Source organism: Sminthopsis crassicaudata, chromosome 4 (assembly GCF_048593235.1).
Source record: "Sminthopsis crassicaudata isolate SCR6 chromosome 4, ASM4859323v1, whole genome shotgun sequence".
NCBI classification, from domain to species: domain Eukaryota; kingdom Metazoa; phylum Chordata; class Mammalia; order Dasyuromorphia; family Dasyuridae; genus Sminthopsis; species Sminthopsis crassicaudata.
Genome location: NC_133620.1, coordinates 351,604,126 through 351,676,214, shown reverse-complemented (window position 1 = coordinate 351,676,214; position 72,089 = coordinate 351,604,126). Strand labels below are relative to the sequence as shown.

General features: G+C 35.8%; 4 protein-coding genes across 4 annotated transcripts in view; all 4 read left to right on the top strand.

Moving 5' to 3' along the window:
* LOC141541345 (keratin, type I cytoskeletal 28-like) overlaps nucleotides 1–5,253 on the top strand; it is an 11,489-nt gene extending 6,236 nt beyond the window's left edge. The window contains exons 6-8 of the mRNA XM_074265483.1: nucleotides 2,060–2,277; nucleotides 3,457–3,512; nucleotides 5,066–5,253. Of these exons, the coding sequence (XP_074121584.1) occupies nucleotides 2,060–2,277; nucleotides 3,457–3,512; nucleotides 5,066–5,208 (417 nt within the window). The 3' untranslated portion in view covers nucleotides 5,209–5,253. The remainder of the gene's footprint in view (nucleotides 1–2,059; nucleotides 2,278–3,456; nucleotides 3,513–5,065) is intronic.
* Nucleotides 5,254–18,055: 12,802 nt separating this feature from the next.
* LOC141539143 (keratin, type I cytoskeletal 27) lies at nucleotides 18,056–24,392 on the top strand. Its single transcript, XM_074261464.1, has 8 exons — nucleotides 18,056–18,526; nucleotides 19,061–19,143; nucleotides 20,017–20,173; nucleotides 20,464–20,625; nucleotides 20,935–21,060; nucleotides 22,328–22,545; nucleotides 23,433–23,491; nucleotides 24,062–24,392. The coding sequence occupies exons 1-8, from the start codon at nucleotides 18,089–18,091 to the stop codon at nucleotides 24,202–24,204; spliced, it is 1,386 nt and encodes a 461-aa protein (XP_074117565.1). The 5' UTR covers nucleotides 18,056–18,088; the 3' UTR covers nucleotides 24,205–24,392.
* A 5,848-nt stretch (nucleotides 24,393–30,240) lies between these two features.
* KRT26 (keratin 26) lies at nucleotides 30,241–40,649 on the top strand. The gene is made up of 8 exons (XM_074261465.1): nucleotides 30,241–30,675; nucleotides 31,551–31,633; nucleotides 35,041–35,197; nucleotides 35,317–35,478; nucleotides 35,568–35,693; nucleotides 36,981–37,198; nucleotides 38,302–38,369; nucleotides 40,498–40,649. Exons 1-8 carry the CDS (start codon nucleotides 30,241–30,243, stop codon nucleotides 40,647–40,649), a joined length of 1,401 nt encoding a protein of 466 aa, XP_074117566.1.
* A 5,475-nt stretch (nucleotides 40,650–46,124) lies between these two features.
* KRT25 (keratin 25) lies at nucleotides 46,125–57,169 on the top strand. The gene is made up of 8 exons (XM_074265482.1): nucleotides 46,125–46,547; nucleotides 48,039–48,121; nucleotides 48,438–48,594; nucleotides 51,731–51,892; nucleotides 51,991–52,116; nucleotides 53,064–53,281; nucleotides 54,993–55,060; nucleotides 56,714–57,169. Exons 1-8 carry the CDS (start codon nucleotides 46,125–46,127, stop codon nucleotides 56,821–56,823), a joined length of 1,347 nt encoding a protein of 448 aa, XP_074121583.1. The 3' UTR covers nucleotides 56,824–57,169.
* Nucleotides 57,170–72,089: the final 14,920 nt, after the last annotated feature.

Here is a 72,089-nt window from a genome sequence, read left to right as displayed (position 1 = left end):
AGGGAGGAAGGAAGGAAGGAAGGAAGGAAGGAAGGAAGGAAGGAAGGAAGGAAGGAAGGAAGGAAGGAAGGAAGGAAGGAAGGAAGGAAGGAAGGAAGGAAGGAAGGAAGGAAGGAAGGAAGGAAGGAAGGAAGGAAGGAAGGAAGGAAGGAAGGAAGGAAGGAAGGAAGGAAGGAAGGAAGGAAGGAAGGAAGGAAGGAAGGGAGGGAGAGAGGGAGGGAGGGAGGGAGAGAGGGAAGGAGGGAGGGAGGGAGGGAGGGAGGGAGGGAGAGAGGGAGGGAAGAAGGAAGGAAGGGAGGGAGGGAGGGAGGGAGGGAGGGAGGAATGAGAGGAGGGAGGGAGGAATGGGAGGAGGGAGGGAGGAATGGGAGAAGGAAGGAGGAAGAGGTGAAGTAGGTGGAGGGGGAGGGAGGGAGGGAAGAAAGGAGGGAGGGAGGAATGGAAGGAGGGAGGGAAGGGGAGGGAGGAAAGGAGAGAAGGAAGGAGGAAGAGGTGAAGTAGGTGGAGGGGGAGGGAGGGAGGGAAGGAAAGGAGGAAGGGAGGAAGGGAAGGAGGGAAAGAAGGAGGTGTGGAGGGAGGAAAGAAACAGGGGGGTGGGGGAGGGAGGGATAAAAGGAAATTATATTTCTCTCCTTCTTGAAATCATCAAGCATTTTATTCCCAATGAGGACTGAGTGCTCATTTAAAAATAATAACAAATCTACAGTAACAGAAAAATTTCCTGACCTGGAGATCCCCCCCACAAAATTATTGAGGTCAGGGACCTTTTTAGTTATGTCTTTCCAATACCCAACACCCTAGGACAATGCTTAGCACATTATAGGTACATAATAAATGCTTATTGGTCAATTGATTAAAGTTCATGTTATAAAATAATTTCTGCCTCATCCATCAGGCAATTATCAAGCCTGTCTTAAGTGCTTACTACATGCTAAGCAATGTGAATACAAAGACAGAAGTGAAACAGTTCTCCAGCCTCTCACCCCACTCCTAAGAAACTTACATTCTTGGCATGGAAACCATAGCGTGGTATAATGGAAAAAGCATTGCTGTGGATTCTAAAACTGTTTGAGTCACTTACTGCTTCAAATAAGTCACTCAACTTCCCTTGCCTCAGTTTCCTCATTTGTAAAATAATGGAGGTGTACTATATGCCCTGAGACCTATTCTAGCTCTAGCTTTATACTCTTAGGTACATAAAAATATATACAATGCATACAATATATACAAGTCAGTGAGATGTCATAGGGATTATTTTTTAAAATATATTTTAAATAACCATAAATTATATGTGTTCAGCTAAATTTAACTAAGAAATTATGTCATTATTCCTCTAATATGCTATGGTGAATTTTTTATCTAATTTTATAAAATAGTGAGTAAACAGAGATGTGGTTTTATTGATTTAGGGAACTCCTATTGTGAAAATTCCAAATACCAATGAAAATCAGCAATACACATATAACTTAGAAACTTGCTTTGGGCACTAAGTCACTCTACCAGGGTCACACAGCTAGTATTCATTTGGCTCAGATCAATCCTCTCTCCATTGAGCCACATTAGCTGTCCATTAGCAACACAAAAACCAGAAATCAAATCCCATAATGACCAAAGGATGGAAATCATTTAGCCTTAGCCATCTATCTGTTGGCTGTGTCTGAAGAGGCCAGTGTGGAGACACATTTTCCTTTTCACTAAGCTGGAAGAAAAGGAAACATGATATATGGCATTTTTAAGTATTAAACTGCTAACTCTGTCATGTCCATCATCCCAACATTTCTCAGAAAAATGAGCTTGAGACCAAATACACTATGTAGATGGTCCAGGTGTCAATTCACAGAAATGCAGGGCATTAGCATTGAGAGATGACTTTATAAGTGTACATTCAAAAACATTATTCTAAGAAGGCTTCATCTAACTGCAAAAGAAATCCATGACCCAAAAATTAGATTTAGAATCCTTTCCCTAGATCCACTGGGCCAATTTTCACTATCTGACTCATTCCTGACTTTTCTGATTTAATTTTAATCTTAGATATGCCTTTCTCTTGTACTCCCAGAAACACTCACTGGAATGTTCCTTGAATGAGACAGAAGGGAACTATTGTGTGCAGCTGTCACAAATCCAGGCCCAGATTGGAGCTCTGGAGGAACAACTGCAGCAGGTCAGGACTGAAACTGAGGGCCAGAAGCTAGAGTATGAGCAGCTGCTTGATACCAAGATTCGTCTAGAGAAGGAAATTGAGACCTACTGTCGACTGATTGATGGGGATGGAAGGTAAGGAAATCCACTAGAAAATGCAGTTTTTATTCATTTTCATGATCACAAGACTTTAGAAAACAACCAAGTTGTCACCAAATTACCTAAAGAAATGTGAGATTAAGTAATTTGCTCAGGGTCACACAAGTCAGATGTAGGATTGAATGAAATTTTTTCTTACTTTGAGATAAACTCTAGAAACTATATCATGCTACCTCTAATGGTACATTAGACATTCACAAGAATTCTGTTACCTGCCCTTCAGATCAAAATCCTTGTCATTTTCACAAGTTCCTATTTATTAGTTTCTATGTCAACTGATTCTTATTGGATTCATGATTCTCCAATGCATCTTCTCTTTCTTCTTTTCCTTGTCTCTTTTCCTTACTTCTGGCACTCCAATCTGATCAGATAACTTCATTTAATAGCCATTCCTCACTTTAACATAATAACTAGTCTATTCTTCCTAAATAAACATCAAATAGCCCATCCCAAATTCATCTTGACAAGTCTATCTGAAAACTTCCTTCTGACTAATTTGTTTAAAATGAATGAATGAAATTAATTTTAAAAAACATTTACCAAGTGTTTACTATTTGCTAGGTAACATGGTAATAACTGGGATAATAAATACAAACTAGAAAAACAGTCCTTGTGCTCAAGTAGTTTATATTCCAATTAGGAAAGAAAATAAAGGGAAGTTGAAGGGATCTGGGGAAGGATGGTACACAGTACTTCATGGAAGTGGTGTGGAAGTCTGATCTCTCTATAAAAATAAAACTTTGTGCCAAAGGCAGAATCCAGGTTTTGATGAGAAAGAGAATGAGTAAACTTCTTAGAAACTCTGAATAAGATAAAAAGAGAAAGTCTATCTGCCTAAAATAAATCTAGAAAGAATAATTTCATAAATCTCTAAGTACAAAAGTGAATTCACATTTCTATGTGTCTATTTTGTCACTTTCGAATGTTAAGATTCATAAGTGAAAGGCAGTTCTGGTCTTTTAAATAAATGTTCATTTCAGATTAAATGTCATTTAATTTCAGGTTCTAAATAGACAAGCCTTGGTGTCTTCTACAGCAAAACTAGATCTGATTTTGGGTTTTGATGCAAAGTTCACTTGAATTTAAATATTCCTGCTATCACTCCAAGAAGAAAAAGGAAAAAAAAGTCATCTTTCTTTATTTTTACTTTTATAGTTCATGCTCCAAAACAAAAGGCTATGGATCAGGAGTTTCAGGAAATTCAACTAAAGGTATTAAAATGCATTCCTGTTTTTACTGTTTCTTGTAATATTCCAGTTAGCAAAAAGAGAAGAAAGAAAGGAAGAAGGGAGGAGGGAAGGAAGGAAGGAAGGAGGGAAGGAAGGAAGGAAGGAAGGAAGAAAGGAAGGAAGGAAGGAAGGAAGGAAGGAAGGAAGGAAGGAAGGAAGGAAGGAAGGAAGGAAGGAAGGAAGGAAGGAAGGAAGGAAGGAAGGAAGGAAGGAAGGAAGGAAGGAAGGAAGGAAAGAGAAAGATGGAGATGGAGATGGGTAGCTAGATAAACAGGCAGGTAGAGAGATAGAGTATTTTTGCCAAGTACTTTAAATGCTAGGGATCCAAAAACAAGCAAGCAGGACAGTGGCTTGACTTCAAAGAGTTTACATTTTAACAAAGAGAAGACCACACTTGTGGGAAACTGGAAGGGGGAAGGGGAGTAGGAGGATGAGTGGTGTGAAAATTGCTGAGAAATAGCCTCAGGATGAGGAAATGCCTCACACATCAGAAACCAGGGATTCTGATAAGCAGAACTGAAAACTGAGTGCATCTAGGCTTGGGAACAAGATGGGGAGGAGGCAATAGGGGAGGGATTGGGAAGAGGGGGGTGGGGAGTGGGGCCTATATAAAAGCATGGAGATGGAAAAGGGAAGGTTGTACATCTCCTAAAGAACTATCTGTTCTGCTCTTAGAAGCAAGCTTTGTCATCTTAAGTGGAAAAGCATATGGAATAAGTATGTGCCAAACTCCCATTCCACATGTATTATATTATTATTGTTCCACATAAATATGTATGTGTGTGTGTGTGTGTGTGTGTGTGTGTGTGTGTGTGTGTGTGTGTGATTTTACCTTTACAATAGTTCTTGAATACACTCCCCTTCACTTCCCCAACTCCAGGGTACACTCTCATCACCTTACCCTTTGTTTATTATGGCAATAGCCTGCTTATGAATCAGTCTATATTAGTGCAATCTGTCCTCTATTCATCCACTAAAATGAATTTCCTAAAATGCAATTTGACCATGTTACCACACCCTACTCAATAAATTCCAGTAACTCTTGCCTTGGGGAACAAATTAAAAAAAAAAAAAAAAATCCGATGTTGGACTAGGTCCTTCATGACCTGGCTTACCTTTCCAGCTTTCTTACACCTTTCTACTCAACAAGTACTGTTTGATCCAGTGATAGCCTCCTAGCTGTTCTGCAAACAAGATACTCCCATCTCTTGGCTATGGGCACTTTCTCTGACTCTTTGCCCCATGTTGAATGTTCTCCCTTTTCTGCTCTACCTACCAACCTCCCTGGATTCTTTTAAATCCCAGCTAAAATCTGACCTTTTTATAAAAAGTTTTCCCCGTCCCTGCTTATTTTCTGTTATCCTACATAGAACTTGTTTTATATGTTATCCCCCTATGAAATTATAGGCTTTTTGAGGCCAGGGACTGTCTTTTGCCTCTTCTTTTAATCTAGGCTCTTAGTAACTGATACATAATGTAGGAGCTTAATAAATTTTTTGACTGATTAACTGATTTTGCATATGTTTCATTTCTAGATATCTCCAAAACTACACTAGTAAAGACGGTTGTTGAAGAGCTAGATCAGAGGGGCAAGGTTCTCTCAACCCGGGTTCACTCCATTGAAGAAAAGAGTTCTAAGATGAGCAATGGCAAAACAGAACAAAGGATCCCTTTCTAGAGAACCCAGTCAAGAAAGGATTCTAGAAAAATGCATGATTTTAAACATGAGAAGAAAAATAGTTTCTGTTCTTAGTAACTAGTAAAAAAAATCTGTTTCTATTTTTTTTTCTTTTCACAGATAGCAGGTTAAGAAGCAAATATACATCTGTTTTTATTTTTGAGTGTTTTAATCATTTTCTTTAGTGAATCATTTTTGCTATTACTTGTTTATAAATGGGTAGAGGAAGTACTTGGGATGCTTTATTTTCTTTTTGTATTAATATAACAGTGGATATAACTAAACAGAAAGGATAATAAAGCAGGGTTTCTTAAATTTTTTCTACTAAGGATCCCTTTTTCTCAAGAAATTTTTATGTGACCCCAGATATATAGGTATATAAAGTAGGTATAAAAATCAAACATTTATTGGTAATAAAGCCTAAAAATATTATTTTAAAAGAATTCTTTGTTATGCATATAATTTTACCATTTATTAAAATAAATTCAAATTTGCATCCTAATGAGATAACTGTGTTTGCTTATTTTTATATAAAAAATTAAATATTATTGGAATATTTGATCCTTTTACTGTTGCCAAATTTTTCACTATTCCCACATTTAATTATACAATTCCATATGGGGTCACAAGTTTAGGAAACTTTGATATAGAGGTCAGCCAGATGGTACAGTGAATAGAGCACTAAACTCGAAATCAATAAGCCTTCTCTTCATGAGTTCAGATCTGGTCTCAAATATTTACTAGCTATTGACCCTAGGCAAGTCACTTTACCCTATTTGCCTCAGTTCCTCATCTATAAAATGAGTTGGAGAAGGCAATAACAACACATTCCAGTATCTTTGCCAAGAAAACCGGAAACAAGGTTACAAAGAGTTAGACAGGACTGAACAACAACAAAAAAATGTGTAACCAAAGGTAAAAATAATAATAATAGCATATATATAACATCTACCCTAAGCCAATCACTTTGCTAAGCACTTTACAAATTCCATTTGATCTTATTTGATTCTCACTACAACCCTAAAAGGTATATGTTATTATTTGCCTCATTTTACAATTGCAGAAACTGAGGCAGACAATAGTTAAATGACTTGTCTAGAATCATGCAGCTAGTGAATGTCTTGAGTCAGATTTGACTAAGGTCTCTTTCTAACTCCAGGTCCACCTCTCTAGGTACTGAACCATCTAAACTGCCAACTTTCTCTCTCTGCCCAATCCTGTTTGGATGAAGGGGAGGAGTTTGAACTGGAATGGTTGCAACAGTCCTTGGAACATGTTTAGATATAGTCCAAGGAACTACATAGAAGTTTAGGCTAATCTCAGTCAGTAACTTAGCATTTATTAAGTGTCATCTATGTGTTAGGCACTATGCTAAGATAGGATATATCTAGGAATACTCCAAGGACTTCCTCCTCCTTCCTTTTTCCCATTGGCCAACCTTCCTCATGTCTCTTTACATTAGGTTTAGGTAATAGCCAGAATTATATTAAAGGATTCTTAAGCTTTGTACCACTATTGTCACAATTCAGGTTTAATTTGTATCTGCATGGGGGAAATGGGGAGAACATAAGCAGGCTGACTAGTCTTCAGTCTTGCTTTTTGATGAGAATACTAAATATAGGTATTCCTTTCTGGATATTTAGTTCCTAATTTAAAATATTTACCAGTTCCAGAGGCTTGTTGAGAATACAAATAACATTTCTAGAAAAATTTGAAAACTGCTAAGGTAATGATTTTCATTTAATTCAACAAATATGAATTAAATGCCCACTATGTGCAACTCACTGTAGGTTCTGGGGCCACAAATCAAAGTGACAAAGTACAATCCTTCAGGAACATTCATTCTACTGGAGAAGGAGAAGATATAGGGAAGGACATAACTTATATGAAGAGAAGTAAATATAAAATAATTTTAGAAGACAGTCAGTAGTAGTACTAGTAGTTTGAACAATGTGGTAGATAAATTCAGAAAAAGAAGTAAGCCTTGAAAGAAATTAGAAATTTAGATATAGGTGTGAGGAATTAGAATACATTTCATGGGGAATTGATCTTCCAGCTATGATTATAGTCATTGTACAGATTATTGCGATTGTTCATCCATTTAGTTTTTTCTATATTGATTTTTCATCCAATTTATTTTGGATATCCCATGTCTAATTAAGGTCACCCTATAATTTATCTCCCAACTATTAAATAAGGAAAATATATTCCTCACCAATATATTATACTATACAACACAATAAAATCATTTGGGGAATTACTGAACAAGTTGTGGTAAATAATTGTAATACTGCATTATAAAAACTGATCAACAGGATGTTCTTAGAAAAACCTGGAAAGACTTACATGAACTGATGTGAAGTGAAATGAGCAAAATCAAGAGAGCAATGTACATACTAATAGCAATATTGTATAATGAACAAGTGCAAATGACTTAACTATTCACAGCAACCTAAAATATTCTGAATGACTTATTATGAAAAATGCTAACCAACTCCAGAAAAAGAACTGATAACATCTGAATGCAGCCAGAAGCATACTTTTAAAAAAATTTAAATAATACTTATTTTTCCAAATATACACAAAGATAGATGGTTTTCAACATTCATCTTTGCAAAACCTTGTGTTCCAAATTTTTCTCTGTCTCTCCATTCGGACAGCAATCAATCAATATAGGTTAAAAATGTGCAATTCAGAAGTATAGTTTATATAAATTTTTCTTTATCTTTCTCAAAATTTTTTTTGTTTTCTGTTTTCTTTCGCAATATGACTAATATGGAAATGTTTTGCATGACTACACATTTATATTCAACAACAAATTGCTTGTCTTCTTAGTGAGGTAAGAGAGGAAGAAGGGAAAAAGAATTTAGAATGCAACATTTTAAAAAATGTTAAAAATTGTTTTTACATGTAATCGGAAAAAATAAAACATTAAATGAAGGGCAGATGGAGTGTCATCTGATATCTAGAATACAGAGGCAACTAATGAAAATATGTAAAACCAAAAAGCATTACCCAATAGATAAATGATCAAAAAAACAAATAATTCTCAAAAGAAAAGTTGCTAACTATTAACAATCACACAAAGGATTGCTTTGAATCCCTAACAATAAAGAAGTTTAAAGTAAAATCATTCTGAAATTTAATCTTATACCTAGAAAGATGTCAAAAATGATAAAGGATGGTAATAATCAATGTTGGAAGAGTTATAGAAATACAGGTACACTAATGACTTGTTTGTTGAGCTGAACATTGGTTCAACTATTCTGGAAAGCAATTAGCAATTAAGATAAAAGAGTGACTAAAATGTTCGTATCCTTTTACCCAGGAATCCCACTAGACATAGAGAGAAACATGACAAGACATATGAACTGAAACAAAGTGAAGTAAGAACAGGAAAAATAATATACGTGACTATTACATTACAAAAGGATTTTTTAAAATCAAAACTCAATGCTCTGAAAGTAAAGTGACCAAATTTGGCCCCAGAGAAGAAATATAAGATGGTACTTCTCTGCCTTCTTTGTGAGGTAAAGGAATATACATGTGTATCTCTAAATATAACATCAGGTTTTGTTTTTTTTTGTTTTTTTTTTTTTTTTTTTTGATGTTTCGGTTAATTTGATTGAATTGGGAATGGGATTCTTTTTTTTTTTTTTTTTTTTTTTTTTTTATTCTGTCAGATGACTCTGGGAAGGATAAGGAAATAGTCCTCCCTCTCTTAAATCCAATTCACTTGCATGTTGTGACATCACCTCCCTGATGTTACAGTTCTCTTCAAGAACAAAAGACAAACAATGTCTGTGAATAAAGCTGTTTCACAAATTGGTACTAGTCAATTGAAGACTCCTTCCTCCCTTCCTTTTTCCTTCCCTCCCTCATTCATTCTTCCTTCCTTCCTTCTTTCCCTTCTTTTTTTCCCTGTTTCCCTGCTTCCCTTCCTTCTTCTCTCCCCCCCTTCTCTCTTTCCTTTCCTGATAAAGCCAAAGGCAGCCAGAAAGCATTTATTAAGTGCCTACTATATTCCAGGCACTATTATAAACACTGGGGAAACAAAGAAAATCAAATATATCTCTATCTTCAAGGAGCTCACAATTTCATGAAGTAGACAGCATGTGGACAACTATGTACAAACAAAATATATAAAGATATAAAGATATGATAAATTGTATTATTAGGTGTGCCTACTTTTGGGGATAATATCTAGACTGAGATTTCCCAATTAATATAAATTACTATAGTAGGAAAATATAACTTCTCTTTCCTTTAAACATCAGTGAACCTAAAGTAGCAGTTGGATAGTATAAGAGTCAGAATCCAATAGCATATACTAGAAGAAAATAGGAATTCCAAGCAAGATGATTCATATCCTTTGGCTTAAACTTCCATCAGGCTAATAAGAAAAAACCTAAGAGTTGAATAGATTTTCAGCTTCAAAGAAGTGCTGAATGATGGGATAATTACAGCAAACTTCATTGAAACTTCAGCCAAAATTCATCAAAAGAAGAGCAATATTCTATTAATTCAGTGGCAGAGGAACAAACTAAGATATTTTACAAGATGTAGAAAACAGAGAGAAACATACTGAAACTTTTGTTCTTGTTAAAACTGAAGATACAGGTTACAACTATGCATATCCAATGACTGTTGAAAGGATCTGCATGTTCCCACTTATGTTATTGACACTGAGTGGAAGATTAAAGCCAGAGGGATATACAGCACAATTTTCTTTCGGAGAGGAGGAAGTATGGTAAAAATCTAGAGCTTTTAGTCTACAAAAATGAATAAGGATAATGCATAAAAATGTGAAAAGAGAATTTCTGTCTCAGAAACTTTACTGCCATTGTGATGAGAAAGACTGGCAGGAAAGGAACTTAGGCTCAGACATAATGATTCTTTTCTTAGGCTCATCCCAGCTGATGGCAAACTGGTAAGATTTTTTTTCCCAGTAGGCTATTAATAGTAAAGATGTTTTTAAAATTGCAACCTTGGTTGTCTGGAAGTATAGTGGTGACAGATATAGAGAAACTTGAAAAAGGGAAAGGTTTAAGAGGAAAGAGATGATGGGTTCCATTTTGGACATGTTGAATTTAAGATACTTATGGGGCATGTCAGTGGAAATATCGAACAGGCACTTTATATGAGAGTAGAGTTCAGAAGAAGGAACTAGACAAGCAAGGTAACCAAGTGGCAGAAGGAGCAATGGATCTTGAGTCAGGAAGATCTAAATTCAAATCCCATTTTATATATTTACTAACCATATGATCTTGGGCAAATCAGTTCAACTCAGTTTCCTTATATGCAAAAATTGGGATAAAAATAGCTCCTATCTCACATAGTTGTGATTTGTAAATATATTTGTAAAATATTTGTAAAGGACTTTGCACACCTAAAAGTGTTACACAAATGGTACCTATTAACATTAACATTATATGTGGATTTGCAAGACATATGGAAGGGGTAGTAAATGAACCCAACGAGAGTGAAATATTGGGCTACAAATTTGATGTCAACAAAACATTGTTGCTAGTAGTTAATATGATGATAGTTTGGGTTAAAAAGACTATAGCGCCAGATTAAGTCAAAGTGATTGCACTCATATACTTTGTCCTGGCTACATATGGAATGTTGGGTTCCAGGTACTATATATATAATAAAGATAACTAGGTGGCACAGTGGATGGAGCACTGAGTCAGGAAGACCTGAGTTCAAATACAGACTCAAACATTACTACTTGTGTGACCCTGATCAAGTCACTTAGCTCTGTTTGCCTCAGTTTCCTTAGCTACAGAAGTAAATGGCAAACTGCTCCAGTATCTTTGCCAAGAAAACTTCAAACGGGGTCATAAAGATTCAGACATGATTGAAAATGAATGAACAAAAGCAATATAAAGCTTAGGAAGGATATTAACAAAGAGGCATATATCCAGGAGATTAATCTGATTGATAAGAAAACTGGAAACCATGCTATGTAGTCATAGCAATGAAAATTTAAAGTTGGAAAGAACCTCAGAGGCTATTGAATCTAACCCTTTCAAACTAAGGTAATAAACAGTTGAAGTAACTTCCCCGGGTTCTGAGATGGGATTTGAACCCAAGTTTTCTCAATTCTAAGTCTAGCACTCTGACCACTATTTAATATTTTGGCTTCTGAAGTCCTCTCCAGCTCTGAAATTCTATAATTGTGTCACTCTTGTTTTGCTGAATCAAGGCCATTTGCAAAGTCAAGTATGCTATGGGGGGTGGGTGAAAGATGCATAGGATGGACTATAATATCAATTCTATTTATTTATTTTATTCCTAGAAGGGTATAAAAACATAGAGAGATAGTGTGTGGTCAAAAATAGAAGAGCAGCACCAAAAGATTTCCCTGCCCCCAGATGAGTCCTGCACATGATAATTAGAAACTTATTTGAGTTAACAAATTCCCTTTTAAAAAGGTCAATACCCCTCTCCCAACAAGTCTCTCAACCCTTACTGTGAATTACTTTAATCAGACAATCAAATTAATACCTAGCTACTCATTCAGGAAATAGTTTTGACTCCAGTTTGGACAAGGGGGATATAATTTATTTACCAGGGCAGTCTGGGTAACATCAGATAGAGAGCAGCAGGAGTTCACTGGGTGAGTGTCTGGAGAGAGAAGCCAGTATTTAAAATAGAACTCAGTAAAAGTAGACTTGTAGTATGGGGCAGGGGAGGAGCTCTGGAGGCAGGGATCAAACAAAACAATCTATCTCTATTTTAGTTTGACCCTTGACCCTGGTATGCCCACATCAGTCCAGCCTTTTCCAGGGGAGCCCAGGGTCTTCAGTCCCCTTCCCCTTAGGTGAAAGAAGTAAATCAATCAGTCAGTAAACATTTATGTGCCAGGGACTGTGCTTAACACTGAAGATGTCAAGAAAGCCAAAAGATACTGCTCAAGAAACTCTGTTTAATGGCTAGACCACCATGTAGACAACTACGTATAAACAAGCCAGAGATAGGATAAATTAGGGGTAGTCTCAGAGGGAAGACACTAAGGTTAAAGGGGGTTAGAAAAGGCTTCTTGCAGGAGATGAGATTTTACCTGGGACTTGAAAGAAGCAAAGGAGGCCAAAAGGAAGGGATGAGGAAAGAGAGTATTCCAGGGGTAGGAAACAGTCAGTGAAAAGGCCTGGAGTGTTTTGTGGAAGGAAGGAAGGAAGAGGAGGGAAAGGGAATATTTATATAGCACCCACTAGGTACGAAACATTGCTAAAGGGATTTTATAAACATTACAAGGAATAGAAAGGAGACCACTGTCAATGGATTGAAATGTTAGTGATGGGGAAGAAGGTATGAAAATACTGATATAATACAAGGGGACCACATTATGAAAGAACTTAAAAATCAAATAGAAGATTTTATAATTGATATTGGAAGTAATAGAAAGCCACTGGAGTTTATTGAATGGGGTAAGGGAGAGTAGTGGCACAGTAGATAGAGCTCCAGGCCTGGAGTCCAGACCAGGAAAAACCTGAGTTCAAATCCAGATTCAGACACTAGTTGTATGACCCTGGACAAGTAACTTAACCTTGTTTATCTCCATTTCTTCATCTATCAAATGGTCCATCTTCATCAAATGATAAGATGAATTACTGTGTGAGTATAAGAATGGCGGTTGATGCTAGTAAGCTGATATGGTTATGGCAAACCACTCCGGTATTTCTGCTAAGAAAACCCCAAATGGAAATACATGCTTTCTTTCACAGTATACCTTCTATGGAAATGTTTTGCATAACTTTTTATGTGTTTCTTAATGGGGGTTGAGGTGGGGATAAAGGAGAAAATCTGGAACTCAAAATTATTTAACTGAAGGGGGAAATGTTAAATAAATAAATAAATTCAATCAATAAATGAACGAATAAAAGAAATAAATGGGATTATGAAGAATTGGACATAAATGATGAGACTGACCAGCCAACTAGGCTAGGTCCAGATGTGAAGTGGTTAGGATTTGGATGAGGGTGGAGACAATGAAAGAGGAAAGAAGAGAAAGGAGAGGAAGAAGAGATATATGAACCTCTTCTCATTTCCTTAGCTTCCTCATCATCATCTTTTCATTCTCCCCATGTATCATCAGAGTTTGTAGAAGTCTAGGAGAGGATGAATCTTAATCCCAGGACTAAGGAACCAGAGAAGCCAGTACAAAAACTGCCTAGGAAGCTTGAGGTGTCTATAGAACAATGGGATCATAATTAACAGTAAGTGGTTTAAGAAGTAGTTTCGGTCCTAAGTTGCTGGTATTGCCAGACTGGCCAACACCATTTTGCAGTGATAAGATGAAGTACTGTGTGATTATAAGAATGACAATTGTAAGGGGTCTTTGATGCCAGTAAAGTGATATGATTAAGTTATTCTTGAGCACTCTGGTCTCTCTTACTCCTATGTAAGCGCTCTATGACTCAGTACAGCATCCTTTGGCTCCAGAGGATACCTAAGGCTCCCCATTTTTGTGCATGTCCACTGAAAGGAGCAATGTATACCAAAGGGAACCAATCAATGATGACCAAGTGCCAATGAACTCAGCTACCTGATGCTTGTCTGAAACTTTTTGCCAAGGTCTTCTCTTTTTCTTGAGATATTGCAACTTTACCAAATACTCAACATATAATTGTATTTTTAGGATTTTCATATTTATGGAACTTTTCATACAAGCTTCATCATGAATAGGAAAGATATGCTGCCATTATACTAGTCACCATTATCAAAAAGAGAGCAGTGCATGCATTTTTAATCTATGTCAGATTGCTTGCTGTCTTGGGGAGAAGGAAGGTAAGGGAGGAAGAGAAAAATTGAAACACAAAATCTTGCAAAAAATGAATGCTGAAAACTATATATGTGTTTGGAAAAATAAAATATTACTAAAAAATTTTAAAATAGCATTTATCTCCCAGAGTTGTTGTAAGAACCAAATAAAATAATATAGAGTTCTTAAAAATAAAATAAAAAGATGTTTGTATTGTGTCAAATAAAATAAAATGTTATTAGTTAATCATAGGGGAAATAAAATAAAACAAGATAAAAATCTGAAAAGAGAGAGAATAGTGCCTAGCATTTAGTAGGCACTTAATAAATGTTTATTTATTGACTGATTGTATGTCCTAGTCTTAAAGACAAGGTTGGAAAGAGATTGCACAAATCTATTGAGAATACTTCTATTCTCCGTTGGAGTTCCTACTCAGACTCTTCCTCATTTAAGGAATCAATCAATTTGTTGTTTAGTCATTTCAGTCATGTCTTATTCTTTGTGACTCCACTTGGAGTTCTCTTGGCAAAGATATTGAAGTAGTTTGCCATTTCTTTCTCCAATCCCATTTTACAGATAAGGAAACTGAAGCAAACTAGGTTAAGTGACTTGCTCAGAGTCACACAGATAATATGAACCAGAGACAGGATTTGAACTCAGATTTTCCTTACTCCAAGCCCTTCACTCTATCCAATGAGCCATCTAGCTGCCCCAAAGTTAGCAGAGTATCAATAAGTATTTATTAAACACATGCTGTGGCCAAACACTAAACTAGACAAGCACATAAAAAAGTAATATATTCCACATCAAAGAGTTTGTATTCTACTGGGAAAGAGTACATGTTCACAGATAAGTAACTACAGTATAAAAGACAGTTATATGGTGCAGTACATTATCAGACTTGGAGCCAAGAAGACCTGATTACAAATCCTGCTACACTAGCTGTGATCCCCAAGGAGAGTCACTTGATCTCTCTCATTTTCAATTTCCATATCTATAAAATGAGGATAACATTAGCACCCATCTTCCAGGGTTGATTTGATCCAAAGGATCAAATGTGATGACAAATGTAAAACACTTTGCAAATTGTAAAGAAAGAAATAAATGTTAATGATTATTAGTATTATTATCACAGAATGGAGCAACAGTCGCACAGTGGAAAGGGAGCCCAAGTTAGGGGACTGACCTCATCTTCCTAAGTTCAAATCCAACTTCAAACACTCACTAGCTATGTGATCCTGAACAAGTCACTTAACCCTATTAGCTTCAATTTTCTCATTTGTAAAATGAGCTGGAGAAGAAAATAGCAAACCACTCCAGTAGCTTTGCCAAGAAAACCACAATTGGGGTCATAAAGAGTTTAGACGTGACTGAAAAACAACTCAACAAAGACAAATCACAGAATAGATACAAGATAAATGAAAAGTATATGGGTAGAATAAAAATGTGGGTAGAATCAAATATGGGCATTTTGAAGGACATGGTACTTGAGCTGATAAAGCTTGAGTCATACAAAGAATTAAATATTCCAGGAGGAAGGAGAGATTGCCAAGCAAAGGGCACAGTCTAGACAAAGGTACAGTGATGAAAGGTGGAATGTTATATACAGGCAACATCAGGTAGGCCACTTTGGCTTGAGGGTAGGCCATGTGAGGTAGAATAATATGGTAGAAAAATAGATGAGAACCAGACTGAAAAGGGCTTTAACTATTCAAAAGAGTAATTTGTCCATTGTCCTAAAGGGGAAAAGGAGTTACATAGTTCTCTTTGGTAAGGCAATGATAGGGTCAGACTTTTACCATACATGTTGGTATGAATGATGAATTAGGAAGGGATAGAAAATGGATTCAGGAAAAAAAAACATTTGAGAAGATAATCAAACAATCCAGGTAAGAGATTCTGAGTGCCCAAATAAAGGTGGTTGTGATATGAATGGAGAAAAGATGATGGATGAGAGAGGCAAAGATGAAATTGACTCAATCCCCAATCAGTCATCATATGCCAGTGATTGCATTTCCACAGTATCTTTTGCATCTGTCCACTCAAATGGACACCATGCTAATTCAAGCATCACTTTCCTCCTAAACTACTATAAAAGTATCTAAATTATTCTCCTCTGCCTCTATTTTCTCTCCTTTTCCTCTGTCTTCCAAACATTTTCAAAAAACCCCAAATCTTCCTAATAGGAATATAGAGGTTATGGCCTCTTACATTCATTCTAGTCTGAACTACCCTGGTTCTGATGCATTCCTAGAATTGTCATCCAAGTCTTAGTTTTTGCAGATTCAATTTCAGAAAAGTAAACTATGAATTTTTTTTGCCGTTTTATGTACAATCATTTTGGTCCTACTTTGAGTATGGAAATATTTATTTTATTTGGCATTGCTAAATTCAAAAGAAAAAATAATTTTTAATAACTGAAATGATTATATTGACCTCTACTGCCAGACCTAAAATTCTAAGTGATAGAGAAGATAATGATAGCTAGCATTTATATAGTACCCATTATGTGCCAAGAGCTTTACAAATATTATCTCAATTGATCCCCACAATAAACCTGGAAGGGAGACGCTATTATTATCACCATTCTACAACTGAGGAAACTGAGACAAACAGGAAGTGACATCCATGGTCACTGAGCTAGTATTTTCAAGCTGGATTTTAATTCAGGTTTTCCTGATTCCAGGCCTACCACTCTATCTACCAAGCTACCTAGTTCCTACAGGGAAGAGAGAGCTCAGATCTGCCAATTTTTGGAACTGACTTTCTAGTTGTCTTGTTAACTCATTGGGAAGGGAGAGGAGATAATGTTCAATCTCTAAGTACATAAAGTAGAAAAGAAGGCATCTGTTTTTATATATGTGGAACCATCCTTAAGTTCTCATTGCCCCTCATGTCTAGAGTTGCTCTCCAGGAACATCCATCCATTAAAATCTTTCTTTCCTTTCCTTCAAGGTCTTCCTTCCCTAGCCTTCTCCATGACCTTTCTCTTCTCCCATTCCTTATTCTATTCTCTTTGAACCTTTCTTATACGTTTATAATGTTTATTATAGTTATTTATTCACTTGTCATTTTGTAAATTGTAATTTCCTCAAGGGACAAGACAAGGTTTTCTTTCATAATTATACATTCATAACCTAGCATTGTGCAGAGTAGACAGTGTTTTAAAATGAAATTTGTTGAATTGGACTTACAAAATTGGATTTCCTGTACATATTACAAGAGTTTTCTTATGAACTGATATCTAAGGGGTCATCACTTAACACACAACACTTACACAAAACATTCACCAGTTTTCACAGAACAAGCAGAAATTGTGTTTATGTTTTGTGTTATTTTTATTATGTTTCATGTTAGTTTCTCAGTTTGGTTTAATAATTAGGGCACTGAATTTTAAGTCAAGAGGACTTGAGTTCAAAATGCCTCCGATACCTACAAATTGGTGACCCTGGGAAAGATATTTAGCCACTTTCAGACTCATTTCCTTATCTTAAAGAAAGTATGTGTGGATTTAATGGCCTCTAACGATTTCTTCCAGCTCTAAATTTATAATGGCATGTTCTCTAAGATGCTGAGGAGAAGAAGTGCTTTCAGAAGCAGAGTGATATCAGAATGCTATCACACTTTGTCCCCCATCTCCAATTTGGAGCAAAGAGATCTAACTCAAGAGAATAAAGAACACTTCCCCTTTTTAGGTTCCTCAGGTCCTGAAAATCCTCGGACACAAGAGTTATACACACTTTACTTTGACTTTGATTTTCTATTCTTTATGTCTCAGTGACTTCAGGAAAGAATTACTCACCTAAAATTAAAAATGTAATGTGGTAAATGACCTTGAAAATACTCCACCCCATCCAAGAGATAACAAATAGCCAGCAACTAACCACCCACCTACAAAACTGGACAAAGCAAGACGTTAATTAAGAAAAGTCATCCAATTACACATAATTTATGATGAGTTGGCAAACATCATTGTGTGATTGGTAGGCAAAACTCAGTAAGAAACACCCTAATCACTGGGTATAAAATGAACCAATGAAAACTGCTAGAGGCCGACACACTACTGCTGAACCTCACCATCTGAGCATAGGTTCCTTCCACATAGACACTATGTCTCTCCGATTCTCTTCTTCATCCAGAAGGGTTGGCTCATGTGGGGGAGCTGGATCTGTTAGATTGCCAAGTGGAGGAGCAGGTTTTGGGGTTGGAAATACATGTGGAATGCCTGGAATAGGTAGTGGCTTTTCATGTGCCTTTGGTGGCAACTCATCCGGAGGAGGATATGGCCTGGGTGGGGGAAGCTCTTCCTATGCTACCTTGCTGGGGAATGAAGCGGGGCTCCTCTCTGGTAATGAGAAGGTGACCATGCAGAACCTTAACGACCGCCTGGCTTCTTACTTGGATAATGTGCGTGCTCTGGAAGAAGCAAATGCAGATCTGGAGCAGAAGATTAAGGGATGGTATGAGAAATATGGACCTGGATCTTGCCGGGGTCTTGATCATGACTACAGCAGATATTTCCCAATTATTGAAGACCTTAAGAATAAGGTAAGAAAACATAATTTTATAAGGCTCAGAACTCCAAGGCATATTGTGCTCTCAAATTAGTTGACTATATATGTGACTTCATTCTAGAAGTTTTTCAAATTTCCATAATCAATTACTAGACATTAGAAGAGTTTTTGTGAAAATTTAAATCTTTGAGTAGGATATGTCCATTAAGTGAAATTCTATGGATATGTTTGTCAATAATTTAGCATGTAGCACATCCTCCTGCCATCTTCACTTCTTCAAAAGAAAAAAAAAAAAAAAGACCACAAAAAAGAGCAAAAGAGCACAGGAATACAAAAAGTCTCCAGTGACATACTTGAATCTTTCAACTATTTCACTGTAAATCAGTGTCTCTATGCAGACGTCTTTACTAATCCAAAGACATAATCTAAAACCATCAAAAGCTAGTCTTTCATGCCAGAGAGCAACAGATGCCTTACTATAATATGATAAGTGACTTGGCTTCACAAAAAAATTATAAATGATCCATGAAAATTTTTTTCTTTTCTTGATCTGCTCCTTTTTTACCAGGTAATTTCAGCAACTACCAGCAATGCCAATGTAGTCCTGCAGAATGACAATGCCAGATTGACAGCTGATGACTTCAGATTAAAGTAAGTGAAGTTTTGGGAACAGAAACCAGGTCAAAGAACATCTCCCTCTTCTATTCATTGTATCTAAAATAACTTTAAGAAATTGGTTATTTCATATTTAATATGTATGGGAATGCCTGCCATCCAGGGGAGAGGGTGAAGGGAAGGAGTGGAAAATTTGGAACAGAAGGGAGTACAAGGGATAATGTTGTAAAAAAATTACCTATGCATATATACTGTCAAAAAATGTTATAATTATAAAATTAATTAAAAAAAAAAGAAATTGGTTATTCACTGGGAATTGAGTGTAAACTGTTTGCACTACTGTCTTTCTACCCAGGTTACTTATACCTTTGGAATCCAATTCTTACTGTGCAACAAGAAATTTGGTTTTACACACATATATTGTATCTAGGTTAAACTGTAACACATTAAATATGTATGGGATTGCCTGTGATCTAGGGGATGGAGTAGAGGGAGGAGGGGAAAATTTGAAAAACTGAATATAAGGGATAATGTTGTAAAAAAAATTACCCATGCATATGTACTGTCAAAAAAATTATAATTATAAAATTAATTTTAAAAAAGAAATTGGTTATTTTGTTTTAAAACTCAAATAAGTATAAGAATGAAAAAATAGCTTAAAATCTCAGTATATTTATGAAAATTGCATCTAAATCATGAGAGTAAAAGGTTAGAAGCCTGCAATATCCAAGAAAGTGGCTTTTTTACTATTAGTCTCATCTCTTTAAGTAAAGTGATCAGCACAGCATGTTTATCCCATAATCCAATTAAGATGTTTAATTTCTATCTATTTCAGCTTGAGTTTTATGTTTTATATGATCCTTTAATAATCAAGATTCATGCTGAAAAAGCTTTTTACTGTTTTTTGAGGTATGAAACAGAGCTCGCTCTTCATCAGAGTGTTGAGGCTGACATCAATGGTCTAAGAAGAGTGTTGGATGAACTGACCTTGTGCAGAACAGATCTGGAGATCCAGGCTGAGACACTGAATGAGGAACTTACTTATCTAAAGAAGAACCATGAAGAGGTAAAAGTTTCCAATACACTAATTGTATCCCTCTTTAAATTGACATTTCCTTTGACATGTGTCAAATGTCAAAAGCAATCCAAGGAAGAGCTGGCCAAATTCTGTCCAGTCCATTGAAGGATTTGTTTTCCAAAAGCAGATTACATTGTTGGGTTTTTTTTTCTTTTTTTTGACACATAGATATTCATAATCTAAAACTTGAAAAATTCCAGATCCCCAGACCTAAAGAGGGTGGGCATTATGCTCTTTCAAAAGTATTCAGAATAGTCTAAATTAATCTTCTCCTTCAGGAAATGAAAGCCCTCCAGTGCGCTGCTGGAGGAAATGTGAATGTGGAGATGAATGCAGCCCCAGGAGTAGATCTGACCATTCTGTTGAACAATATGAGGGCCGAATATGAGGATCTGGCTGAGCAGAACCGCAGGGATGCTGAAGCCTGGTTCAATGAAAAGGTAATTTTACTAGAATAATGTTTATATGTGGATTTTAGTTTTAATCTGTGAACAAATTTTTTTTAATATCCAAACATAATCTGAATTTTGAACAACACAATTCATTAATTTGCTTGTCAATTATTTAAATTTTACTTAATGAAATTCAAGCCCTGCAATAGTACATCATCTCTTCAGTCTCTCCTTCTAAGTCTCCAGGATTCTTCGTTCATTGATCATTCTTCTCTTTTCATCCTTTCATTAGAAGTATTCAGTTCTTAGCCTTTGCATTTTAAAAATGACTTAAGCTAATAATGCCATTTATTCCAGAGTGCCACACTCCAGCAGCAGATCTCAGATGATGCAGGGGCTACCACCTCAGCCAGGAATGAGCTTACAGAAATGAAACGTACAGTCCAGACCCTGGAGATCGAGCTGCAATCCCTCTTGGCAACGGTATGTGAAGACTTACGAAACAAATTTCCTTTAGAAGTTGGGGGAAGAAGCTGAGACTTAAAATAGTGCCTTTCTTCTTTTGCAATGTTAGCTTTCATCTGTGTTAGGCCTCCAAGGTAAAATACATTTGCATTTCTATGTGTTTTATTAATTAAGATTTGCTCATTAACCTACATTCAAAATTAGAACATATTTCAGATATCATTTATGTAGTAGTGTTGAAATGAGAAAATGGTTATGTCTCTGTGTGGTTTAGTATTGATCTACCCTAACTTAATAGAAAATCTTTCAATATTTCATAGAACAGAAGATCTTAGATACCAACTCTACACTGATAATATCTTCTTGGCCTTAGGCTGTAGCATTGCTGCAACACTACTTTTTAAGTTACAGGGAGGCACAAAGTCAAGGGAAATATCAAAATGACGCTTTTCCTACATCTTTTTGTCATGGTCAAAAAAGACAATGCAGGCTGGGGCATAGAATAAATCCCAGCCTTCACCTGTCCCCTACATCATGTAGACTTAGAGAGAGTGTCTCTCTCTGGATTATATAATCCTTGATGTCTTTTCACCTACAGAGCCAAGGATTTCCAACTTAAAAAGCAAATTCCTTTCCTGAGTCTATTTGTAGGATATGTTTTATGTTTCAACAGGCTTTCCTTAGAATGTTTCAATTATTTTTAAACACAATGTATATAATTGCAGTCAGACCAGTCTGGCTTAGAGAAACTGGATATGAGGCAATAGAAATAAGGGTGAAGAATGTGGGTCTTAAGAATTAGAGTTTCTAAGCTTTAGAAAGAGAAGCTGCAGGGTTTAGTAACCCTAAATTTAGGCTTAAAAGGGACCCTAAAAGCCATCTACTCATTTTATAGATGATTAAACTAAGACCTCATGCAATAATTAGTATCAGAGGCTAGTTTCAAAAATTCAGACTCTAGGAACACTTTTCCCTTGAAAATAAGTCCCAAAATGAATCTTAAGATATAGCCACTCTAGAAATGGCTGAGGGGAGGAGCTGACTTTTTCAAATGCACCAACACCTCAGAAAGAGAGTCACCTCAGTAGTACCATCCTCAAATATAAGGAGAAGAGTTTAATCCCTGGAAAATTTTTGGAGAAGTGCTAATTTTGGGTTGACACCAGAAATGAATCCCAGAAGGGCAGTTTTCTTGAATCCTACATACACACATTGTAATAATGTTTATTTCTACTGACTGTCTCCTTTTCAATTTCACCATCAATTCTTTTTACCATCCCTATAGAAACATTCACTTGAATGCTCATTGACTGAGACAGAAGGGAACTACTGTGTGCAGCTCTCACAAATCCAGGCCCAGATCGGGGCTCTGGAGGAGCAACTGCAGCAGGTCAGGACTGAGACTGAGGGCCAGAAGCTAGAGTATGACCATCTTCTAGATATTAAAGTTTATCTAGAAAAAGAAATTGGAACATATTGCTCCCTCATTGATGGAGAAGATGGGTAAGTGCAACTTCTTTTGTAAATTATGCTTCTGAAGAGTGGAAACTACTTTGAGGAAAACAAGACGGTAGGGTAGACAATAGCTCTAGAATTAAAAAGGATCTTAGGGGCCATGGAACCCAACTTCCTTGTTTTATAAAGGAGAAACTGAGGCACAGAAAAGTTTGAGACTTGCCAGAGATCACACAGCTAGGGATTTAAACGCAGGTCATCCTGACTCCAAAGTCAGCTAGTCATTCTGGTCATTGTATCAGCTAGGTGTCTTCTAATTCTAAATTCATATCACCCTGATTCTATAAGTTCCTTGAGGGTATCAGTAGGATTGTGTATAAGCTCAGTGGTTATGTAGAGTGTATGTATGTATGTATGTATGTATGTAGAGTGGTGTTTAACACACAGTAGGTGTTAAATAAATGTCTGTTGTGTTGGAGGGAGGGCAACGAGGAACAAGTCAAAGAATCTATGATTGGGATTGTGAACAGAAAAAAATTCAAAGGATAACATAAAACTTTAGCTTCTGTTTTCAATTCCTTTGTTCTTTGCTAGGGACAGAAACCAGTAGGCAGACAGAGAAGAGAGACAAACAGACAGACAGATTCAGTGACAGAGATAGAGAGCCTAAGAGACAGACAGAGACAGAGAGACAGAGAGACAAGGAGAGCAGAGAGAAAAATAAGAAACAAATTTAAAAACATTGATTATGTGTTGAGTGCCATACCAGTCATTAGAGGAGATATAGGATTAGCATCATCAGTACCAAGCACAGTGCTTAGCATAGAATTAGGAATGAAGTAAATGCCTATTATTTGGACTGAATTAAATGAAACCCAGATCTTGACTTCAGGGAGCTGACTTTCTTTTTTTTTTTTTTTTTTAATAATTAATAGAGAGTGTTACAAATCCAAAGGTGGTTTTGGACCTGGAGGATCAGGAAATCAGATAAAAGGTAAACAAGTACAAATTCCATCTTTCAGAATATATTGCTACGGTGTTTAGTATATATCTATATTAGGCATGTGTTCATGCATATATACATGCATGTTATGTGTGTACATGTATGCATTGCTTGTGTGTATGGACTTAGATGCACATATATCTTATGCATGTGTGCTAGGTGCATGTGTACATGTGTCTATAGCATATTAACATGTGTGTTACATGTTTCTATGTAGTTATATAAGCATATTGTATATATGTAGAACCATGTTTCCACATGTATGCACTATGTGTGTGCTGTATGTACATGCCTACAAGCAAACATGGAAAAGAAATCTGGATAAAAATTTTATCTGGATATATATATATATACATATATATGTATATATATAAAACATTGTGGATATATGTATAAATATACATGTGCATACACAAAAGGCCTATAACTATAAATGTATACAAACATGTATATAGGGGGTGCACATGTATATGACTACAAAAGGCTAAGTGAATTGTTCTATATTTATAGCTTAATTATCTACATTTTCTGAATGTTCATGTATATGCTATTTCATTTTAGATTCATCTAAAACCACTGTAGTTAAAACACTTGTCGAAGAAATTGATCCTCGGGGCAAAGTTATCTCCTCCAGGGTCCATTCAGTTGAAGAGAAATCCTCCAAAATTAATACCATCAAGACGGAGCAGAGAGTGCCTTCCTAAACATGCTCAAAGACAAAACTGAAAGAGAAGTCTTGAAGTTCAAATACGCAATTAAAATAAGTACAAAAAATAAAGGCTTCTTTTTTTTTCTATTTTTCTTTTAACAAGTTAAGACAAAGTGTTCTTAGAATAGTAAAATTTCCATTCTGTTTTTCTTCAGTAGTATCTCAATAAAAATTCTGTCTGTTGCAAGCCATCTAACTGGTTCAATGGTCTTTGTTTCAGAAATCCAAAGAAAAGCTAAAATTGGACTTTCAAGTCCATTGATTGATGTGATGCTATCATAACTCAGGAGTACATTTCACATATGAAATAATGATAATTTCAATGTAATCTTGTTGTTGAGTGTTGAGAAGGGAGAAAAGCATTGTACAATGGAAAGAATATTGGATTTAAAGTTGGGGGAATATATTTCATACATCATCTCTGCCATTTGCTCAGCAACATACCTTTAGTCATATCCTTGAATGAATTTTAGCCTCAATTTACTCACCCATTCATGAGAAACATATATTAGGCTGGCAAAGCTATCTCATTTTTCCCAGACAAAGGGACGTAGTTTGTAGGGGAAGAAGGAAAGTAGGAAGGAAGGAAGGAAGGAAGGAAGGAAGGAAGGAAGGAAGGAAGGAAGGAAGGAAGGAAGGAAGGAAGGAAGGAAGGAAGGAAGGAAGGAAGGAAGGAAGGAAGGAAGGAAGGAAGGAAGGAAGGAAGGAAGGAAGGAAGGAAGGAAGGAAGGAAGGAAGGAAGGAAGGAAGGAAGGATTTATTAAATATCTATGATTTTCCAGACACTATGCTAAGTGCTCTACAAGATATTATCTTAATTAATCTTCACAATAACCTTGGAAAGTAGATGCTATTATTAGCCTCATTTTATACTTGAAGAAACTAAAGTAGTTGGTGACTTCTCTAGGACCACACAGGTGATATATATCCAAGACTAGATTTAAACTCAGGTTTTCTTGATCCCCGGCACAGCACTCTACCCATTATACCATTTTAACTGACTTTAATAGTTATAGATTATACAATATGATTACTACAAAAATCCTCAGAATCCTCATAACAGAAATTTGTTCTTTTATGATTAAATAGAAGTGGCTTCTTAGACCTAGGCATTTCAGATATTGGCAAAGAATGCTTTTTCAGCATGTTCAATTAAAATCTCCAGAGGTAGGGGGAAGGAGAAGTATGGTCTGATGAATCCAGAACAATCCTCGTTAGCATATATAGGACCATGAGGTCCTATCTTCAAGAAGACCTTAAAGTCATAGGATCCTAAAAGCAAGAACTAAAGGAACTTGTGAGGCCATCTAGTCCAAATCCCCTATTTTATAAGTAAGGAAACTGAAAGGTTGTGATTTGTCCAAAGTTTCCTACATAAGAAGTATCCAAGGTCTTCTCTGTCCCATTCTTCTTTCCACAAGATCATTTTTCCCTACTCATTTTCTAACCCATAGACTGGCTAAAATGGCTAAAAATTTTATTTATATACTTCCTCAAATTTGATGGTAGGACATGAGAATAAACACATGGGTTTAGAAGCACTGTGATAAATCTCTGAAGTACTAACATTTATTTAATATTTTAAGGTTTACAAAGTCCTTATGTCATTTGATCCTCTCAACAACCTTGTGAAGTAGGTGTTTTTATTATTCACATTTTATAGATTAGAAAATTGAGGCACAGTGAGATTAAATGACTTGCCCAGGATCACACAGCTAGTGAAATGTCTGAGATTGAATTTGAATACAGGACTTCCTGACTCCAGGTCTGGCACTCCATTGACTTTACTATATAGCTGCCCCACCCTTAACCATAGCAAATAATTAATAACTACTTACATTGTTAAATAGTGATTTCAGGTATGCAAAACACTTTGCATATAATCTCTGGTTTAAGCCTTATAATAACACTGTGATATAGAAACTACAGGCATTATTATACCTATTTTCCAGATGAGGAAATAGAGGCTCAGTCAAAATGTAAAATTACTTCCCCATAGTTAACAGAGTTAAAATGGTCAAAGGTAGGATTTGAATCCAGGTTTTTTTAAAGTCTCATATTCTCTTTCCATTAAACCACATGAATAGTCTTTTAAAAAATCATCACTGTAGCCCATCTGGTTAATGAATCTAAGTTAGATAGATTGCTTCTCAGACCACAAAAATATAGCCCATGACTGGACCCATACTGAAAGCTATTTCAGCTTGGTAGGGCCTAGGAAAGCTTATATATTCCAGTGGCATAGTCTCATCTCCATACTACGTTGAAGTATTAGAATGGAGAAGACTCTACACAGTAAGCATTAATAAATGTCTACTGTCTGGTGTCCTTGATATGAGAGATATACAAATCATTCAAAGCAACTTAATTTAAAGGAATACAATAACTTCAACCAATGAATAGTTAGGAGGATATTCTCAGAAGTTGCCTATTCTTTTGAATCCTTACTTTCATCTATTATCCAATTATTATAATCATGATAATAATAATATATAACATATATTACTATTTATGATTCAAAATTATTACTAAATTATCATAACTATAGCAACAATAATATACAATAAGTATAATATGTATAATATATAATAACATAACATAGTATATAACTATATAGTGCTTTTAATGATTACAAAAAACTACCCCACAAACAATCTAACTAAAGCATTCTGGTGGACTTTAGAGGGGAGAAAGAGCAATTAAAGAGAGAAAACCATTCTAAAGTAAGATAAAGTTCTTCCTGCAAAGCCATGGTCTTGTTGGATATTTTTTAATATCATCTGATTTAAAACATTAACTTAGAATATTCATTTAGACTATTTAAAAATCCATTAGGATATTAAGTTTCAATTAAATAAACATTCAAATATTTAAATATTCATTTAGAATATACAATATGGACAAACTTGTAATAAACAATATGGTGAGATAAAGGGCACTTTGTCTAAGTAGTTTCCAAACTTTTTGGTCTCAGAATTCCCTTACACTCTTAAAAATTACTAGGGAATCATAAAAGAACTTTTGTTTATGTGGATTACATTTATCAACCCTTACCATGTTAGAAATGAACATATCTTAGTATTATTATGAAAATAGTTTAGACCTTATGGACCTCTAGACAATACTTTAAGAACCATTGATAAACCTAAGGATTACAAAACTTAAAAGATACAAATGTTTAAAGTAAAAATTTTAAAAGATTGTACAATTTGAAATTTTGTTGCATTTCTATTTTGACTACACTTGCATTAAAGTTAATGCTTAAATTGGAAAAATGAAATAAGAATGTTGCAAATGAAGTATTCTCTTCCCAACTGAGGTTATACGTTCATGTATTTCCTTCCCAGTGCAGTCATGTCCTTTTTCCTCCCTAACCCTGGATATCAGGTATTCCAAGGTACCCTTCAGACAGAAACTAGAACTCTAGGGCTTCTGCTCCCTCAACTGAGCTTGTTTTACATGGAGTAATATGTTCACATCATGAATTACAAAGTTGATTTGAGGTCTCATTTTGTGTTACTTGCCCTAGGTACTAAAATGACTAGTTATAACTCTGCTTATGAATAAATCCTAGAATAAGAAATAAGAATCAGAAAGTCTAAGCCTTGACATTAGTATGGCCTGTGATTTGTGTGGGTTTTTAACATCACCTCTTATTTGTCTCAAAATTCATGAAAATTATAGGTTTTTCTTATCTCAGAAGAGATTGTGAGTTAATTCATGCTTACAAAATTCTTAGAGATCAAGAGATTATTGTGTTAATAATACTCTGTGTCTTTTGAACACCTTTCATCTAAGGATCATAGTTTCATATTTATACTCACAGCACATATATGAGTTGTGTATATATACACATATATATACATACATACATATATTCATGCACACATTGCTCCTGGAAGAGGGGCAAATATATATCACTGGACTAAGTCACAAACTAAATTAAGATTAGAGGTAAAGAGTTGAGTCCTGGTGTCTTGACTTAGTATTCATTTTTCTGTGACATTTTGTTCTACCATGTATCTAAACAAACAAAAAAAATTCTGTAGTGCTAATTCTATAAAATATTTTTATACAAGAGCCAAGGTTGAAAATCCATATATTTGGTGACAGTTTAGCATCCTAAAATAGCTTATAAATGTGAGTTTGTTTCCTTGGGCAAGTGACTTAAATTCTCTAGGCTCCAATTTCCTTATTTATAAACTATAGGGTTAAACTGATTTCCTCTGAGGTCCCTCCTTGATCTAAGTCTATAGTTTTGTGATCTTTCTGACAGATGTCCCAATAGTCTTATAACAAAATGTCAGAGCTTCTTTTCAAAGCACTTTGTATATCTGACACTAAAATTCCCATTCAGAAAAAAAAAATGGTACTTTCTTAAAGACATAGGCCTCTAATCAGCAAGCAGTAGTAAAGATTTTACGATAATTGATGGAGACTGTCCACTATCTGACAGAGCCAACTTTATTATAGTAATCTACATAATTAATATGTATATCATATTTGTGTCCTTTCAAATAGCTTTATGGGTATTAATTAGAGATCCCAATCAAGGTTCATTTGAAGCTACTCGATATTATTATTTTCTTCTGATCAACAAAGAGTCTGAAACAGGTTAAATAATTAACCACATGTTCAAGCTGAGACTCAGTTATAGAACTGAATTTTCTGAGGAATATTCTTTCTCTTTCCAAAGGTAGGACAATCTGTGAGAAATTGTGCCCTTTACTCATGGAATTTTCCATTGTGGAATGGTCTTTTTTCCTTTCATATTTCATTTTTATTCTGTCTCAATTAAAAGTTTTTTATTTAAAAATAATTAACCAGAGGCCATTCAGTTATGGGAAAGCCAAAATTAAAATTATCTTTTTGTGATTAACAAACTTTTCTTCAAGACATAACTTATGGGGTTGGGAGTGGTATTAAAAAAAGACTTTTATCCTTTTATTCATGATATTATGCTTATTTTCATGACACCATGAGTCCATCCAAATGATGGATGTGTCATAACATAATTTTTAAATATGAAGAAAAAAGCTAGTTGAGCTAGTGAAAACAATGTTGGGGTTAGAAGATTAGGAAAAGAAATGTCTGTGGGGTGTGTGTGTGTGTGTGTGAGATACCTTAAATGAACTACAAGAACATGTCTGTAAGTATCCAGTTAAGACCTGACTATTTAGACACTTATTTGCTACTTATGTGATCCTGAACTAGATTTCGATTTCCTGTGATGAACATGCTAACAATATAAAGGAAAAAACAAAACAAAACAACTCCTGTCCACAAGGAGTTTATATTCTATGGGAGAAAAGGAGGATAACACTGACACACAGATGAATATATAGAAAGTAATACAATGCAAATTTCAAAGGTGAGATGCTAATCACCAAGAAGATCCACCCAAAAGAGCAAAAACTCATTGAGCAGGTTCAAGTCACAAAATCATAGAAATAAAGCTCAAAGGGACCTCAGAGCAGTTCTAGTCTCTTCCTCATTTTTAGATAACAAAATGGAAGGGACTTGCCTAAGATCACATAGGCAGTAATAGCATAAACAGCATTTGAACCCTAAATTCACCACACTTTCCACTAGAAAGCCATATTAATAACAGAAGGCAATGGTAATCCTCGGGAAGATGGGAAAAGGCAGCAAACATTTCCCATTCCAGCTCCTATGTCTTTTCATGTGAAACAATATAGTACTTATTGCAGAGGTGTAAGAATAGATAGGATTACTCATCTTAAACTCTGAAGGTTAAGGCCATAATCTAAAATTACTCCACCTGGCACCTTTTTAATATAGAAAAATACCCTCAAGGCATCTTTCCACCTACAAGTGGACACCATTTAAAAATCAAACAATTTATGGAAACTGATAATTAGGCAGAAAATACCGTTTTACTAGACATTGCCCTAATTAAGACTGAAGTGTCTTGCCAGTTGGATATAAAAAGGCAAATGATACCAGGAGCTGCATACTTTGACTCTGCGCTCTTCTCTGGGAAAGGGTTGCCCATCTATCCTGACGCACTATGTCTTTTCGACTTTCTAGTGGTTCCCGGCGGATTTGCTCTCGCCCTGGGTCTGTGAGGCTGTCAAGCTGTGGAGCTGGTTTTGGTGCTGGAAATTCGTGTGGTGGTGGCTCTGGCGTGGGGAGTAGCTTTTCTAATACGCTGGTGGGAGCTTCATCTGGAGGAAGCTATTGTGGGGGATTGGGAAGTGGTGTCTGTGCGGGCTTTCTGGGAAATGAAAATGGGCTGCTCTCTGGTAACGAAAAGGTGACCATGCAAAATCTAAATGACCGCTTGGCTTCCTACCTTGAAAATGTGAAAGCTTTGGAGGAAGCAAATGCAGACTTAGAGCAGAAGATAAAAGGATGGTACGAAAAATTTGGCCCTGGCTCCTGCCGAGGACTCGATCATGACTATACCAGATATTTTCCGATAATTGAAGACCTTAGAAGTCAGGTAAGAAATCGACATTTGGCATAGTTTTCCATTTATTTTGACATGGTGTGGAGTGTGGGCCTTAATCTAGAACGATCTGGATTCCAATCCTGCTTCTAATCATAAACAAGTCACTCATCCTTCCAGCCTCAGCTTACTCATTTGTAAAATGGGAGTAGTAATAGCAAGGTTATTGCAAAAATCAAATGAGAATATGCATGGGAAGCATTTTACAAATTTTAATACACTGTATAAATGTCACTTGTTATTATTATTTTAGAGATTATTTTCCCCAAGTATAAAAGGGGAATAGGATGAGAAGGGTATGGAAAAGGAGTCCTGGAATTTATTCAGTCATGTCCTGTTCTTCATGACTCCATATGAGGTTTTCTTGGCAAAGACACTGGAGTGATTTATCGTTTCCTTCTCCAATTCTTTTGACAGATGAGGAAACTAAGGCAAATAGGTGAATTGACTAGCCCAGGGTCACATGGCTAGTAAGTATCTAAGATCAGATTTGAATTCAGGAGATGAATCATTCAGACCCAGTAGTCTATCCTCTTTGCCATGTAGGTACCTTGCTAGCTAGCATTTATCTATTATATCTCAGACACTTGGTACAGGGATCCTCACACACACACACACACACACACACACACACACACACACCCTCCAATACTGACAAAATCACAGATCCTTCCCTTGTTTATATATTGCTTGCAGAAATACCCACCAGTTTGCAAAAATATGAAAAAGTACAACTATTAAAAAACTATTTCAGAGATTAAGAAAACTCAGAATGATTTGACATCTGGAAGGCAATTTGATTTTTATTTCCTAAATGTCAGCATATCAGATCTGTAAATAAATACTTGATCTACTCAATTATTTCCTAGGTTATTTCTGCCACTGCCTGCAACGCCAATATTGTTCTGCAGAATGACAATGCCAGACTGACTGCAGATGACTTCAGACTGAAGTAAGTGCAGACACAACAGGAAATTGGAGAGAGGAAAGGAGCAAACATTTTTAAGAACCTACTATGTGCCAAGCACTGTGCTTTACAAATATTGTATCAATTGATCCTCACAACAACCATGGAACATAAATGTTATTATGATCTGTTTCCACATCAGTAAAATGAGCATAATAAGAGTATTAGCTTCCAGGATTGCTATGAAGATTGCATAAAGTGATAAGTGTAAAATGCTTACCACATTAGTTGGCACATTGTCCTTATACATTCCATTGTGACTGAGGACCAATGATCCATGGGCTTTTCTTGGCAAAGATACTGAAGTGGTTTATCATTTCCCTCTCCAGTTTTATTCAGGCAGGGGTTAAATGACATACAACTAGTAAATGTCTAAGGTCAGATTTGAATGAGCTTGGCACATAGTAAGTACTATATAGATGCTAGCTATTATAGTTCCATTTTACAATTGAGAAAAGATAGAGATTAAGTGACTTGCCCAGATTCACACAGTAAGTAACTGAGACGGAGTAAAATTTAAGTCTTCCAGACTCCAGAGTCTGCAATTTTAGTCTACTTTATCTATGATGAGAGTGTTTATTATAGGGAAGGTGGTTAAAAAGAGAGAGAGAGAGAGAGAGAGTGCTGAACCTGAGGTCAGAAAGTTAGCTTCAAATCCAGTCTTTGATAGTTCCTAGCTTTGTGATCATGGGCAAGTTATTTAATCTCACCACACCTCAATTTCCTTATCTGTAAAATGAGGATAATGAAACTTGTCATACCTACATCATAGTGTTGTTATGAGACCCGAATGAGTTAATGTTTTTAAAGAGCCTTGCAGATTTTAAAGCTTTCTATAAATGACAGCTATAACTATTTGGAATGCAAATTAGATCATCAGGAGAAGGAGATTCAAAACTTTTTGAAGAATGATGAATGTCTTTAAAAGTTCAACTGGAAACAACCCATAGTACATAGCTATGGCACTGGACAAATTGTAGTACATGAACATGAGGGAATGAAGTAAGAAATAAAAAAATTTAAAAAAATTGGAAAGTTTCGTATAAAGAGTAAAGAAAATGCATAAAATAATAACTACAGAAATTTTAAAGGCTCTGGTTTTTGCTCAGTCTTGTTTCAATCATGTTTGACTCTATGATCCTGTTGGAGATTTTCTTAGCAAAGATACTGGACTAGTTTGCCATTTTCTTCTCCAGCTCCTTTTACAGATGAGAAAACTGAGGCAAACAGGGTTAAGTGACTTACCCAGAGTCACACAGTTAATAAATATCTGAAACATAATAGATTTTAAAGGGAGATATGAAATTTTGGGTACACTTAAGTTCATTATTATATAAAAGTTGATGTTCAATAATATATGACTTTAAATTTTTTAAGTTTAATACTTTACTAAAGATCAGGTATGATAGCATACAGCTACAATTTCAGCTATGGAAGAGGTTAAAGATGATGTATCACTTGAGCTGGAGACTTTGGAGTTTCAGTGGGTTGTCAATTCAGTTTCCATTACAAATTTTGGCATAAATATGGTGACCTCTTGGGTCACCTTGGGACACCAGGTTGCCCAAGGGAAAAAAAATTGACACAGTTTATAAAAAAAGATAAGTCAGAATCTAAAACCAATCAGAATGGGGTTGAACATGAGTAGTTTCTGTACCTCCAGCCTGAAGAAAGTCAGAAGTCTTAAATTTGAAGCACTTTATTGAGAAGCCATATTGTGTAGTGCAAAGAGGTTCTTGGAGCAAGAAAACTTGCTACTTATGTGACCATAGGTAAATATTTAACCTCTTAAGAACTTAAGTATTCTTAGGTACTTAAAAATATAAGTTATTAAATGTAAGTAGTTGAGAATATTGCTGTTATTTGTGAAAAGGACCTTGGCATGGGAAGGTGATGTTATAACTTGCAAATGAATTACACTTAAGTGAGAGTGGACTGGACTGGGCAAAGTTGCCTGACTCAGTTTTCCCTCCAGTGGTAAGATATAAATCACATCAACTGAAGATGACCCTGGATGCAGTAGGCCTTTTTTAAACTGAGGTCTTTAACAGGTATTGGTTTGTCTGAGGTGGCACCCATTTTGTGATTAAGACTAGGTAAAAAATGAGGCAGAGAATGGCTTCTTTTATCTAATCAAAAACAAAAATCTATATGGGAGTGGTCAGAATTTCTGACCAAAACAGAAACAATTGCTATTTATACTCACTAAAACGCAAGCAAAGACCAAAAGAGGCTTGTGTTGGGACCTATTGTTAACCAATCAATGAGAGCCACAGTGATTTGGGTTTGAAAATATAAAATGGTAGAGAGGATCTGTGTCAGGGAAGGGAGTTTCCACACTGGGTGTTCCTTTTTGGGAAAAGGTGATGTGGACTTAAGATTTTATTGATTTAGGCAATTCTTGGAGTCTCAAAGGTAGGAATTCCTCATCCCAATGAAATTCCTGGCCAATCAAAATACTCATACACACACATTACATTATTTTTATCCACTAGTTATATTGATAGAAATACACGAATAGGAAGCTGCTTATTGTATTAAAAAGCACTCTGGATTTGCAGTCAGAAGGCCTAGTTCTAACCTCTGATCTTCCACTTAGGGCAAGTCATTTAACTTTTTATTACACCTGAGTTGTTGATCTACAACAGGGGAGGGAGTTTTTATACCGGAATTCCTCTACACTGATAAAACCACAATATAATCATAATATAAACAACCCCTAAAAGCCTTTAAAACATTTTTATTCACAGTAGTCTACCATAAGGAAAAATGATTCAAAAACAAAAAGAGTCTCTATTTCAACATTACCAGAATGTATACTTAGGGACTTGACAGCAAGGTAGTATAGTAGATAGAGTACCAGGTCTGGAGTCAGGAGGATTCCTCTTCTGCAAAACCAGCTGGAAAAAGAAATGGCAAACCACTCCAATATCTTTGCCAAGGAAATCCAAAATGGGATCATGAAGAATTTGCCACAACTGCAAAACAGCTGAACACAATACCTAGGGATCAGAAATAGACCTGTGATTTCAATGCTATAAGAAATAGTAAATGGAAGAACTGACTCCTTATATCAATTAAAGTCACTTATAGTCTATGTATATTATAGTCTTAGAATTCTCTAGTATGCTTTACAATGCATATACATATCAGAGCTAGAATTGAATCCAGGTCTTTTGGGCTCAAAGACCAGCTCTCTATCCACTATTCTCCATTGTCTCTCTCTTTCATAGATCAATCAATGTGAATTTCAAACTATCTTTAGCATTTTCATACTAAAGAACCTCAAAAGTGAACTTTCACTTCCACAAATTCCAGCATGTAAAATATCAAAGGTGAGTTTTGCAATCTTCTTTGTTCTGCAAACTCAAATATTTTAATATCCTTTTTAGATATGAAAATGAGCTGGCCCTGCACCAGAGTGTGGAGGCTGACATCAATGGGCTCCGCAGGGTGCTAGATGAACTGACCTTGTGCACAACAGATCTGGAAATCCAGCATGAAGCATTCAGTGATGAGCTAACCTTCCTGAAAAAGAACCATGAGGAGGTAAGGTGCTCTGCAAAGAGCTCTACCCAGTGCTTGTTTCTCATCCCCAAGCAAGAAGTTCATTTGGTAGAAATATGTTTCCCCATGTCATTCAGCATGAGCATCTTCATCTGTTTCAGGAAATGAAAGTTCTGCAGTGTGCTGCTGGTGGAAACGTGAGCGTTGAGATGAATGCCGCTCCAGGAGTGGACCTCACTGTTCTGTTGAACAACATGAGAGCTGAATATGAAGATTTAGCTGAACAGAATCGCAAAGATGCTGAAGCCTGGTTCAATGAAAAGGTAAATATCTCTCAGGAAACATGGCATAGTTTATTTGAAGCAGCCTTATTAATTATGGACAATAAACCATCCTGTTAATTTTGTTTCAGAGTGCATCATTGCAACAGCAAATCTCAGATGATGTTGGTGCAGCCACGGCAGCCCGAAATGAACTTACTGAATTGAAACGCAATCTCCAAACCCTGGAGATTGAACTCCAGTCCATCATGGCGATGGTATGTGAGCGCTATCATCAAAGTGATTAGTTTCCACAATTTTCTCCCTACATCTGTCAAGCTCATATTGTGAAACCATAGATCTAAACATATAATACATTTTACTGATATATTCTCATTGCCTCATTATTCTGTTTGGCCCCAGAAGGTTAAAACCAGAACGATGAGTGAAAGTTTTAAAGAAGCAAATTTAGATAATTTCAAGGAAAAAAAATTTCTAATAATTTGAGATTTCTAAGAGTATAATAAATTACCCTAAAAATGGTAGGTTCCCCATATTTGGAAGCCTTCAATCAGAGGCTGCACCATCCCTTGTCTGGCATGCTAAATGGAGAGTCCTTTTATATATCAGTTGGACTAGGAAACTGCTAAAATCCCTTCTGATTATCAAATCTTATGATTTTCTGATGCCTCATTCTGTGCGCTCTCTTCCTTAAAGATATTTTGTCTTTCTTGGCATATATTTTCTATTTATTCACATACATTCAGGTTGCATGCCTCTACTTCTATCTATATTCTTTATATAGGGTTTCATTATTTAATCGTTCTTTTTCAGTCATGTCTGACTCTTCATGACCCCATTTGGGATTTTCTTGGCAAAACTATTGGAGTAGTTTGCTATTTCCTCCTCCAGATTGACAGATGAAGAAACTGAGATAAACAGGATAAGATGGCTTGTCCAGGCTGACAGTTGGCAAATGTCTGAAGCTGGATTTGAACTTATGAAGAGGAGTTTTCTTGACTATAGATCCAATATTCTATCCATTGCATCTGGAATCCCCAATGACTAGCACTTCTGGTACAAAATAGGCACTTAACAGAAATTCACTGGATTTAATTGTGGAAGAGTACAATTAGATCCCAGGTAGTGTGGATAATGAATCCCCAAAAGTGATTATTGTGGCTTCTTTACTTTAGACCAAAACTGATTAACATCTTTTCCATTGTTACAACTTTGAATAGTAAAAATTCAAATATACATAACCACTTCAAGGGATTTATTATTCATGCTAATATTTGTACATTTAAAACTGAATAAAGCTCTGTTTGCAGTTATATCCTCAAAGCCACAAAAAAAAATTGTGAAAAGGGAGTAGGAAATTTTAATTTAGAAGGATTTTAAACAAAGAAATTATATTTAAAACCAAGATTTCTGATGGAAATGCACACATTTAGTCTTCCTACATTAAACAAATATTTATTATTTGAAGACTAGAAGAAAAAAATCTATATCTGCTATTTCCATTTTGCAAATTCAGCATGTTATTTTATTTATTCTGATTTCAGAAACATTCCTATGAGTGCTCCCTGGCAGAGACAGAAGGAAACTACTGCCTCCAACTCTCTCAGATCCAGGACCAGATTGGGGCCCTGGAAGATCAACTGCAACAAATCCGAACGGAAACTGAAAGCCAGAAGGTGGAATATGAGCAGCTCCTAGACATGAAGATCTACTTAGAAAAAGAAATTGAAACTTACTGCTGCTTGATTGATGGAGAAGAAGGGTAAAGAAGACTTAAGGATAGAAGAGAGGGATTGAATCTGGGGACTCCACTGAAAGAAATCTCCCTTACCAAAACAGAATGGCAACCTCCTGGGTGACTTATAGTCTTAGAATTTAAGACTCTGAGAGTTTAAGTGATTTGCCCCAGAGTCAAACAACCAGTAAGGATCTGAGATAGGTCTTGTCCCAGGTCTTTCTTGCTTCAATAGCTATATCATGCTCTCTCTGAAAAAGGTTTATTGGGCAACCATAGAAGTCATGATCAAATTATATGTTTGTTTTGGTCTAAATCTGTGTTCTCAGAGTTAGAGGAAACTCCTTGTGCAGAAAGCATCTTTGTCTAGATTAAGTAACTTAACTTATCCATAACTTAAAATAGTCCAAGAGAATAAGTACCCTGGAGGCTTTGAGAGGTTAAGTGAGTCATCTGAGGTTACATAGCCTGGATAAGTCAGAGACAGGGCTGTAGCTCAGATCTTTCTGATTCCAGGATTGACTCTCTAATCTCTATTCCACATTGTTTTATTGTAGTCAAAAAATGACATCAATATTGATAGTTGGCCTTTAGGTATAATGTACTACAACTTACAAAGTGCCTATCTAATTTGATCTTCAAAGGTACTAGCACAAATATCATTTACATATGAAAAAACTGAGGCAGAAAGGTAATGTGACTTTCTGAGGTTCATATAGCTACGATTTAAACCTAGGACTTCATTCCAAATCCAAACCTAGTAGTCCTTCCTTGATACAAATTGGCTATTTATGTTTGTGTAAATATTAATGTTTATATATATATATATATGCATATATATTTACAGATTGTAAATACTTATGTGTTTACATAAATAATCTATAAATGTAAATGCATATGAACATATTTATGTTTCCATTCTATATTCTATAACATATAATGTACATATGTACATATATATGAAGACTATAACTCAAAGTTAATCTGTTAAAAAGTTGATCAAGTCCCCTACAAAAGTGACAAGTGGGGGAAAAACCTTATGAAATTAGATTTCCATAGTCTTACTTATCAGACTTATTTCTGGACTCTCTAATGTAAGAAGTAATAAGTGCAGCCTTTTTCCTTCACAGATCCTGCAAATCTGCATGTCAGAAATCCAAAAGTTATGGAACAACAAAATCGGAAAATCAAGTTAAAGGTATTTAACTTTTCTTTGATTGGATATAACCATGTGTTCAAATTCAAGTATTTGAACACATTTCATCAAAATACTTATTTTTTTAAAAAAGATTCATATGTTCAGGAAAGGGTATTTTTTCCTCTATGAAAGTTACCTATCTAATGAAGACTGGATAGTCACTATTATAAATCTGGCTTTTTGTCATCAGTTTAAGAGCATTTGATCAGAGTAAATTTAGCCAAATTCTAAAGATGCTAAATCACCGATTCAATAAAAGTCTTATTAACTTAAGACTTGTCATTTCCAAAGTTTGATACAAATGTCTTTGTTAAAATTTAATATTAACATGAAGTAAGGTAAGATGCCAAAAATTTGTCTTTCTTTGTTTCAAATCCAGATTATCTAAGGCATTGAAGGAATACTAATGCTATTTAATCCTGCAAGTGTCACAGTCAGAGAGGCTGAGCAATTGGTCTTTAGAAAAAGGGAGGCAACAACTCTTAATTTTGAATACTTTTCAATAGTCCTGATTTCAGGTTTGCTTACAAGCAAAGGTTTTGTCATGTTTTTAAATCGGAGAGATCTGAAACGTTCAGATTGAAGTTTGTTAAAACTATCCCATTAATAACAAAGCAATAAATATTTATGTAACACTTTAAAGTTTGCAAAGCTCTTTACAAAGATTATTTCATTTGACCCCCACAACAACTCTGTAAGATTATCAACATTTAAAAGATGAAGAACATGAGGCTGAGAATGATTAAGTGACTTGCTTAAGATCACACAGCTTTATTATATTGAAACCTACAAATCTTTTTTAGATCAACTGCTATTTAAACATTCCTCCTTGTCTTGTGCTTTTTTAGGCTGACTTTGTTGAACCCAAATGTAAGACATTACATTTATATTATTATAACTATAATCATTTGTCTTGGAAGGAAGGAAAACAAAAGAACCAAGTGAGACTTCTCACTGCAGAACAGTTCAGCTGCAGGGATCTGGTATTCTTGAGTGGCTCTCTCCCTGTGTTGTGCTTATACCTAGGGAAGACTTTGTGTAATGTTGTCTTGGATACAATGAACATCAAAGGCCAGGGATCCAATCCACAGTCTACTTATTAAACATCTGTTATGTGCCAGGTACTGTGTTGTGTATTAGAAAGATAAAGGCAAAAGCAAAATGTCCCTGACTTTAAGAAATTTGCATTCTATTGGGGGAAAACAACATGGAAACATAAATAGAATCAAGGATTGTAGGGAAAACTAACAAGCCTTATGACAGTAAGGATTAAAAAAGGTGGGGGGAGAAAGACCTGAACATATTAGGTCATTGTACTCAATGCAGCAAGCTGAAATGTAGCAGGTACAAATGTAATGTTTTATGTTAGGGTTTACCAGTCAGTCTACAAACACAAGATAAGGGAGCGGTCTTTAGACAATAGTTGGTCTAAAAAAGACCTGTGGGTTTCAAAGGACTGCAGTCTCAGACCCAGTAAATTGTAAATATAGTGGCCAAAAGATTTACTTTGATCTCATGCCATATTAAAAGAAGCAAAGCTTTCAGGAATAAGGAGTCAATCATCCCTCTGGTCTCTGCTCAAATCACTTATTTGATCAGTTCTGAGCATCATGGGTAGAAAAAGGATTGATAACTTAAAGAGAATGCAGACAAGGGAAACCAAGTTGGCAAACGGCCTTAAGTCCATGGCCACACACACACACACACACACACACACACACACACACACACACACACACAAAGTAGTTGAAGGGAAATTATAACTCCTGGCTTCCACAATATCATTTGAATCTTTCTCCATTAGTTCAGGTGTGTACACATGGAAGATCACAAGACCTTTGCAGTAAGAGATTATGGAACTCTGGCATTTTATTTCACACTTTTAAATGTCTACTAATAAAAAAGAAATTGTCAATGTATAAAAGTCATTCCTATATCTAGGTAACCATCCATTTAAATCAATGGATTTTTACATATGACAAAAGATACTCTATTCCAAATACATTCTATCCAGGGTCAGACACAAAATAGGACTGGGTATTATATTCACATCCACCTCCCATGATCTGGTGTTCTCATTGGAATGTCACCTACATCAGAATTAATGCCATGTTTGGTTCATTTCTAGACTCAGCACAAACCACTGTGGTCAAAACAGTTGTAGAGGAAAGAGATCCAAATGGTCCAGTCCTTTCTGTGAAGGTCCATTCAGTTGAAGAAAAGTCCTCTAAGATAAGCAACATTACAATGGAACAGAGAGTACCTTGTAAATCACCATAAAGCTGACAGGTGAATGAAAAGCTTCCCTCTGCAAAATATCATGGGTGAAATGGCATACCATGGCAGCAATGTAAGAGCAAAAGTTACAAGAAGGTGCCAGTCTTCAGAGATAGAAGCTTCTCCTTAGGAGCTTCTCTATCTCATTGAAATCACCAATGTGGTCAAACAAAAACAAAATTAAAAACAAACAAAAGTAACACAAGAAAATCATTTCTGCTCCTGAAAATAAACGTTTCCAGAAATGTTTCTCTCTTCTTCCTTTGCACTTGTTCTTGGCATATACACTTTTTTTTAGAGTAATAAAATCCTTGTTCCTTTTATTCTTTAATTTCAATAAATTTTCTTCTGTTGCAAGTCACTTTTGATGGTCCTGGCTATTTTAAATTCCCTCCCAAAAACCAAGGTCATAATAGAAAATAAATATGGGTCCTCAACTCTCAAACTATTCTTAATCCCATGTCATTAGCACCATTCATATTATTGGAAAGGTTATTTCAATATCTCATCAGACTGATCACTAAAAATAGTAAAGATCACCAACAAATGAGTATCTTTCTCTAGCACCTATGGGCTGGGTAACTGAGCCCAGCTCTTTGGAGTAATTACTCACCATTCAATACCAAGTAAAATCCAGGTATTGAATTGTAGATGAAAATTCATAGGATCATGGGTGTATGAAGTGGGAAAGACTTTAGATTATCACCTAGAAATTCAACCCTATGGTTTTACAGAGGAGGAAATGGAAGGTAAAGGTAATTAAATGATTTGTATGAGATTACCCTATCAACAACTGTCAAATAGCCTTCAAATTCAGATATGCAGCTCTCCGAGCCTTCTACTCTATTGCTTTTGTTGTTCTTTCTAGCTCATGATCACATTTATGGCAAGTTTATTCAAATTATGATTCCAATGATTCCATTGGCTGATCCAAAATTCTCTTCAGATGTTCTGATGACCTGGCAAAGTCATATCTTTATGTCACACACATACATCACTTACAAAAACTTTAATTAAATGGCAATTACTAATTTACCCTGGATTAATTAAGATGAATCACAGCACATGGAAGCCAAAATGAAAATATGTTGATTTCAATGAAGTCTTTATTCCACACCCTTCACTCTTTGCTTCTTTTTTAAAAACCTTACTAATATCTTGTCCATCCTCCAAAGCCTAATGAATATAAAACTTTTATAAAGTTTTGCATATTTCCAATTAGAAGTCATCTTCCATTTTCTGTAAGAGTTTTCTTTACTATGAAAAAAGTAGAAGAATATGATATCTCCAAGGACTATTACTTGTTCTTCTTACATTTAGCATTTTTTTAGTTACTTTCATCCGTGCCTTATTATATTTTCTAGACTTTAAGCACTTAAAGAAGGGGGACAGTACTTTTTATTTGTTTATCTCCACCCTGTGTCTTTCTCATGGTAGATGTTTCATAAATATGTAGGTGTTATTTATTTCAAGTAACAAAATTCAATTAGTGAATTAAAAATATGAAGACTATTACATATTCATCATAGATTTAGGCCCATGTCTTTCTCAAAAATAAAAATCAATAAATAGAAAAAATCAATATCAATAAGTTATTTTTAAGTCTTAATAAAGTCAGCCAGAGAACTCTAGTCCTAAAAGGAAAGGCTATGTGGTCTAGTGTAAAAAAAAAAAAAAAAAAAAAAAAAAAAAAAAAAAAAAAAAAAAAAACACTGGATTTGGAATCAGGAAACTTTCTGATGTTTGCTACTAGATGCATGGCTAGCTAACTATCTGAATTAAAGAGAACATAGTAATAGCCAAGGACAGCTGGATGATGAAGAGTATAGAGTGCCAGGCTGGAATCAGGAGAATCTGAATTCAAATTCAGCCTCAGATACTTACTAGCTGTGTGTGACCCTGGGCAAATCATTTAGCCCTGTTTGCCTCAGTTTCAAAGAAACTAGAAACCCACTCCAGTGTCTTTGCCAAGAATACTCAAGTAGAGTCATATAAACAACTATAACAATAATAATGTCCAATTGGGAAAATTATGATGTAAGCCTTTCCCAGTTCAATGAAGTTTCTGTGATCTGTAAGAGAGCCCTGTGGGAGCTCTTGGCCCCAAGCTACCCAAGAATGAACCTAGGATTTTTGAAAAGTACAATGTCAGATAAGTATCCTCCTTCTCAGCATTAGTCAGATTCTCTTGAGAATATTATTAAGGATATAAAATCCTAGTTTCCTTCAAAGTTCAATTCATAAGCCACTTCCTATGGGAAACCTTTCCTAATCCTAGCTAGTTGTTAGTGCCTTCTCTCTGTTCAAATTAATTTGCATTTACTTATCTGTTTACTTATTTGTATCTTCCCTCCCCTAATCCACCATAGGCTATAAATTCCTTGAGGGCAGTAATTTAATATTGATTTGTCTTTGTATCTTTCCTAGCAGACATTTAATAAATATTTGTTGTGTTATGTTGGATAAAATGGTATGGGATGGTACTGAGCTGGATTGGAATGAAATGGTTCGAACTAGACTGGATTGAATAAAATTGGATTTCATTGTGTTCAGTATGGGGTCCCTGCACTTTATAAAAGTATATGAAGAGCTGGAGACTCCAATAAAGGCCTAACTCAATACTTTTTCTTATTCAAATCATACTCAGTATGTGCTCAATACATTGCATGTAATTTTCAAGAGCACAACCAAAAATAGCGAGTGGAGATTCCATTGAGGAAAGTTTCAGCTCAACATTTTAACTCTTTGATGTGACTGAGGAGTGAATTAGGGAATAAACCAAGAAAATACCAAGGTTTGGATATGGGAACATAGTGCTATTTGCAGCAAGAGTGAAGAAGAGATAAGCATCTGTGCTGGATAATTTCAAGAGTCATCTGCCTAAAGGCAGGGGCTCAAATCAGATAAGATCCCTTCCTGTTCAATGATTCTATGATTGTTAGCAAGATTAATTTGCCCTAGATCATCAAAATCACCAGCACATACAGAAAAGTGATGGGAAGCAGCTTTCTCAAGTTCCATATGACAGATAAGGCTAGCCCCCCTCGGTTTGCCCTGCTATGTCATATCTTGGGCCAGTCATTACCCTCTCTGACAATCCAATTTTCTATATCCACATGAACTTCCATGTTTAACCTAGTGCTGCTACATTGACACTCATGTTCTATTTCCAAAGAGAGGGAGCTTATGCCAATTTTAGAAAATGACAAAAGTAATAAATACCTCTAACCACTCATACTGAAAAGGACAGTTTTCAGCAAAGGGAGACAGGATGATAGAATGAAAAGAACTCAGAGATCTGGATTCAAAATCCTACTTCTACCAATTACCACCTATCTGATGTTGGTTAAGTCATATCCTCTATGCATCTTTGTTTCCTCATATATAAAATGAAGGGATTGCACTAGGTTGGCCCCTGAAGTTCCTTATAACTCTATACCCATGATTTTAAAGGCAAAAACTTTAAGAAAGGGGAGTGATCTGCTTTCCATCAATTACTGAAGAATCTGCTAAATGTCAAAAAATAATGGAACCACACTCAAGATTGATGTGAATATATATATATATATATATATATATATGTGTGTGTGTGTGTGTGTGTGTGTGTGTGTATGTATGTATGTATAAAAATACATTCATATATTCATATGTTACATATATCATATATTACAAATTTGCCTCATTTTGAGGCTGATATTTTGCTCCTTCAGTAAATAAAAAAATAACTTATATACAGTGTCTAACTAATGTAGAATCCCAACTCTCCACCCAGGCTAAGGTGTAAAACAAAGAAAAATGTCATACTTAGTATTAGGGATATTTCTAAATTTGTAGGATCAGACATTCACATAAAATCTCTTGTTCAGTTGTTTCAATTGTATCCCAACCTTCATGATGACATTGGAAGCATTCTTGGCAAAGACACTGGAGTAGCTTGCCATTTTTTGTCCATCTGATTTTAAAGATGAAATAACTGAGGCAAATAGGATTAAGTGACTTGTCCAGAGTAACATGATTAGTAATTGAGGCCATATTTGAACTCCGAAACATGAGTCTTCTGACTTCGGGTCTCTATCTACCATACCACCTAACTGCCCAAATTCTTTCTTTCTCCTATCAAATGACAATTATGAGTTTGCTTTTCATTATCAATATGATTAAAATAAGACAAGTATCTCCTAACATGAATATGAACCAACAGAATATATCATATATAGCAACCACATTTTAAATTGATGCCCTTTGGAGAAACTAACAAAAAATCACCATTAGAGGAACTGTGTCACCCTGTGTTCAGGGTGAACACAGTCCATCTAAACTAGACTTCTATGGAAAATTAGTTGACCTTTCAGGTCTTCAGTGTTCTCATCTATAAAACAATGCGGGTGGAAAAGATTATCTCTAAGCTCTCTTCTAATTCTATTCCATTTGATTTATTGAGTTGAGAGGAAATAATGGGAAAGTTGATATTTAGCATGAGCTGTGCAGCAGATACAAACCCACACATATGGGTTTTCATTCCCCAAGAGAATGATATCTGAATATAGAGGATTTCCATAATAAAAGACCCCTGCACAAGGCTCTATGGAAATGAAATTCTAGTCCTGTGGATTTACATAATCTATATAACACAGAAAGAAATATAGGCTTGTCTGTACAGATCTTTTATAGCTATCTTAATTGTAAAATAGAAGCAAAAGAATCTTGAGTTAGCAAAAGAAAAAAGAAAATCAGACATGATCAAATACCATAGGAAACATAAGAAAATGCTGTCAAATAGAAAATAAATTAGACTTGTTCAGTTTTGCCTTACAGACAAGGTCTGATAACCAGGTTAGGAAAGCTAGGGAAAGATTTAAATTTGATGTAAAAAAAAAAAAAAAAAAAACTTCCTTAGAATTTCAGATATCCAAAGATGTCTTAAAGGGAAATAAGTTGTCTTGGAAAGTCATCAGTTCCCCTTCTCTAGAGCTCACAAAACAGGAGTGGGAAGTTGTTGGAGATGCTTTCGAGGTCACTTCTGTTTCATCAGAGGTCAGACTGAAGTTCTATGCAACTCTGAGTTTCTTTGATTCTGAGACTATGAAGTTAAATTTTCTTTCTTCTCTCAGAATAATGACTTTAAGCTTCCAAAGACTGTAAGAGAGGCATTACTCATTCAAAATTAAAAGCATAATAATAATCTGACATTACTCCACCCAACACCAGTTTGGAGATAACAACCAACCTAGGGGCAACCACCCACCTACGGAAATGGACCCAGTAAAATTATTTGCTAATTATGAAAACAAAAAAAGCATTCAATTAGGGTAAGTTGCTGAACAGGCAAGCAGTGTTTTACTCATGGTAGGCACAATTGAGGCAGAAACACCCTACGGAATGGCTATAAAATAGGCAAACCAAGTCATTTCAAACACCAACACTCCATTTGGACTTCTTGACCACACAAGAAGACTCTGCATACACTCTCCATCAGCCATGTCTCTTTGCCTTTCCAGTGGTCCCAGGAGATCTTGCTCCCGGCCCACAACAGGCTCTGTCCGGCTCTCTAGTGGAGGGTCAGGCTTTGGGACTGGAAATGCATGTGGGGTGACTGGCATTGGAAGTGGCTTTTCCTGTGCTTTTGGGAGCAGCTCCACTGTAGGGAATGGTAGCACTTCCTGCACTAGCTTCTTGGGGAGTGAAGGAGGGCTTCTCTCTGGCAATGAAAAAGTGACCATGCAGAACCTTAATGACCGCCTGGCTTCTTACCTGGATAATGTACGTGCTCTGGAAGAGGCCAATGCTGAGCTGGAGGAGAAGATCAAAGGGTGGTATGAGAAATTTGGTCCTGGATCTTGCCGGGGGCTTGATCATGACTATAGCCGATATTTACCAATAATTGAAGATCTTAAGAATCAGGTAAGAAAATAATTTGGAGTGATTTTTATGAGATCCTGGTGTAATGAAAAGAGTAATGAATTTGGACTCAAAAGATTTTGGATTAAAATCCCAGATCTAAAGTGTATTATGTTCATTATACCATCTTGTAAAATGAGCAAATTGAATCAACTTACTGCAGTAGAAATGTTACTTGAATCAGAAAATTTGAATTATAACCCAGCCTTGGACACTAGCATTGTTATTCTGGGAAAGTCATTTAACTTCTTTAAAACTTAGTTTCTTCATCTTTAAAAAAAAAAAGGGGGGGGAGGAGATAATAATAAGAGCTGCTTGGAAGCATCTTTTCAGGATCAAATGAAATGAAGTATATTGTATATATAAAGAGAGAGGAAGAAAAAGAGAGAGAATTTTATATATACATTATATATAATATATTCTATATATTACATATAATGCATGTTATATATACAGCATACATAATGCATATTATATATATTCACATATATATAATGAAGTTATGTATTATGTACATCTATCTATAGTATTTTTCAAACTTCAAAATACTACATAAGTGTAATATGTAACTTCCCTTCCAATTAAAAATAATAAATGCTTGTTGAATTTAACTAAGTTGCTCTCCAATTCTAAATTAATAAACTTTTTTTTATCTTAAAATATAGTTATCCATAGAATCTATCCAGAAAAGTATTTTTAAGGATCAGGGTGCTTTTAAAAAAATAAAAAAGTTAATGGTCTTTGTAATTTAGTAGTAGTCATCTGACTCTTTGTGACTCCATTTGGAGTTTTCTTGGCAAGTAGTTTGCCATTCCTTTCTTGAGCCCATTTTATAGCTGAGGAAATAAAGGCAAACAGGGTTAAATGAGTTGCCCAGACTCATAGGGCTAGTAAGTTTCTGAAGCTAGATTTGAACTCAGGAAGATGAATTTTCCTGACACCAATTCACCTCTGTGCACCATAGCACCACCTAGGCTCCCTTAATGTCCTTGTAAAGTTTAAAAACAAACCAGGAAACTTGGATATATCAACCAGCATCACTGGTTTTTATTAGCCTGAATTGATTAATTAATCCATTTTAAAAATGTCTCCTAATAATTATGTATATATATATATTTATCTTAATTTTGATAATTATTTCATTACTTTAACACATGAATGGAAGTGGGAGAGGGAGAAAATAGAATTTTACAGATTAAGAAGACCTAAGGAGGATATTTATACCAAAAAAGGAATGTCCACATTGATATGAATCTGAGAACTCCACCAAAGAACTGAAGTCCTTCCCTTTTTTTTGTGAGGTAATTGGAGTTAAGTGATTTGGCCAGGGTCACACAGGTAGGAAGAGGTCCTCCTGCCTCCAGGGCCAGTGCACTATCCACTGTGCCATTTAGCTGTCCCAGTCCTTCAATTTTCAGTTCAAGAAAGGAAAAAAACTATAAAATTATCCATGCAACAATATGGTCAGAATATTGTCAACCTTTCCATTTCTAGATCATTGTTTCAACCACCAGCAATGCCAGTGCTGTCCTACAGATCGATAATGCCAGGCTCACTGCCGATGACTTCAGACTGAAGTAAGTGTGGGGCAAAGATGTTCAGGAGTAACAAAAGCCATCAAAATTAACCATCTTGCTGATCCTTTCATTAAATGTGGTGGGAAGAGTTCTAGGTCTAGAAGACCTGGGTTCAAATTCTGACTCTGCTGTTTGGCCTTGGGGGAAAAAAATTGCCTCGCTTCTCTGAGTTTCAGTTTCCTCATCTGCAAAATGAGAGAATGTAGTTGGAAACCTCAGGGTGGAGCAAGATGCCAGCACTGGATCCCCTTTCTTTTGTGGTTAGGAGTTTCCCCAAACTATCCAAAGTAACGAAAATTCTTTAATACTCTTTAAGGTTTGAAAGTGAACTGGCTTTTCACCAAAATGTTGAAGCTGATGTTAATGGATTGCGAAGAGTCCTGGATGAGCTGACCCTGTGCAGAACGGATCTGGAGATTCAGTATGAAACTCTGAATGAGGAGCTGACTTACCTCAAGAAAAACCACAAAGAGGTAGGAATGCAGTTTCCTAAGTATCTTCTTTCTCTCAAAAGACAAACTATTCATAGTGAAATATAGTGTGAACTAGCTTTCTGATATAGCAATGCTACTGACCCATTATCCTTAGGCCATAAACTGGGAATGGTATAGAGAAGCAGTATAAATACAGGAAAAAAAAAAAAAGAACATTGGGTTTAATATTGGGAGGACCTGAGTTCAGATTCCCCTATTCCCACCTCCTCCTCCTTCACTAACATTTCCCACTATCAGGACATGGCCAATTATCTTCCCCTTTCTAGACTTTTGGTTCTTTCATGTGTTTTTAAAAAAAAGAGAACAGGACTAGGTGACCTGTGAGATCTGGTCCAGACCTATGACACTATGATCCTATTCAAGGGATTACTCAATGTTTTTTCAACTGTCCTTCATGTGATCAAGAGTTCCTATTTACCAAAAGGGAAAAAAAATTAATTCTAGCTTACTGGGATCATCATCCTCTCACATGAAGGGATCCATTCTGCTGTTCTGAATTGGATCCCCAGCAGCCACTGGCAGGTGGCTCCCACAGCACCCAGCAGCCACTAGCAGGTGGCTCCAGTATCACAACAGCTGGCAGTTCACAACTTTGATCAAAAGAACAAAAATGAATACTCTACATGTGGGTTAGACCTTTAATCTTGCTCTTACCAGCACTTGTTTTTATTCACTGAACTACTCAGTCATAGAAAGAATAAACTTATAGAAGATAATTCAGTAGGACATTCAACATGAATTCCTAGGTCACAGTGGGAACTTTGGAAAATCACCTTTGGGGAAAATGACTTTAATAAATGTGATTATAAAATATTGGGATAGCTAGTTGGTGTAGTAGATAGAACACCAGCCCTGAAGTCAGGAGAACCTGAGTTCTAATGTGACCTCACTTAATACTTCCTGTCTATGTAACCCCAATTGCCTCAGAAAAAAAAAAATTACTTTTAAACAAATATAAAGAAGTCCATACATTCCAAAAAAGGTTACTTCCATATATATACTCCCATGAAGTGATCATTCTGAAGCATTTTGGAATGTAAGCTTTTAGAAATATCTTTTACTCCTATAACATATTATTTTGAATATTGGCAGGAATTGGAAAATCTCATCTTCTGGCGATAGGTTTGATTTGGGGGAATGTCAAAAATTCATTAAGAGCTAAGTCTCCTACTAGGATAACTAATTGTAATAATAATGAATAATAATAAATAAGTAATAAAATGAGTAATGATAAATAAATAGATAATGTAATGATAAAGGGTAATAATAGTGGGTAACTAATTGAAACAACAATATTTTTCATCAAGAACAAAGTGTAACTATAAAACAATAAGTGGGGCTTTTTTTCTCCCTTTTAACAAATACACAAGAACTTGTGCATACAAAGGTATGAGGCTGTTCAAAACAGTCCCCTGAGATTATTGCTTTGCAGTCTTTTCAATTGTTTCCAATTCTTCATGATCCCACTTGAGGTTTTTTGGCAAACAAATTAGTGGTTTGCCATTTCTAGCTCATTTAACAAATGAGAAATTTGAGGTAAACAGGATTAAGTGACTTAGCAATGTCACATAACTAACAGATTTGAAGCTGTATTTGAACTCAAGTCCTTCTGGCTGCTGATCCTGCACACCATCTACGGTGCCATCTAACTACCTATGGTACCACATATATATGGTACTTATAGGGATCCTGAGATATTTCACATTTATTACAATGATGTCACCACTACTCCAAACATTTTGGAAGTTCTTTTTGGAATAGCCTTCGTGCCAATTTATGACTCAGTCTCATGATTAGTCATGCTCTAAGTCTATTTAAAGATATTACTATTGCTGGTGTTATTTCTCATACCTTCAGTTACTTTTTTTTTTCCACAACAATCTCACAATATCTGCTCTGCAAATCCATTTCCTTCATCCTAATTAGTGTAACCCAATTGCATACCAGTGAAGTGCTTAATATGAATTTAGGTTTTAATTGGGGAATAGATTTCAGTGTCTTTTTTCAAGGAAATCTAATTGATGGCTTCTTTAAGAAGTTATCCTCTGGGGGGGGGGGGGGAAATTAGTTTATATAATGTATGACCTGTTTATGATCTCAGAGCTATTTATCCTCAACAACACAGAAATTTCTCAAATTTGGGCTTCAGCTAGGTTAAAAGTATATCATAATAATAGCTAGCATGTACATACTGTTTGAAGGCCTGCAAAGCACTTCATAAATATTATCTTACTCACATCAGCGCCAATCCCTGAATAAGATAAAGTGTGATCAAAGAAATGAAGTCTGTTTAGCCTAAATACAAGGAAACTAAGGAAAGGCATGAAAATGGCATCGGAACATTTCAATGGATTTTTTATGGCAAAGGACTCTGAATGATGCAACTTGACATAAAATAAGTATAGTGGAATAAAGGAGAATTAATATAATATCATAGAAAAGAGTAGGGAATTTGGGATTTGGAGACACAAGTCTCCTAGTCCAGGCCCTCATACTATTGGACAGTATGATTTTGATCAAGTGATAACAATGATGATAATGATGATAAATAATATATCATTATATTTTATAACTATATAATATATATGTTATAACATGTTATATATTATATGTATATATTATATTTATGTTGTACAAAGTGCTTTATACATACATATATATATATATATATATTACTTTATTAAATCTTCATTACACTCTCAGGAGAAATGTACCATTTTCATCCCAATTTGACAATAGGGAACACAGTTACAGAAAGTTTAAATAATTTGCCCAAGGTCACATGGTAGTTAATTGTCTTGGGAAGGATTCCAACTCAGATTTTGGATCCAAGTCCACATGCCATATATACGTCACATTTTTAATTATTTCAGTCTGTTGAGACTCTTCATAAGCCCATTGGGGTTTTCTTGGCAAAGCAATACTCTTCTCCAGCTCATTTGACAATTGAGGAAATTGAGACAGTTAAGTGACTTGTCCAGGGTCACACAGCTAGTAAGCATCTAAGGCTGGATTTGAACTCAGGCCTTACTCCAGATCTAATACCTCATCACCTAGCTGCCCCTTTACACTACCTAGGTGCCCTCATATTTCTTTCACATCTTTCTGTTTCTAGGAGATGCAAGCTCTCCAGTGCGCTGCTGGAGGAAACGTGAATGTGGAGATGAACGCGGCTCCAGGGGTGGATCTAACCCTTCTGCTGAACAATATGAGGGCGGAGTACGAGGACCTGGCTGAGCAGAACCGCAGGGATGCTGAAGCCTGGTTCAATGAAAAGGTGCATCTATTTGGGAGTTTGGGGGTTTTTTAATGTCTCTGGCGCCCCAGTAGGAGTCCCAGAACTAAGATTCGGCTGCCTTTTCCGTGGTGTTTCAGAGTGCATCCCTGCAGCAGCAGATTTCGGATGATGTGGGAGCCACAACTTCAGCACGCAATGAACTGACCGAAATGAAGCGCACCCTTCAAACCTTAGAAATTGAACTTCAGTCTCTCTTAGCCACGGTAGGACGCGTGTGACTGCTCAGCTGTCTGGGGCATCATTTTCAGGGTTCTGATTGGCAGGACAAGCTGCAGCTCAGCAGCAATGGGATGGGCTCCTCAGGCTCACTTAATGTGCTGCTGCTACCTGAATGGGAGGCTGAGATGAGGTGATTGTTGCTGCCACCTCGTGGATAGGATAGGCAAAGGAGTAAGCATCCCCACAGTCTTGCTCTGGTCCAAAGCTCTGGTCCTCCCTCCCTAGGTATGGCTTCGATCATTTTTATATCACTTAAAAATTAGCTGTTAAAAACAAATCCTACTGGAGATAGATTTTCTGTCTTCTTTCTCTCCCCAGTCCAATTTATCTTTGGCACATATGTTAATTCTACTCAAAATCCCTATTGCCTACAGGGATTCATCGCCTACAATTTAAATTGGATGCCAAAGCCTTGCCTCCCCGCTAATGTCATGGTCCTCTTGGAGAACAAAGGACAACAACAATTTAATAAATACAGACCCTTTAAGACCCAAGCTATCTAATGCCTTCTTGCTTTGCAATTCTGACTTATATTTATTTCCCACAATATATGCTAATTGAGTGCTGTCCATGTCCTGAACAAGTTGCAAATTTTCCTATCTGCATTATTTCTTAAGTTCCACTCTGAGAAATTTTCCTTGATGTTTTTTCTTATATATTATATTATTATTATTATTATTATTATAGATTATATACTTTTTTCTTCTTCTACTTGTTTCCCAAGTTAGAAAATATCCCTTGCATTAGCACTTTTCTTGGGGTTTTCCTACATATTCATCTGGGTGTTTTGTGTTACATTTTTCCATCTGTTTGTTGTCCCCTCACTAAAGTGTAAGCTTTTGATGATCAATTTTACAAAGGCAGTGACCCTGATCACATCTATATGGATCTGAAAATTTTTTCTAAACATTCTTTTGTTTGCCTGTAATAGAAACATTCTCTTGAATGCTCACTGACCGAGACAGAAGGGAACTACTGTGTGCAGCTGTCACAAATCCAGGCTCAGATTGGGGCTCTAGAGGAGCAACTGCAGCAAGTCAGAACTGAGACCGAGGGCCAGAAGCTGGAGTATGAGCAGCTCCTGCATATCAAGGTCTACCTAGAGAAGGAAATTGAAACCTACTGCTTCCTGATTGATGGAGATGAAGGGTAAGTAAACTGCATGGAACAGTGAATGGAACAATGGGGCTGGAGTCACAAAAATCTGAGTTTAAAACTGTCCTCAAACATTTAAAAACTCAGCAATCCTGGGCAAGTCACTGAACTTTTGAATCAGTTTCCCTATCTATAAAATGGGAATAACAATAGCATCTACCTCCCAGAATTGTTATAAAGATTGTTATAAAGATGTATTTTCATAGCACTTAACAGAGTGCCTGGCATATAGTAAGTGCTTAATAAATGTTTATTTCCTCCCTCCCTGGATAAAGCAAACTCTACATAAGACAAAATATGTTGAAACTGTTATGGACTTGGGTTCTTAGAAAATGAATTAGCATTAACTCAACCATAAATCATCCAGAGAAAAATATGAAATGTTATGTTAAATGATGTTAAGGGCAGCTAGGTGGTGCAATAGACAGAGTACCCACCCCGGCATCAGAAGGTCCTGAGTTCAAACGTGGCTCAAATATTTATTACCTGTGTGATTCAGGCCAAGTTACTTAACCTCAATTGCCTCCCCTTCCCACCATTTAATAGAACAGGTCCAACTTTCATAAAAGAAAAGTGAAAAATGTTATACTTTCATTCAGTGATTGAGTTTTTTCCAGCAGTTAAATATACTGCATAAATTCTCACCAAAATTCTTTTTTATAACTTTTTATTTTACCAAATACATGCTAAGATAGTTTTTAACATTCACCTTTGCAAAATCTTGTGTTCCAAATTATTCTCCTTCCCTCCTCCTTCCAACCTTCTCCCATAGACAGCAAGCAGTCCAATATAGGTTAAACATATCTTGCCAAAATTCTTAATAAAAATCTAATAGTAAAAAGCAGTAGAGAGTGCTGGACCTGGAGTCAAGAAGGCCTCAGTTCAAGTCCCATCCCTGATATAAAAGTGGCTATCAGACATGAATGAGGCACTTAATTTCTCAGGCCCTTCTCTCCATCCTGGCCAAGAACCTTTCTCAAAAACAATGTTAGTTATAAAATCTTCTAACCTTATCCTTGATTCAGACTAGAAGTGCCATTGGAAGAAATGAATCCAACCCTCTCATTTTATAAATAAGGGATCTAGGATTCAGAGATTATGACTTGCTCAGGTTCATAGAGCTAGAAATAAATGAACAAAAAAAATTATTTACTATGTACCAGGAACTGGGGATTATACCAGAAAAAGGAGACAGTCCCTGTGTTCAAGGAATTCAAATTCTAGTCAAGAAGGGCAATATGCAGGAGAGTTGAACTGCAGAGAAGAAGGAGAGGGCTAGGGGTCTTAAGTTCCAATTTCAGGGCAGATGGCAAATCCCAAGAGCAGTTAGGAATAACAGGGGCATCTGCCCTTCAGGAGCAACTACCATTGGGTGAGAATGGACTCCAGAAAATAGAAGGTTCACATTATATCATGTCATGAAGGTTACAACAAAGAAAATTTAAGCTCAATGTCAGAGAAAATTTCTTTACACTTACAGCCTTCCCAAAGTAGAATAAATTGACTTAGGAGGCAGTAAGGTTTCCCTCCTTGAAGATCTTCAAGCACAGGCGGGATACCTGATGCTTGGATGAGCTGCAGAGGAAATCTTTTTCAGGAATAAATTAGTCTACAAGGCCCCTGAAGTCCCTTTTGAGTTTAGGATTTGGTCACTGAGCTTCTCAGTGCATTTTAGGATGCATTCAACCACTATCTATTTCCACAGAGCTTGCAAATCTGGAAGTTACAAGTCTAAAGATCTTGGATCTGGAAATCTGGGAAGTCAAGCTAAAGGTAAATAGAATGAAATTCTGTTTCTAAAATACACTAGTTGAATTATAATCATCTTTCCAAGTCATATTCCTATGACCAGATCCTCACAAATTCTAAACTTTCTGAAAATACTTCATTTCATCACATTACAGTTTTCCTAGTGCCTAGTTCGGTGTTTTAGCCACAGGAGAGCTTAAATATGCATTTAATTGAACTTAAAATAGAAATATTTACATTGTAATAATTTGACTAAAATATAACATATAATGCATAAATAATATATAAACTAAACATGATAAACTACTATGATACATTAATCTAATAATAATAAATATAAAATGAATAGATTATAACAAATACTAATAGACTATGTCTTCAGATAAATATGATAGATAATTATGTCCCCAAAGTAGCAAGTGTCCATCTTTTTAATTGACTGAATGTTAATAAAAAGTTATATCACTGTAATGTTTTAAGGTTTGCAATGCATTTTTACCACAGTAACCCTATAATCATCCCCATTTTATAGATGGATAAACTGAAATTCAGGCAGACTAAGACTAAATCTCATAATTAATAAGTGCCAAAGTCAGGCCTTCTGGTATCAGCACAATGCATTGCACATATTTCCATTACTTTTTAATACATTTTTCATACTTTTCATTAGTTCATTCCATCTGGTTCCCAGACCAGTGTTTTTTTCCATTATATCCTATGAGGTGGACCTGATGGCAACACAATACAATAAAATGCAATTAAGTCATATGTTTCATCATATATATTTATTCAGCTTCTTTTTATTTTTAAAGTTTTATCATTCTTTTGATTTTACAATATAGTTATTTCTCCTTAATATATCTATCACATCTTAATATGCTCAATAGATCCATAATACCAATGTATTCTATATATCACACAATATATTATAGCATATAGAACACATTATTGTATATTAATATATTATAATATAATATGATATGATATGTTATGATACACTATAATATAAAATAATAAATCTGTAATCTTAGAGAGGTGCCTGGACTACTTAGAGAATAAGTAAAAAGGACTACACAGGTCACTAATCTGTACATATGGATTTCTGAGGGCCACATACCGACTTAATTCTAAAATTTAATATTATGTATGATTGTATTTTCATTTTTTTGTTAAATATTTCATTTTAATGATTAATTTTAATATTACATTTTAATGTGGTTGGGGCACTTGGACAGTGTGGCTGACCAAATGAGCCTATAGGCTGGTTACTTGACAACTCTGATTTCCATTCCCAAACCATCTTCCACATATCACTCCCTTGCTTATACCTGCTTCATTCTGTTTTATTTATTCGTTTTCTTATGATTCTCTGAGCTCCTCATCTTCCCTTCTCAAAGAGCAGTGACCATACCCGACCACACTTTGTTCAACCATTCCCCAATTTGTGGGTACCTTTTTGTTACCACAAAGAGTGCTGCTGGGGATGTATGCTTGTGTAGGGAGCCTCTCTTTCTCAGATTAGCCTTCTTAGAGCACGCACCTTTTTGGGATGGGTGCATGGGATCTCTCTGATACTTCCAAACTTCTAAAGGTTTTTTTTTCCATTTTCTCTGCAGAAATGGGATCTCTCTGATACTTCCAAACTTCTAAAGGTTTTTTTTTCCATTTTCTCTGCAGAATTGGGCAAAGCCATCGTGGTGAAAAAGGTGCTTGAGGAAATTGACCAACGAAGCAAAGTCCTCACTACCAGGCTCCAATCTCTGGAAGAGAAAGCCCCAAACAATTAATCAGAGATGAGAGAGGGTTTCATGCTCAATGCCTTTAAAGAAAAGGAATTGAGAAACCATCTGGATATATAATCAGCTCTACGAAGAGAAAAAAAATGTAGTTTTCCTTTTAGTCCTGAAATGTAGCTTCTTTCTTTGCAATAGGTATGGCCAAGCTTGCTTATACACACACACACACACACACACACACACACACACACACACACACACACACACACACACACACACACACACACACACACACTCACGCATTCATGGGAGGTAGCATCATCTGGCATAAGATCATTTGAAGCAGCATCACCTACAACTGTGCCATTGGTGGAGGTCAAAGATGATGATGACCTCATCTGTTGGGATTTCTTAGTACTCAATAAACTTTCTCTTGCAAGTTATCTTTGGGGCCTTTTGTTGTCTTACCTCCAAAATTCATAGTCACAACACAGGCAGCATGAGGTAGTGGATAAACCTATCTTTGCATCTGGAAAGACCAGTCATCTCTGACACATTCTGACTCTAAGCCAGTGGGCAAAACTCTCAATTTTTCAGGGGTCTAGGCCAGAAAAGGGGACCATTAATGGGGGCCATTAGAAGGCATCTAGGTGGCTCACGAGTTAAATACACAGGGCTACAAATCAGTATAGGGCAGCTAGATGCTGCCATGGATAAAGCACTGGACCTGGAATTAGGAAAACCTGAATTCAGATCCATTCTCAACTACTTAGTAGCTATGTGACACTGGACAAGTCACTTAACTGCTGTTTGCCTTAATCCATTGGAGAAAGAAATGGCAAACCACTCCAGTATGTTTGCCAAGAAAATTTCATGGATGGTATGATCCATCAGGGTCATGAAGACTTACACATGAGGACTGAATGAGAGCAATTAATCTGTACATAAGGATAATTGCCAGTAACATACTGACAGTTTTAGATTATATAGATATAGATAGATATAGATATAGATAGATAGATAATTATATACATGTATATATATAATTGAATTTTTATTTATTTTATTAAATATTTCCCAATTATACCTCAATCTGGTTCAGGCACAATGGGCCACACAGGCCTTCAGCAGGTATGTTTGACACTTCTAATTCTCTAAGATTACAAAAGGCAAAGAAAGCCCCCAACCTGAACTCAAAAGAGGAATTTTCCCCAATCAAAACTCCCCATACCAATGGAAGAATAGGCCCAGTCTAAAAGAAGAAAGTAAGGTTTATTGAAAAAATGAAAAAAAGCAAAATCTTTAGAGGGAGGAAAAATCAGAATCTTTCTCAAAGACCCTCAAAAATTCTCACTTACAATCCTCATTGTATTTTTAATATAAAAAATTTTAATATTCACTTTTTTAAATTTTAAATTCTAAATTCTCTCCCCTTTACCCCCTACTCCTAATCTTCGAGAAGACAAGCAATGTGATATTGATTATAAATGGAAATAGTCAATTTTCAAGGTAATCATAGATTACTTGAGAGAAGACGATCTAATCCAATTCCTCATTTTACAGAGGAAGGAAGTGACTCAGAGAATCAAGAAGACATGAATTCAAATCCTGCCTGGATACTTACTAGCTGTCTAATCCTGGTCAAGTCATTTAAACTCTTTGTGCCTCAGTTTTCCTATTCATAAAGGCAGAGGGAAAGGAGAGTTAGTCCCAAAGGACCTTTCTAAGTCTAGCTTTCCAACCAAGATCACACAGGTAGCAAATGGCACGGCTGAGATGGAAATTCAGGTCTTACAAAATGGTTGTGAAACACATTGTGTAGGAAGGAAAATGTATTCAGTGTGTCAACACTGCTCCCTAGCGAATTTAAGTATTACCTACCTCCTAACAGGATTCACTGTCAGGTTTGGATCACTACTACAGTGTTCAACACCGAGCCACTCAAAGCTAGTGCTTAATCAGTTTTCCCTCCACTGAGGAATTCCAGGGGATGGATGCAATTAGCATTGCAAACAAGATATAGAAGTTAAGGGGAAAAACAGCAACACCAAAGGAAGGAAATGGAAAAGAACTTCTTACAAGGGAAACATCAGAGAAAAAAACAACAACAAAAAGAAAAGGGTGAAAAATTTCACTAACCAAAAAAGGGACTTTGATTCAATTAATAAAAGCTATGAAACAAAAGAAAATAATGTAGAAATCTCAGGAAAGAAGAAAAATCTTGCAGCCACTAGGAGTACCTAATAGTCATGGATAGATAGTCTTACAATATCTATATTGAATTTTAGAGAATTTATTTGATTATGAATAACAAATAGTATAAGGAATTTCTTACTAATTTTGGAAGAGCATAGGGAAGATCTAGTATCCTTTCATAAAGGAACTAAATTATAAGAAATCATACCAGCCTTTTTCAGGTTGTCTTTAAATTGGGAAATGACTGGACAAATCAGGACAAAATGGAATACTGTTGTTATGTAAGGAACAATCAATGAGATGATTTCAGAGAACACTGAATAAATTCAAATGAATTGATACAGAGTGAGGTGAGCAGAACCAAAAGAATTAATTATGCAATTTTTTAAAATTACAAAGACAAACAACTTTGAAAGACAAGATCTGATCAATGCAATGACCAATCATGATTCCAGAGAATGGTATAATCTTAAACCAGAGCTTTTTCCATTAGTAACCCCTTTTCATCTGAAAATGTTTACATGACTCTGGGTATACATAGATATAAAATAGGTAAACAAATCAAACATTTACTGATAATAAATCATAACTTCACAATTATTTAGTTATGAGATTCCATATGGAGTCACACGCTACAGTTTAAGAAATTGGGATCTAAACTATCTCTTAACAGAGACATGGTGGCTCAAAGTACAGATTGAGAAATAGTTTTTGGACATAGGCAATGTAGAAATTTGTTTTATTTGACTATGAATATTTATTATAAGGGTCTGGTTGTTTATTTTCTAAGTGGGGGAAATGAGAGAAAAAGAAAATCATTTTTGTTCATTAAATCATTTTATTCATTTTTTAATCATGTCAGCCTTTTTACATATTTAAAATAACAATCAACAATAGCATTTACACAAGACAAGGTAAGCAAAATAACACAGAAGAAGGATGCAGCATTCATATATAGGAAGAACCTATATGGTAAGCTTTGGATTCAGGCCTTTCAGTGTGGTTTTACTTTCTAAGGTCTTATAAAATCATGCAATCTATGGGACCCTCCTAAAATATTAACTCGTGAAAAATAAATAGTGCTTTAAATAGTGCTAATTGTGCTGTTCCTAACAAATGACACTCTAATTTCCCATCTCTCTGCCTTTATATACAATATCCCTCATACTTGAAATAGATTTTCTTCACTTCTGCCTCCTAAATAAAATTCCAAATTCCCTTCAAGCTCAGCTCAATTACTAATAATAACTAGCATTTACATAGTACTATAAGATTTGCAAAATGTTTTGCAAATATTATCTCAAATATGTTTATCCCCCAACAATCCTGGGAGATAGATGCTATTATTATCCCCATTTTACAGATGAGAAAATTGAGAAAAACAGAAATTAACATTCAGCTAGTGTTTGATGTGGGACTAGAACTCAGGTCTTCTTGATTCTGAAAAAATGAAAGTTCCTTAAAGGCAAGGTATGTTTCCTTTTTTTTTTCTTTTGCAAGTCATATATACATATACATATATGTATGTGTGCCTCTCCATATATATATATATGTGTGTGTGTGTGTGTGTGTGTGTGTGTGTGTGTGTGTATGTATATTATGATTGTAGTGTCATTTCAATTGTATCTGACTCTTCAAGAATCCAATTGGGGTTGACTTGGCAAAGATACTGGAGATTTCCTTCCTTCCATCCTGGTCTGTCATCTTCTTCTTCAGCTCATTTTATAGAGGAGGAAACTGAAGTAAACAGGTTTAAGTGACTTGCCCAGGGTCGCACAGCTAGTAAATGACTGAGTCTGGATTTGAATACAGTAAATGAGACTTCCAGATTCCAAGACCAGTGCTCTATCCAGGGTGCTACCTACTGTAATTTTAAATGTTAACTACACTAAGAGTTTTGGGGCACCCTGTATTTGTGGGTTAAATGAGGATATCATATAATATTCTTAAATCAATCCTACTTTCTAATTTTGGAAAATAAATGTAGGACTGGAGGGAAGCAATACTGATATCTCTCATTTGGCATGACTCAGATTCCTGCTAAAGTGTTGGGAGCTTGGAATTCAAATGGAAAGAAACCATTACTCATCCAAAGCTAAAATTGCCAACATGACGTATACATCACTCCACTTTGGGTCACCCTTATTGTAATAAATATCACCTATCATAATCATAGGGCCCGGGATAATGGAAAATCAATTAAGAAGAATTCATGAGACTGTTTCCTGAAATAATCCTGGGTGAATATTTTTTTTTAAATTGATGAATGTTCAATAAAAAAGCATTAATTATAAGTATAGAATGTAGGAGCATAAAAATGGAGTTGGAAGGAACCTTAGGGGTCAGTAAATCCAACTCCATCCTTTGAAAGATGAAGCAGCAGAAACCCAGAGAGATCATGACTTGTTCACACAGTAACTAAGATGAAATTTAAATATATCTCCCTTACTATCCATTCTATCTTGCTGAAGACTTTTGGTCAAAATATAGCCAAAAAAGACAATTCAATAGTTTAGGGAAGAATTAACTAGAGAATTTTACTAGAAATAGAGAATTAACAAAATTAGAGGCTTCCAATATGTTTAAACAGCTTGAAATGATGGAGTATGCTAACCTTGAAATCAAACAAACTAAGCTTGAATATCAGCTCTGTCACTTCTTACTTTTATGAGATAGTGATAGTTCTCCCCAATGCCCTAATCATTCTATAACTGGAGGACTGAGTTTCTGTGATGGGCATGACAATTTAGGAAGAGCATAGATAAGCCAAAGAGCGCCAAGATGAAGACCAGAATGGTGATGGAACTTGAGTCCATGTCATCTGATGATTGATAAATGTAATTGAAGATATTTAGCCTAGAGAGTTAGAATGTAAGTTTCTTATAAACAGGGATTGTCTTATTCTTTATACCTATATCCTCAGCACCAACTACAGTGCCTGGCACATAGTAAGTGCTTATTATGCACTTATTAATTGACTAAGAAGACTCAGTGAAAAAACAGTAATTGTCTTCATATATTTTAAAGCAAAGGTTCAAATGTTCAGCCTCCACAACACAACTCCTGAGTGTTGCTAAAAACAAATTAAAATGTAATTGGGAAATGTTAACAAAATAAATAAAAATATAATACAAAATATAATCGAAAGTGTTAATTTTTTGTTTTCTAAGTGAATATACACCTTTTTCTATTTATGTTTTTATTTGAGCTTGATACCACTGTCATAAAGGATGTCATATGAATTTTTTTTCTTATCTGCCTATTCCACCAGGGAAAGTCTTTACATGCTTGGGATAGACACCCCCTAACTCACCATAGGGTTTGAAACCTCTTAGGGCAGAACCAGAAGCAAGAAGTTGAAGATACAATGAAGAAAAGTTGATTTTAAGAAAACAAATTCTTGCATTTAAAGCCATGCAAAAAGGAACTGGTTGACTCATGAGGAAGTGACATCCCCTGTCCCCACCTCCATTTCTCAGCTTCCTTTTGTGTCTTGTAAACTCTTTGAGGACAGGGATAATCTTTTTCCCCTCACTTTCATTCTTAGCCCTTAGTGCAGTTTCTGGAACAACTAATTAAGGCAGCGAGAGAGCACAGTAAATAAAATGCTGGATTTGGAATCAGGAAGACCAGAGTTCAAATCCAATCTCAGATATCTAGGCAAGTAACTTAACCTGGTTTGCCTCAGTTTCTCGTCTGTAAAATGAGTTGGAGAAGGAAATGGCAAGCACCAGTATCTCTGCCAATAAAAACCCCTATGTAGTTATGAAGAGTCAAGCATGACCAAAATATTCCCCCTCATTCTATCCCTTACCTGACCTCCCCTACACATAATCTAAGATTATCATTTCTATTTCCCTTCAATTGAGATAATCTTTGGAAAATGTTTTGCACAGTTCCTGGCACCTAGTAGGCACTTTAAAATGCTTGTTCCTTTCAGTACTTCCCTTGAAGAGCCTCCCTATATACTGATTTATGTCCCCACTCCTTTGTCCCTGATTGTCACTGATGAGTTTTCAATCTTATCTGGCCTTGGTCTGAGCCCAGCTCTCACCATTACACACTCTTACCATTTCTAAGCTTTGTTGCTATGCCGACCATGGCCCCTCCATCCTTCTTTCCCTTTTTAGAATTTGAGTTTTTTGAGAGCAGATTGTCTTGCTTTGTATCATCATCTCTTAACACGGAATGTATCCTTAATACTTTTTTTAAATTACTTTTTTTCTGTGTCGTCTGCTGGCCTGTACTAGTTGTCTGCAGCTTCCAAAAAACTCCCAAAAATTCCCATTTAATTTCTTATGCCTACCCACAATATATTGAAACTATGGGGAAAGTCAAGATGTAAAAGAGATAACTGTAAGGGGAAGGGAAGGCAGATGGAAAAGATAGCCTAGAATTTGAATCAATAATTTTTGGCAACTGACTAGACATGGGTGATACAGGAAAAGGAAGAATCAAGCCTGAAGCCAGAGCTTCAATCATCGGTGATAGAAAGAATGGCATTGCCTTTGGTAGAAAAATTAGGAAAAGGGATAGAATTGAGGGAAAAGATAATAGGAAAGTCTATTTTGAAGCTGATAGATTTGAAATATCTGTGAGATGTATAGTTACATAGACAGCCAAAAGTCACCTGGCTATTTGAGATTGGAATTGAGAACAGTACATAATTATAGTTATAGATAACTCTATAGAAAGAATATATATACATATTATATGTTATATATAACAGGAGAGAAAGAGAGAGAGAGAGGAGAGAAAGAGAGGGAGGGAGAGAAGGAGAGAGAGAAAGAGAGAAGGAGGGAGGGATAGAGAAAGTTAGAATTTCGAGACACCATCAGTGTATATATTTGAACCCATAAAAACTAATAAAGTCACCAAAAGAGAATATAGGAAAAAAAGAGGATTCAGGAAAGAGACCTGGGGCATACCATGTTTAGGGGAATTGAACAAAGAGGATGATCTTACAAAGGAGTCTGAAGAGTACACAAAATAAAAGGAAAGAGAACTAGAAGAGAGTAGTATATTTTTAAAAATGGAGAAGAAACATGGTCAAAAATATAACAGAGCTTCCTAAACTTTTTCTATTCACAATGCCTTTTTATCTGAGAATTTTTAAATGATCTCAGGTATATAAGTATATAAAATAGGTATGCAAATCACACATTACTGATAATAAATCATAACTTCACAACTTCCAAATTCAGTTTTGAGATTCCATATGGGGGTTTAAGAAGCTTTGCATATAGCAAATGCTAAAACAGTCAAAAATGATAATAATGAAGTAACTGTCATCAGATTTCACAATAAAGAGATTATTAATCACCTCAGAGAGAGAAGTTTCAGTCAAATAGTGGGAACAGCATCCAAAATACAAGGGAATAGAAGTGAGTGGGAGCGTAGAAAGTAACAGCAACAGGTCTATAGAGCTTTTTCTAAGAATCTAGCTATAAAAAGGAGGGAAAAAAATGAGATGACAGCTTGAGAAGATGGTAGACTCAAGTGAAAGTTTTTTAGCAATGGAGATCTAAGCATGTTTGAAAGAGCCAGTGAATGAGGAAAGTTTAATAATAAGAAGAAATAATTAATAAGATGATTGAAGCACTCATGATCCTTCAAGATGGTAGAAACAATAAGGTTATTTACCTCTTTAGCAAAATGAATTAGGGAAAATGTGAAGCTACCAAAAGGCATGCTTCCTCTCTCCAGCAGCTGCACCCCAATTAAGCCCCTTTTTCACTTGTCTGTGATCCCTCTCTTAAAAATGGACTCATTGTTTCCTTCAGAAATTACCTTAAGTCCTGAAGTCTGAGCCCCTACTCCCCTCAACTTAAATATCAATTAGAAGGGTCCCTTTGTGCATCTATATTCAATCTCAGCTATATTTCATAGAGTTCTTTACAGAATTTCTGTGTTTTTGTGAAAATCTCCTTCTGCTTTAGTAAATTATCAAAGCAATAAAACTGAGAACCAGAAAGAAAAAACAAAGTAATCTCTCTCTCTCTCTCTCTCTCTCTCTCACACACACACACACACACACACACACACACACACACACACACACACACAGAAGAAAGAATCAGAGAAGAGATTCAATCCCAATGAATTTGTTGCTGAAAAGGAATGTTCCCAAATACTTCAGGAACAAGGACAAGGATAGGCTTTTCCCCACAATCTTTTTTTCCCTGGCTGGACTAATGTGTTTGTCCAGGTAAAAAGCGAAGAGGGCATGAATTAGGCTGATAGCTATGTGAGTATAGAGAAGGGAATGTATACAAGAGATGCTATCTTTTCTACGATAGCCCTGACTGGCATTCCTGCCTGGTAGCATCCATGTTCAGATTCTTGGCTTTGGGGCTCATTGAGCATGTTTGGGCTTGCCTCTAGCCAGAGCACCTAAATCACTGCTTTGGGATTTTGAAGTTTTAAGAACCACTTTTCCAACAATTTACTCTTCAAGTATTACTGACCTAACCTAAGCACTCTTTTCAATCAATAACAAAGAAAATACATATATATATATAAGTTGGTGAGGATTAGCATAGCATATTGGAGAAGGCATTGGACTTACTGTGAAAACATGGACAAGTTTTTTTTTATTCTCTCTGAACTCATGGAGTCCCTAAGTTTTATTTTGTTTTGATTGGTTTTGCTCATCTTTAGTAGACTGACGTAATAATTTGCTAAGTGCTTATAAAAAGATGTGCTAATTTTTAAAGATAGGCAATTTAAGATTTCACTATAGTATGGGGAAAATCTTGAAGAATAAATTATACAAGGAAGATAAAAACAAAAATAGGATTGAATTCTATTCAATTAATTGTCTCTTGAGACAGTCAAAATCAGAACAAAAAGGGAACAAATTCACAAATATATATGTTTTATATATATATATATTAGTTCAAATGTCCACCTCAGCACCAACTACAGTGCCTGGCACATAATAAGTACAGAATATGATGCAAGTTAATTGCTAGTTTCTTGGTTCTTACACAAAAAGACTTCATTTTAACAGAATTCAATAATAAAGTTATGCTGTCCAATTCTTCTCCTTCCCCTCTTCTAATGTTCCCAACATCTGCACAGTGTGAAAAAAATATATAGAAAGAAGATACACATACTATTTGCCACAATTATTCTACTCAGTGAGTTCTGTTAAAGTTTTCAAAAATATACCCCCAAGAAAGCCTCATTCTATAACACAGTGTTCATGAGTCTGCTGGAGCCAGTTGTAACTGGCTTATGGGCATTGCTATTCAGTATGAACATTTACATCAAAGAAATTGGCAGTGTGGGTAAATCATGCATTTAGGAGAGAAGCATAAGGAGAGATATAATGTCAGGAGGTTATAGCATAAAAAAACAAAGGAACATCAGAGTTTGTAATTAGGGAAGTGTGGTCCTAATGCATGATTATCCTCATCTCTGCTGACATAGGGTGAAGAAATAGGTTATGTAATTTAAGGACACTGAGGAATTGGGAGGTTAGAGAGTTTGAGGAAGAGGCCAGAATTTTTACATGCCAAACAGAATGCTTTATAACTAATTGATCTTGAAGGTAATAGGGAATCACTAGAGTTTATTAAGGGAAAAGAGCAGATGATACAGAATTATCCTATAGGAAAATCACTGCCAGCTATGTGGAAGATGGGGTGAGATTTGAGGTAAGGAGAGACTAATGGACTTGTCCAGGTAAAAAGTGAAAAGGGTATGAATTAGGCTGGTAGCTATGTGAGTATAGAGAAGGTAATGTATACCAAGAGATGTTACAGAGAATAAATTATAATATCTTATCATTGAACCCATAAGAACTGATGAAATAACTATGCAAAAGAAAAGTTTAAGATGGAGCCTTAGGACATATAGCACCTGTTACATCAATGGAAATCCAGCAAAGGAAACTGAGAAGGACCAATTAATTAGGGAGGAGGAGAAGAAGCAAGAGAGATCAAAGTCACAAAAATCCAGAATCAAAAGAGAATTCAAGAGGACAATGTGATCAAAAGGGCTAAATCTTATAGAAAGGTCAAGAAGAATGATGATCACGTTGAGATCATTAGATTTGGCAATTATGAGATCACTAATTTAACTGGAGAGAGAGTAATTATCAGTTTCATTTTCCCTTTTGCCACATAGATAGCCTACAAATGTTCTTTGCTCCTGTCTTACCTTAAGTTTGAACTCAATATTTCCATGGACCTAAGTATACGTTCATGAAATTATAATCCAGACATTGGGGACATGTTTTATACTAACTATTCCTATTTTTACTCTCTTAATAAATTTTTTGATAAAAACTAACTAGGGCCATTGGCACTTTCCCAAACACTTGGGAAAAGCTTATTGTAAGAAATGGGTTTTTAGTTGGGATCTGAAGAAAGCCAGGGAAGTCAAAAGGTGAAGATGAGGAGAGAGAGCATTCCAAGCAAGGGAGACAGCCAGGGAAAATATCCATAAGCTATATGAAATGGAGAATTTTATCTGGGAACGTGACAAATTCAGTGTTATACTACAAAGAATAATAAGCAGTCACTCTGGAAACATTCAACACATGTAAATCAATAAAAAATAAAATATATATACATATATGTATTTCCTACTATATTCAAGGTACTGCATTAAGCACTGAGGAACTGCCCTCAAGGAACTTACATTTCATTGAGGAAAGACAACACAAAAAAGGAAGCTGAAAAGTGGAGAGAGAGGAGAGGAAGATAGTGAAATACTGAAAAGTGCAGCCAGATGGGAGGAAAAGATGGAAACTCTGGGAGAAGCTCTCCATTGTTCAATCAAGGGATGAGCTCTAGGGCTGAAGTGATCTTCTAAGATGATGAGATTTCTAAAGCGTGATTGGAAAGTACTGAGGAGTGCAACCAAGTGGCAAATGAAGAGATAGCTGGCCTGGACAGCATTCTTAAATAACAAGAGTGAGTTATAAGTTGAAGGATTGTTCTTACAAGAAGTGATACTGATTGGATGACCTTTAGCAAATCACACAATCTCTCAATGTCCTAGGCAACTCTCTAAGACTGTGAATTATAGAACAGATGCTAATTTTCATTGGTAGAATGAGTTACCTGATTAGAAAACCTCCTACATCAATGACTTTACAAGTGCAGACAATAACAAAAGTATGTGAATAAATAGGTAGACATGACAAAATTAACAGACATCATCTCATTTACAAAATATGACTTGGAACATTCAGTACCATATCTATGACTAATGACAAAGTCTGGTACAACAAATAATATTTATTGGATTAAGAAAAGTTTTATAAAAACAAACCACAGGTACAACCCTAATTAGAGTAGCATCCTTATTAGAGAGTCACGAGAAAGAGGGTTAAGTTTCATGGAAAATGTGGTTTAATTATAACTTTTGCAAAACTTGAATGATGATGTATATAGAGTGAAGCAAATTTGATGGAACTATACTAAAAGGTAAGAAATAAATGCTAAAAAAAAATTGCTTATCAAGGATTTTTAATGGAAAATGATGCTCTAATTCACCCTGCTGCATTATGAAAACAATTTAAATCACCCCAAGAAATCTTTCTTTTTCAATTAAACTAAATAAAACTATAGGGACTGGGTGAACAATACATAGAGTGCCTGGCTTAGAGTCCAGAAGACTTATTTTGCTGAATAAATCTAGCCTCAGAAACTTACTAGCTATGTAAGGAAAGGAAAGAAGGAAGGAAGGAAGGAAGGAAGGAAGGAAGGAAGGAAGGAAGGAAGGAAGGAAGGAAGGAAGGAAGGAAGGAAGGAAGGAAGGAAGGAAGGAAGGGAGAGAGGGGAGGGAGGGAAGGAGGGAGGGTTAAGGACTTGAATAGAATTTTAAGTAAGGTATGAAAAGTCTCTGGTATTTCTGAATGGGAATAGAAAAACAGTATACATATTTCCCAGGGGAAAATGGCACTATTATAAAAACTGACAATGTATTAGGAGATTTAAAACATTATAAATAAACCTAGAAAAGGAGAAATATTAAGCACATTTTTTACTTACCACAAGGTAATAATTATTATATTTGAATAAAAAACATCAAAGTCAGGCATGGTGTCATATCCTGAAATCCCAGCTCTTGGGGAGGCTAAGATTGGTAGATCATTTGGAATCAGGAGTACTGAGCCACTATAGAATAAGTTATTGGTATCTGAATTAAACCTTGCATCAATTTGGTGAGGCACTAGGAGTGAAAGACAACCATGATTCAGAGATAAGGCAAACACATCCATGTAAGAAAAATGGAGCAGGTAAAAATGGCCATGTTAATTTTTATCAGGTCCATGAGTGGCCATTGAACTTCTAGCCTACATAAAGCTAAGAAGCTCCTGTCTCAAAAAAAAATAAAAGGCACCTAGGGGTATCTAGGTGGTGCATACTTTTTGTTAGTCATACTTACAAAAGCCACATATTATAAGTGAGATGATGTCTGTTAATTTTGTCATGTCTATTTATTCACATACTTTTGTTATTGTCTGCACATGTAAAGTCATTGATGTAGGAGGCTTTCTACATCATCTAGGTGGTGGTGGTGATAGAGCACCAGCCCTGAAGTCAGGAGGACCTGAGTTCAAATCTGACCTCAGACCCTTAGCTGAGGGTCTTTCTAGCTTCCTGACCCAGGGCAAGCCACTCAGCCTCAATTGAGAAAGAAAGAAAGAAAGAAAGAAAGAAAGAAAGAAAGAAAGAAAGAAAGAAAGAAAGAAAGAAAGAAAGAAAGAAAGAAAGAAAGAAAGAAAGAAAGAAAGAAAAGAAGAAAGAAAGAAAGAAAGAAAGAAAGAAAGAAAGAAAGAAAGAAAGAAAGAAAGAAAGAAAGAAAGAAAGAAAGAGAGAAAGAGAGAAAGAGAGAAAGAAGAGAGAGAGAGAGAGAGAGAGAGAGAGAGAGAGAGAGAGAGAGAGAGAGAGGAGAGAGGGAGAGAGGGAGAGAGGGAGAGAGAGAGAGAGAGAGAGAGAGAGAGAGAGAGGAGAGAGGGAGAGGAGAGAGGGAGAGAGGGAGAGAGGGAGAGAGGGAGGGAGGGAGGAGGAGGGAGGGAGGGAGGGAGGGAGGGAGGGAGGGAGGGAGGGAGGAAAGAAGGAAGGAAGGAAGGAAGGAAGGAAGGAAGGAAGGAAGGAAGGAAGGAAGGAAGGAAGGAAGGAAGGAAGGAAGGAAAGGAAGGAAGGAAGAATTGAAGAAAAGAAAAAAGTTCACGTCCAAACAAGGAATAGAGAAAATCCCAGAAGAAGAAGATAATTTTTTACATAAAGTTAAAAAAGGGTTTTTTTCCCACAAATTAAACCAATATAGTTAAAATTGGAAGAAAAAAATTAAGGGGAAAATTTGTAGCAAGTTTCTCAAATAAAAATTTCATGTGATAATTATATGAAGAACTCATATATATATATATATATATATATATATATATATATATATATATATATATATATATATATATATATATATATATATATATATATATATATATATATATATACATATATATATATATATAAATATATATAATATGCCCCCAACATATTGTCTAAGGAGCCCTATCTGTGTCTTGATAAGCCATGACATGGTTTAAGAATGGCATGCACCTTGTATATTCTGAGATGTAGCCTTCCTCTGCAGAGATTAGAAAGGAGCAGCATGTTAACTGGGAGAGGACTAGGCAAATTCTTAACACCAAAGTTAAGAGTTCCTTTCTTCAGTCTTGAGTGAAGAATTTAACTGGAATTATATCCACTTGCGCCAGAAAAGTGTAAGTATTCTAGGTCAGCTCTGTTAAATTCAGATAGAAATGGGGATCACTAAATCACACATAAGAATCCCTGCAGGCACATAATTGACGTTTTTTAATTGACATTATTGTATAGTGTCTAGCACATAGCAAATGCTTAGTGTTTGCTGATGACACCAGGATAATAGTATAGAAGACTGTATAGGTCAGTCCTTAAGGAAATAGACACCAACTAGAAGGGGTTGAATGGAAAAGTAGTTTTGATTATTGATGAGCTTGTGTGCCAAGATAGATAAAGAAAAGCTTAATCTATGTTTGATACTTTATTAACCTGTGAATGCTTGCATGAGAGCTGAGGAACATTTATTTCCTTTTGATGTTTGGATTCTAATAGATTATAAATAGAGTATCAATTCTGGAGTCAGAAAGATTTCTCTTCCTCACTTCAAATCTGACCTCAGACATTAGCTGTATAACCCTAAGCAAGTCACTTAACCCCTGTTTGTCTCAGTTTCTTCATCTATAAAATAAGTGGAGAAGGAAATGACAAACCACTCCATTATCCTTATCAAAAAAAAAAATCCAAATGGGATCACAAAAAAGTCAGACATGACTGAAAAAATGACTAAACTAATAGATTATAAAATTAAATATTTTAAATCTTGTTCAAAATATGTTTCAATATTCCAAAAACACTAAGGACTTTGTTGTTGATATTTCAAATGAAAAAGGTGTGTTGTCAAGGTCATTCAACTAATTCACAAATCATTTGCAGGAACAATTCCAAACATGAAGGATCAATACTTATTGACCCCCTGCTATGGGCATACTGGTGTTAAGGAGGCAACAAGATAAATACATTTCCTACTCTGAAGGGCTTGAAAAGCTATTTGGCTGTGAGGGGTAAAGGTTTTACACCAGAGGCTTCAAGAGGATGAAATCGCCTAATTAAGAGAATCAAGAAATAGGTGAGAGTATGTTTGATGTTGGAAATAGTAAAATTGGCCTGGGACCATGGAAGAAGAGCTTCCACGTGGGAAGGGCTGTGGGACAGGTCTGAGTGTTTGTAAGATGCAATGAGATAACACATTGGTGAGCGAGTGCATAATATATATGGAGAATGAGTTCATGGTAAGAGTTATTTCAGTAGCAGTGGGTGGAATTTCTTAGCAAAAGAGTCAACATTTTTCAGGGAAAGGAAAAGGACTCCAGAGCCCTGTCTATGCCTTGATAAGCCATGATGTACACAAACTGTATGCAGGAACCAGGATGTGACCTTGTTGCTACATCTTCCCTATATACAAACACACATAGACGGTGAGTGGCAAGAGCTATATAAAAATACAATAAAGTCAGATTCTGTTTCATATATTTGTTGTTCATTCAGGTTTCAGTC

Excerpts from the sequence above, each read along its gene's own strand:
- LOC141539143 (XM_074261464.1), top strand. The coding sequence starts at position 18,089 with ATGTCTCTCCGATTCTCTTCTTCATCCAGAAGGGTTGGCTCATGTGGG. Across the intron at positions 20,174-20,463 it reads TAAAGAAGAACCATGAAGAG|GAAATGAAAGCCCTCCAGTG; the intron begins GTAAAAGTTTCC and ends CTTCTCCTTCAG. Across the intron at positions 22,546-23,432 it reads CTCATTGATGGAGAAGATGG|AGAGTGTTACAAATCCAAAG; the intron begins GTAAGTGCAACT and ends AATAATTAATAG.
- KRT26 (XM_074261465.1), top strand. The coding sequence starts at position 30,241 with ATGTCTTTTCGACTTTCTAGTGGTTCCCGGCGGATTTGCTCTCGCCCT. Across the intron at positions 31,634-35,040 it reads GCAGATGACTTCAGACTGAA|ATATGAAAATGAGCTGGCCC; the intron begins GTAAGTGCAGAC and ends TATCCTTTTTAG. Across the intron at positions 35,198-35,316 it reads TGAAAAAGAACCATGAGGAG|GAAATGAAAGTTCTGCAGTG; the intron begins GTAAGGTGCTCT and ends CATCTGTTTCAG.
- KRT25 (XM_074265482.1), top strand. The coding sequence starts at position 46,125 with ATGTCTCTTTGCCTTTCCAGTGGTCCCAGGAGATCTTGCTCCCGGCCC. Across the intron at positions 48,122-48,437 it reads GCCGATGACTTCAGACTGAA|GTTTGAAAGTGAACTGGCTT; the intron begins GTAAGTGTGGGG and ends ATACTCTTTAAG. Across the intron at positions 55,061-56,713 it reads TCTGGGAAGTCAAGCTAAAG|AATTGGGCAAAGCCATCGTG; the intron begins GTAAATAGAATG and ends TTTTCTCTGCAG.